Source organism: Silurus meridionalis, chromosome 13 (genome assembly GCF_014805685.1).
Source record: "Silurus meridionalis isolate SWU-2019-XX chromosome 13, ASM1480568v1, whole genome shotgun sequence".
NCBI classification, from domain to species: Eukaryota; Metazoa; Chordata; class Actinopteri; order Siluriformes; family Siluridae; genus Silurus; species Silurus meridionalis.
The window spans coordinates 12663136-12724083 of NC_060896.1; the positions used below are offsets into that span (position 1 = coordinate 12663136).

The 60948-nt window shown below is 38.0% G+C and overlaps 1 protein-coding gene across 1 annotated transcript; it reads left to right on the forward strand.

Annotated features, from left to right (window-relative positions):
• The first annotated feature begins 41991 nt into the window (after nt 1-41991).
• n4bp1 (nedd4 binding protein 1) lies at nt 41992-52244 on the forward strand. The gene is made up of 7 exons (XM_046864928.1): nt 41992-42524; nt 44392-45839; nt 48002-48132; nt 50702-50798; nt 50994-51101; nt 51206-51307; nt 51422-52244. Exons 1-7 carry the CDS (start codon nt 42213-42215, stop codon nt 51738-51740), a joined length of 2517 nt encoding a protein of 838 aa, XP_046720884.1. The 5' UTR covers nt 41992-42212; the 3' UTR covers nt 51741-52244.
• The last annotated feature ends 8704 nt before the right edge of the window (nt 52245-60948 follow it).

Below are 60948 nucleotides of genomic sequence, written 5' to 3' on the forward strand. Positions count from 1 at the left end.
GCAAACTGACATGACATGAAATTACATGAAGTCAAATGTGAAAATGTTTTAAAAGCATTTTGAAGACAAATGGACAAAGAAGAATGCATTTATACTGTCTGTGAATTTCAAAACCTCAAAAATCTCAAGTCCTTGGCAAAGATGTAGACTAAAGTACCACTTACAATCAAAGCAATTCAAATGGACTTATTTACATTTACATTTACGGCATTTACAGTAGCAGGCGCCCTTGTTCAGAGCAACATACAAAAGTGCTTTGAGTCTCTATTAATGAATAAATCTACACTGGTATGCTAGATTACAACTTAAGAGAAATCAGCCTACAACTCTGTTCAGAGTTTTTTTTTTGTTGTTTGTTTTTTTAACTAAGCAAACTTGGAAAGTGCTAGTTTAAGTTTTTATAGGCTATTAAATCATTTTTAACAATTATAGATAAGTGCTGTAAGTGTTTAATTATTTTGTGGAATACCCCTGGTGTAGGTCATGCACAGCCCTGCTTCTCCTTTTGCATTCTTTCATTCTTTCTCTCCCAAGTTTTCCCTCTCATTTGGTTTCTTTTCACTCATATAGTCTCTTAGATGCAATTCAATTCATATTTCACAGAGATGCAAAATGGAGACAGATCAAAATAAGAAACACCATCAACGCATGCTATACTTCCGCAGCACACACACCTCAGATGTGTGCGAGCAGTGATGAGGATCAGTGTGTGGCTGAGAGGGAGGTGGAGGGGGACACTGATTGAGTTTGCTCAGCAGAGCTCTGGAGAGTGGAAGTGAAATATGTGCAAGGCAATATTACAGAACACTGGGACACCTGGACACCAGCCAACTCTCTCCAACTAATGCCATCATCTGGGCAAGTTTGAATGTGTGTGTGTGGAGGGTAAGTGTGTGTCTATGTATGAACGAGAGGAGGAGGAGAGTGAGGCAAGCAAAGTGACACTGGAAGGAGTTTGGGAGTTTGGTGATGGATGGCGTTGGTATAGAAAAGGTCTGACAGGAGTGGTACACAGTGAAAGGGCGGAAATGATATTTGACTTGACAACGGTATATACATGTGAAAAATTACAAGTGTGTTCAACTGCGTGAGTGTGTGTATGCCTGCATGTGTGTTTGTGCTCTACAGCCCATATTTATAGTGGAGTCATTCCGAGAAAGCCACTCTCAGGCTGTACCTCTTGCTCCTACTACATCATCGTCAGTACCTTTTGATCAAGAGCACCATACCCCTCCTATCTCTCTGCCCCGAACTCCAAATATTTCTGCTCCAAAGTCCATTAGTAAGCTTCAGTAATGATGGTTTATGAAGTCATTGCTAAAATTGCTGTTAATGTCTTTGTTTTGAAAGTATGAAAAGGGGAAGTGGAGAATATTTTTTAAAACAAAGCTCCATTTTAATTTTTCTGAACATTCATCATGTCATCAATGTGTGAGTGCGCATGTGTGTGTGTCTGTGTGTGTGTGTGTGTCATTGAGGGGCAGTGGAGAGACTCTCAACAGAGCAGCAGAGGAAATTACATCAGCAGGGAGTCCAGGTTGGGGCAAAGTGCCAGGTTAATTTAATTGTGTGTGGGCTACATTGTCCCCAGACCCCTAGCTTAGGGCCAGCACCTCTCAATGCACAGAATCCTGTGGCAACCCTGATGACATACTGTTTGAGAGAGTGGTGTGCCACAGGTGTGTTTGTATGGATATGTGCCTCAATGCACAGCTGGTTATGTTTTTCAATATGTTTTTCAATATGTGTGCATGCTGAAGTTTTATCTAATTCAAGCAAAGACACTATAAAGTACTCCTACTTTTGTCAGTTAGTTGTAGTTAGTTGTCATCTAGTGTTTGTCAGCTTTCCTCAGTCTGGCCTTTACCAGAAAATAAATGTTTTGTTTCCTGTATAGGTGCATGTTCTGTTTAGCTCTGATTATGGCATGCATTCGCCATAGCATCATTTCAATTAGCTTCTGCAATGTCACAACATTTATTCTCAATGAGGTTTAAGGTCTGGACTCGTTGTACCACTCTTTCACAATTTGAGCCAGATGAATCTTGGCAATGTCATCTTGGAAGCCTGTGCCATCATAGAAGAAAAAATCCATTAATGGAATAACCTGGTCATTCAGTATATTCAGGTAGTCAGCTGACCTCATTTGGGCACATAACATTGCTGAACCTAGACCTGACCAACTGCAGCAACCCCAGATCATAGCACTGCCCTCACAGGCATGATGAGTGCACCATCTTAATAATCATCTATGCAGTAATTATCCAATAAAAGCCTTTAACTATTTGCTTAGATAAATCCAGGTGGTGAAGAGAAAAAAAAAAAAAAGAAAAAAATAATAATAAATATATATATATATATATATATATATATATATATATATATATATATATATATATATATAGAGAGAGAGAGAGAGAGAGAGAGAGAGAGAGAGAGAGAGAGAGAGAGAGAAAGAATACAAATAAATATAAAAGTTGATGTACTTTATTGACTGTACACCAGAACCAAAATCAGGTAGGGAAAATTGCTTTCAAATGGCCTCCTCCATTTGTCCAAGATCATATAAATGAAACTGCATCAACTACTATTATGTTATAAAGTGACATGACCATAGCAGTTTCCACATGAACAACAGGAATCAAATAGGCAATGTGCTGAAGATGAAACAAATTATTTAGCTTATTTGTATCTACCTGAAAAATATTTTTGTTAAAACATAACCTGCTACTAAATTAACGAGGCTCAGAATGAGATTTTGTTTTTGTTTCAGAAAACTTGAAACAACCACATGAACAAAACCTAAATATATCGATTACAAAAGATATCTAATATTACTATTGTGCAATAAATGGTTTAGTGTTTACTGTATAGTCTACTGTCTCTTTTTATCATGTGTACTAATTTTTTGCTTGGTCTGGTAAATCTATTGATCTTCTTGGCTGATGTGTTTCCATATTATAGGATTGAGGAAATTGCATTTTGTTCCTGACACTACATACTTGGCATGGCATGATTAAGCCTAGATGTTTCATGTTGTATCCATGGACTGGTGCACCAGAACAAATTCCCCCAGCTAATAGTCTTTTTCTAGCTCTCATTTCCCTATAAGTAGATTAGAACATTTTTAGAAAGACAAAACAATGTAAATAAGCTGAAATAAAAAGAATATGTATCACTTCTTTGGCCTATTTAGCTTTCTCAGTGCTTCTCTTTCCATCCCCACAATAATGATTTAAAATGAAAACCTTTTTTTTTTTTAGTTTTTAAACTTTCTAGCAATTCATTCTCATCTTGCACTTTCTGTGCTCCACTTTCATTCCATGTTTGCCACCTATGTGTCAACAAGCAGGAAATTGATAACCTACTATAAAACACCATGGTGATGGTGTCCTAATAGTGACCTGGTACATGGTGTGCCACCTGTTTGAGAGTGTGTGACAGAGAAGCAATACAAAAACCCCCAAAAGAATTTATTGTTATACATTTGAATGATTTTACATTTGAGGCCAAATTTCCCCCTGACTGTATATTGTGCAGGGTCCATGTTTTGTGGTGTAGTATAAATTATGTTTGTGTGGGTGTGTATAAGTTAATTAAAGATGCCATGAGCTTCACTGCCCTCCAGTGTTGTTCTCATTTCTGTCTCTCTGTAATGTGTGTTCAAGAATCCATTTCTGTTGAGTATCATTCAGTGTAATTATGTTTACAATTTTCATTGGGTTTTTTTGTTTGTTTTCTCTCATTTTTGATTACTAATGATGTTTTTTGTTTAAGGATTTGGACGCTGTAATCTAATCTTTAGTTCTATAATCAAAACAGTTTTTTCTCCCAGCATGCACTAGTGCACTGTACTGTGAAAGACAGAGACAGAGCAAAGACTGTTCAAAGAACAAAATGCACGTCAAGCATGGTAGGAATCCAAATGTGAAGGACAAAAGTGAATGATCTGCAAAGGGTTTTTTTAGTGTGAGACAGCACACTCTTATGTAAGCCTGACAACGACAGGTATTGGGTTTTTTTTAGCTTCAGTAAATTGCTGTCGACAGACCTGTGAAGTTCAAAGAAAAAAAAACATTAAAACACAAGACACTACACTCTCAGCATGGACAGTAATCCAGCAGGGCTCATACAGAAAGGCACTGAGGTTTTACACACACACACACACACACACACACACACACACACACACACATACACACACACATACACACAAATTTGTGTTGCAATACTTGAGAAGATCTTCCTTTGACATAGGTATTACTACATTTATTATTACAATACAGTTAATCAGTGCTATGCTTACATGTACATCTAACACCATTTTTATTACAGTGAGAGATAGTGAGAAAGAGAACAAGAGAGAGAGAGAGAGAGAGAGAGACTGACTGACTGACTGACTGACTGACTGACTGACTGACATGTACACATGTTGGCTCTAGTATGTGTTCGTGAGACTCTTATGGATCATAAACACTTATGGACCTATGAGTCCTAGGCAGTGCACCAATCAAAAAAAAAAGATGCTTCCCCGTCTGTGAAGAGAAGTTTTGGGAAAATGCACCAGGCATTGAGGACCAAAGAATGGTACCACATCCTAATGCTGTTTCAATACCTGTGGCCACATGCAGCAAACTTTTAAATAAGTCTCAAGCACTGCAGTGAATATGACACTAAAATGCTAATGTTTAAGGCATACTTTATACTAAATAAAGAAAGAATGAAGAATGAAGGAGACACACTGTTTAAATATGAAAAAAATAATAAAACACCATTCTTTTTTTAAAGCACCAGGACAGGGCAGATTATTGCTCTTTACTTTTGCCACTGTATGTTTAAGGACCAATTAACAGCAACTAGACAAGGTAAGGGAGGTGTGATTGAGATGGTTTGGACATGTGCAGAGGAGGGACATGGGGTATATCGGTAGGAGAATGCTGAGGATGGAACTGCCAGGAAGGAGAAAAGAGGAAGACCAAGGAGGAGGTTCATGGATGTAGTGAGAGAAGACACGCAGGTAGATGGTTTGAAAGAGGCAGATGTAGAGGACAGGGGGTGTGGAGACTGATGATCCGCTGTGGCGACCCCAAATGGGAGAAGCCGAAAAAAGAAGATAACAGGAATTAAGGGTTTTTGCAGATTGACTCTCTCGTTGGAAAATGTGTATTTGGTAACAAAAATACTAGACAAATGTAGTGTATGGCAAAATACTACAGGTAGTTCTTTGGATAATAGTTCAAACAAAAAAAAATATCTAGCCTATAAATGAAGTTCCAGAGAAACAAAATTGTACAGAACAGTATGTTGGATTATAATTTCTTTGTTGTTATACTAAGAAAACACACCTAAAAAAAATTGCATATCAAAATAGCAAAATCATATATATATATATATATATATATATATATATATATATATATATATATATATATATATATATATATATATATATATATATAATCCAACAATAAACAACATTTTGGCCAATTACTTTTTCTGTAATCCTTATTGTTCAAAGATCGCAAGTTCAAATCCTGACAGAACAGCCATCTGTGCTAGAGAGTCTATGAAAACAAGATACCACGGTTCTCTACTCAAACTGTGGGCCTGAAATCTCTCTCTTTAAACAGGTATGATGTGCAGGAGAATGGAACACTGAACTGCATAAATTATTAAAATATAGTACTCAGGGATCAGTACTTTGATACTTAAGTACATAAATAAACCTGGAAAAATATTAACAGGATGTTTTACTTTTAATGATTTGCTTTATTAACTTCTAATCAATGAAACTTAGTAAAATAATATGCTTTTTTTTATCTAACTAGTTGGCTGGTTAGCATGACAATTTGCTAGCTTGCTAAGTATCTACCACAATAATATTTTAAATATCACTTCTGTACAGAACGGAGAGTTTAGTAAAAAATCGAAATAAAACTTAAACATTTAAATGCAGGGATCATTAATTTCTCATTAATCTACCAGTACATTTCATGGACAGAGCCACAGGAAGCTGCCATGAACAAGGTGAATGCCTTTACCCAGCACTGGATAGAAAGACCTCAGAACTTCTCCTGCAGTGAACATCCAATCATTTCAGGACTGTTTTCTCCCAGTTTTTGTTTATAAGAAATAACTAATGATTGTAAAAACAAAGAATGTCACTTCTTTTTGATAATTTCATACAAATGAACATGTCAAAAGTCTTCTCCACTCTAATCCGCAAACTAATCCCTACCTATCATTTTATACAATACGAGTAAATTGTTTTATTTATTATTAAGACTGCATAAAGTAACATATAAACTGGTTGCTTATGAACTGTGTCACAAATAATGCAAAATAATTAAAGAGTAGTTGATTTTAAGAAAAGCATGTCGAGCAATTTGATACATCTTTCAAAAGTCTTTCCTAAAATTATTCACATACAATATTTTAATGGTTCTCAGCTTCATCTTCTTCTGCTCCTTCGTCTTTTGGCTGCTCCCGTTAGGGGTCACCACAGCGGATCATCCGGCTCCATACTACTTTGTCCTCTACATCTGCCTTTTTTAAACCAACTACCTGCATGTCTTCCCTCACCACATCCATAAACCTTCTTCTTGGCCTTCCTCTTTTCATCCTTCCTGGCAGCTCCACACTGCACCACCCTCACATACTTCTCTGTCACACCTGACTTCTTCATACAATAACACAACTCCTCTCTCGGCACTCTGTCGTACCCTTTCTCTAAATCCACAAACACACAACGCAACTCCTTCTGACCTTCTCTATACTTCTATATCAACATTCTCAAAGCAAATAATGCATCAGTGGTGCTCTTCTTTGGCATGAAGCCATACTGTTGCTCACAGATGGTCACCTTTTCTCTCAGCCTGGCTTCCACTACTGTTTCCCATAACTTCATGGTGTGACTGATCCACTTAATTCCCCTGTAGTTACTGCAGGTCTGCACATCTCTCTTATTCTTAAAAATCTGTACCAGCACACTCCTTTTCCATTCTTCAGGCATCCTTTTACCTTCCAAAATATTGTTGAACAATCTAGTAGTAGTTAAAAACTCCACTGCCATCTCTCCTAAACATCTCCACACTTTTACTTGTTTGTCAACTGGTCCATCCAACTTTCCACTCTTCATCCTCTTAATTACTGCTCTCACTTTCTCCTTGTTAATCCTATCCTTGGTGCCTTCCTGCATCACATCATCCAACCTTCTCTCTCTTTAATTTTCTTCATTCATCAGCTGCTCAAAATACCCCCTCAACCTTTTACACTACCATCTGCATCCTTTATTGCTCTAACTTGCAGCACATCCTTTCCAGCTCGGCCCCTCTGCCTTGCCAATCGGTACAAATCCTTTTCTCCTTCCTTAGTGTCCAACTTCTCATACAGCTCCTCATATGCCTTTTTGTTTTTGCTTTTGCCACATACCTCTTCACATGCTGCCGTATCTCCTTTTACTCCTGCCTACTTTTCACATCTCTCTGCCGATCCCAGTTTTTTTTTCACCAACCTTTTTAGGTTTTTCTGCACTTCCTCATTCCACCATGTCATGCCAAGTAGCTTCCTAGATGTATCCCTTATCACTTCTGCAGTAGTTGCCCAATGATCTCTTCACCAAAACCGAGCCCCTGTGTGACCTCTTCTTAGAATCTCACACTACAGTCTTCCTCCTTTAGTTTCCACCATCTTATTCTTTTTTCAGTCTTCACTCTCCTCCTCTTCTTCCACACCTCCAAAGCCATCCTATATACCATCATCCAATGCTTTCTAGTACCCTGTCCCCTGCCAACACCTTACAGTCTCTAATCTCTTTCAGGTTGCATCTCCTGCATAGAATATAGGCCACCTGTGTGCACCTTCCTCCACTCTTATACGTCACCCTATGCTCCTCCTTCTTCTTAAAATAAGTATTCACCACTGCCATTTCCATCCTTTTAGCAAAATCTACCACCATCTGCCCTTCCACATTCCTCTCTTTAAGGACATACCTACCATCACCTCCTCATCACCTCTGTTCCCTTCACCTACATGGCCATTGAAGTCTACCCCAATTACCAATCTATCTTTCCTTGGTTTACTCTCCACCACTTCATCCGACTCACTCCAGAATTTTTCTTTCCCCTCCATCTCACAGCCCATTTGTGGAGGATAGGTACTGATGACATTTATCATCACCCCTTCAACTTCCAGCTTAAAATTCATCACCCTATCAGAAACTCTCTTCACCTCCGCTACACTCTTACTAAACTATTCCTTCAGAATTACCCCTACACCATTTCTTTTTCCATCCACACTATGACAGAACAGTTTAAACCCACCTCTAATTTTTCTGGCCTTACTCCCTTTCCACTTGGTCTCCTGAACATACAGCATACAGTATCTACCTTTCTCCTCTCCATCATATCAGCTAACTCTCTCCCTTTACCAGTCATAGTACCAAAATTTTAAATACCCACCATAACCTCCACCCTCTTACGATTCTCCTTTCCCTCCTGTCTCTGTAGATTCTCCTCCTTTGCCCAACAGTAGCCCAATTTCCGCTGGTACCCTGTTGGCTGACAATACCTGTGGCGGTCATTGGTAACCCAGGCCTCGACCAATCTGGTATGAAATTCAGGTTTTTGATCCGCATGTCTGATTTGGCATATGTTTTATGCTGGATGTCCTTCCTAATACAACCCTACCCATTTATACGGGCTTTGGACCGGCACAAAGAATGCACCGGCTTGTGCAACCCTAATGGCTGGGTTATCAGCTACATCTTGAATTTTAATTAAAAAGAAAATTTAATCAGACAACGATGTCTTTTCAGCAAGTTCTGCTCCTAGAGCCTATAGTCATGTTGCCTCAATTTGACAGAGACTAAAGTGGTCAGTCGGTGGTTCTGGTAAACACATACACAAAAAAAAATACTAATAATTTGATTTCACATTAAGAATGCTGCAGTACCCAGCAATACTGCTTTCCAAACACCACTGCAAACATTCATACAGCAGTATTGCAGTAAAAGTTTATGATCACAGAGAAATGTAATTATATAAAAAGAGGAAAAAACAACAATAAACTAAAGCAAAATATAATAATCTTAAATGTATTAAGATTGCACCCAGAATACTTCCATTCTGACAACTCACACACACAAGTGTAGCTGATATCAGCACTTCTCTTGCAGCAAGATTCTCTCCTCATAAATGTCCTCCACCTTCTTTTACGTGAGTTTGTGTTTGGGTGTAATTGATCTGGGTGACTTGAGCATGTAATTCAGTTTACTTCTGCATAATGCCGTTCTTTGACATTATATTAAGTATGACTGCTGACAAACATCGTAAATCAGAGGATATGATCGTGTCCCCTGAAATGTTGTCTCAAAGACAAGAGCGGTGTGTCATCTGCTCATAAGAGCAGCAGCATCTATGCAGCCTTGATTCAGTTATAACATTTCTTAGAACAATAACTATACAGTCATTTGTAAATACCAAGAGACGAACTCGAGTTTAACATGAAAGTGTCAGGAAACTTTACTTTTGGGTTTAATCTGCATCTACATACAGTACGTTCTTATTAGGAATAACTGTACACCTGCTCATTTATGCAATCAATCAAATTAGCCAGTCATGTGCTAGCAGCCCACTGCATTCATTAATGCAGATACAGCTCAAAAGCTTTAGATAATGTTCATATTTAACTTCAGTATGCATCCGTGACAGTGGCATGGTTGTTGATTTAGAGAAAAACAGCTAGTGATGTAAACGGAAACAGTACCATAGAGTACAGACCTGGAGGACAACCTAATCAGAAACCTAGCACAATAACCTGATCTCAGGATTGAACCATAGATCATGGAGCTTTTTTGCTGTTTTGCTGCCCCACTGTCCTACTCTGCCTCAAATATGATTTTAAATAAATGTATGATTTTTTTGTCTTTCTCAGATATGGCAATGGCAAAAACATGGGCTTTCATAAATCAGAAATCTTACTATTCAATAACAGGTAGTTTTGTCAGCATTGGAAGAAAAATGTTTACTATGTCCAGTATACTTTCTGAGCAGTCAGTCAGTGGTGCAGTTTAATGTGTACTTTTCAGTGGTTTGATTGTCATTTATGAGTCTCAGTACGATGGATTGGTGAAATACACTGTGTATACATATAACGCTTGTCAGTCAATAAGAGCATGTGCATGTGTCTTTTTGTTTCTGTGTGTCTGAGTGTGTCAGGGGGTGTGCATGCACTGCGTGTATCCTCACACTGAGTGGGCTCCATGCAGAGCGCATTTAGGCTCAAGAAGTGACAGATATTTCTTTCATGTGATGTTCTGTTTAAGAAGCCTGGATGGAAGTGGGTGGTCTGTTTTAATGGGGAAACTGACCCAAGATCTGAGCTGTGCTCTCCCTCTCTCTCTTTGTCTCTCTGTCTCTCTCTGTCTATCCATCTATCTCCAAATAGCCCCGGAAGGAAAGGAATATCTGACACATGTGCAAACATTCATTATCACTCACTGTCCTGCAAACTATTACAATTCACTATATTCACTGATTACAGCAAATCTAACTTAATATTTGCACACTTAACCCCTTCCAAATAAGGAAAGTACTCTTAGGAGTTCGTAGGTGATGGATTTAACTTTTCCCAATAGTATAACTAAGTGCAACATCTTGCAATCTGAAAAGGCTGGACAAAAGTCTAAAACAAACAGGGGTGGGGGAAAAAAAAATACATAGAAATTTTATCACGTGTCATGTGTTGCCTCCTGCTTCGTGATGAAGACTTTCGAGAAACATTGAGGTCTTTGTGATCATCAGGGCTTTTATCCAATTCATTGACCGAGCTGTCCAGCTCTTCATTTATAATTAAAGGCCATTAACTCCTGTGGTAAATGCTTGCGGCTTAATTAGCCATCAAATGGCTTGAGCTCTTCACTAGCAACATCAGCAATTTAATCGAGTCATTATTTGGTGGGCAGACAGAGGGACGAAGATATAACACTGCATTAGATCACCTTTACAAAGAAACTGGTGTAGGGTAGTACATATAACAAATCCTGCCTTAGCTCTTTATTGGTTGGTCTTTTCTGTGTGTGTTTGTGTGATTTGGTCTGTGTGATATCCATTTTTTCTTACTTCTTTTATTTTCTTACCCTTCTAACTCATCACTACTTCTTATCATAGTCATAGTTTGTTTTTAATTAAAAAAAATAATTAGGATGGGTTATGGTGGATAAGTGAATATGAAAGCGTTCTCCTGCTATCAAGAACTTACGTAACTAGGAATAAAGTCTTATTATCCTCTCATGCACACATCTCATTCCTTGTCTGTCATGTTTTGATTCCCTTACCTCTGGTATGAATCATTTTAGTTTGTATAGAACACAGATTTCCCTGTTCAAGTCTACAAGACACCTTGTTTCAGCTTATAAAAATCTGCCTGACATGTTGACCAGACGAAGAGAAAAACCTGTGCGCCAAGCAAAAACGCCTCAGATTTTCTGAGAATGGTGATAACAGCACCTCTTTTAGGTCAGATAAGGTATTGCCTGAGCACAGGAAAGAGCCCAGACAAATCTATTCATTTGGACATTCTATTAAGAATACAGCAATGATGAGGACCATGCTGGTGTAGCTCAGCTTTCATATTATGAGAAGCAGGTGTATAGGCACAATTGGGCTATTTTTGGCCTCAACATCTGTCACTGCCCAAGCAGAAGCACCAGTGTGTATGTCTCACTAGCAGGTGTGTCTTCTTTTCCGACAAATGTGGAGGTGGTGACGACAGCTCTTCTCTAATCTCTCTGCATGTAAGATTCTAAATTGTCCTGTTTTTTCCATCATAGATCTGACACATTTTAGCCATGAAATGTTGTGTGCATGATGGCAGCCTAGGCATGTTTTGGTGTAATGCAAATGCCATCTGTTTAGGGCATTAAATATTCATATTTGTACCTATGTTAGTATTTACACCCAAAATGGGTTAGAGTTTTTAAAGTTTTGTTGGAATGTTTTTGGTTCAGTTTTGCTGGAATTTACTAGAGAAAAACCCATTGACAGAAATGCCTACACCATTATGCACAGTCTGTAAACACTGAAGCTATGAATTTAAACAAACTAAGCTATGAATTTAAACAAACTATGTTTAAACCACAATGATCCTGACCAGGCAGTTACTAAGGATAAATGAGTGAACACTTATTGTATCATGCAGCGGCCCATATTCATGTATGTGAACGAAAATGTTACAGACACACACTGTGAAAATTTCTGCTTGCAGGAATGCTAGTCTGGATGCTTACCTTTAGTCTTAGCCAAAAAGGCTCCTTATTATTTGTGTATATGTATTAGAACATGTTACCTGTTAATGCCCATTATAAAACTGCAAGGATGCAATACTACAAACTTCAGCACTACTAAAAGCAGATCACACTGTAACATAAACTGTAGCATCATTCTTTATCATTCTTTTTACCACAGTAACATCTCATACAGACATTATACTTCTTTTGTACTACTTTTCTCAGGTGTAAGTGCTTTGTAACACTCACAGTCACGTATTTTTTTCCAAGATAGAGAATACAGCTGAACTGACAGTTTGGTTCAGAAGTTCAGAGTGCCATCCATTAGATTATTGAATTATCTTCATATCATCAGAATATTTCACTACACCTGATCTTTGCCCTCAGAATCCTATTTTTGACCCCATATGACTCACTTTCTCCCCTTCATACCTTGTCTGTTTCTGACATCAGGCCAGTGTGAGAAGATGAGACTAGATCTGACAGGCAGAGCACAGAGGGAGCAGCCAAAACTACGAGCGCTGACACTCCCCGATTGATTGATTGTGTCTATATTGGCTCAAACACGAAGTGGCACTCACAGGAATAAACTTGCACACTGCTTGTCCTAATGCATGGCTCTGCCTCTCTTCACTTCACACGCATGGCCATTATTGCATTACTGCCAGACTCCTCACCGTCTGTCAGCACTGGAATGACAGCAGTGAGAAGTGTCACAAGGTCAGTGCAGAGCTCACAGGCTAACCAGATTACAGAGAAATTACGAAGCAATGCATTTCCCCATCACTGCCTAGGAAATGAGCTCCAAAGAGTGCGTGTTAAACCTCGGGGCAAAGAGTGAGCGTGTGTGTGTGTGTGTGTGTGTGTGTGTGTGTGTGTGTGTGTGGCTAAACATTTTCAGTTCTTACTTTAGATCGTATAATATTCAGTGTGTCAGGTTTTGATTTTTTTTTTTCTTATAATGCTCCTAGAACGTTCCAGCAACTGATTCTATCATGTTTATCTCTGTTTTTGTGAGCAGCATCAATTAATTGTGTCAAACATTTTCAGAAAATTGCTTGCTAGTTTTTTTTTTGTTAAGCTGGCATCATTTGAGCTAACACTTTAATCATACAGGAAGAAGTGAAGCATACAATGCCTGTCAAAACTGTTGAAATACCTATTTATCAAAAATTATAATTTTTTTATAATAATGCATGTTCATTTTATATATATATATATATATATATATATATATATATATATATATATATATATATATATATATGAATGAAACAAATTAGGCAAAAACAAACAGAAATTGGACAGTGAATGGCTGGAGTAAATATCTTTGGAGAGATTTGGCATTTTTGGCCATAACCAAAGAACTTATGTAAGAAGGAGAACAGGAAAGATGATGTTACCAAACTACCTCACACCCTCAGTCAAATATGGAGGTGAAAGCATAATGGGTTTTTGGTTGTTTTGGAGCAGGGAAAATTAGACACTTATTCCAGGAAAAAGGAAAACCAAACCAACATGCAATTCTGTCTGGACTGTGGCTATTTGGAACCGACTTCAAAAATACAACAAGCATACATCCAAGCTCAAACAGTTGGATGAAGAGTTATCTGTCATAGAATGGCTTGCCCAATCACCAGGCATAAATCCTATTGGACTGCTCTGGGATAAACTGGATTCAAATATCCAGCTATGAAATATAAAAAAACAAAAAATAACAAAAAATACAATACTTTGTATTTATAAAATTTATAAAATGTATAAAATACTTTGACATATTTTAGAAGATGCATGGCAAAGTATTTGGATAAACTAACTGTCCAGATGAGTGTGTAAAGCTCTTGTTCATGATAAGGGAGGATTTTTCAATTTTAAAAAGTTTAAGATGTGTACATGTTCATACTGGTTTGGTCAAAGTAAATCTTCATACTGTAAACTACCTAGTTTGTAGCACATTAACGCAAATAACTTACTTGTTTCTCTCAAAAACAATAAAAAAAAACCTGTTTCCACACTGTACACACTGTATAGTACTATAGAAATATTCAATTCAGACATAACTTGATCCTTTCTGTCATGTCTATGCTGTAGTCTGCAACCTACAGCACCTGCAGTTTTCTATTTCTGTCTCTGAACACATTCTGAATATATCCTTTTTTAATATTACATTCCAACCTCCTTAAACAGTAATGAATAATTGCTTATATACTTTCTTTTGTAATGTGCTCTGATAGCTGTGGCAGTAACACAATTTCTTTACATTTCTTTCTCTGAGTTTGTGATTTAATAAAATTAATATAAAGTGCAGCCTTGTGTGTTTTGTAAGAGAAAAAATATAGCTAAAACTCTTGTACCTTAAACTGTTACCTTGCATTGCCAGTTCTGATGCTTTAGCTGTCTCAATTCTCTATTGTTTCTTACTCATCAGAGCAAGGAGCAGCACACACACTGACACATACATGCACACACACACACACACACACACACACACACACACACACACACACACACACACATAAACACACATAAACTTTGTCTTTTTCATCGTTCAATAGCAGATTCACATCCACTGAGTCTTTTTTCCCTCCAGAAGGTTCTAGAGAAGAAAAACCTCAAGGTTATGTGGCCTTGTAGAGAAAAAATATTCAGATATTTTACTGTGAGCTCAACGATGCACAGCTTAAATGTCTGTTTGGTAAACTAGATGGTTAGAGAGGTGATCATACCCCTGACAAATAGGGGACAGGATACATGGCCACAATCTCCATTTTGTCTCCTCTAGTTGCTGAAGGAGGGAACAAGTATGCTGATGACCCTGTGCTGTCCAGCCCTGTGGTAGCAAATTTCATTTTAGGTGCAATCAAGGTAGCTTTGCATATTCAGCAGCCCTCCCCACTTCCATTCTCTCCTATGCTCAAATGAGATGAACAAAACAGCAGCATATATACATACCAATACACTATATGAACTACTACACATGGACATCGGACCAAAAGATTCATGCTTTTTCAACATAACATTTCAGTTTTAGTTGTCATTTGCTGAAGGGTGGTTGTAGAGATTTGTGCTCATTCAGGCGTTAGTAAAGTTAGGTACTAATGTAGGCTGAGAAAGTCTTGGGTGCAGTCAGCATTTTAATTCACTCAGAGCTTTATAGAAGGCCACTCAAGGACTCTGACTTTGACACATGCAAGCCATATATTTATTGACCTTGCTTTGTACACATGAGCACTGTCATTTTGAAAAGGTTTGAGTCACCCAGAACAAATGAAGGGAAAATTTATGCTCCAACTTTGTGGTAACAATTCGGGGAAGAACCACATACGGATGAAAAGTCAGGTGTCCCAATACTTTTGATCATATAGTGTACAGCGCATAGAAATATACGTCATATGTGCAGCGTATTCTTATTATCTTTCTAATTTAATACAAGATTTTGCCATTTTGATTACCTGCATACCTTTATACAGCTTTACAAGAATCTTTAACTAGTTATTTGTAGTTCTTTATCAATTGTAATCAGGTTAGGATTGCAGTTAGGATGCGGCGCTCTCAACGCTGCGGCCCGGGTTCGATCCCCGGTCAGGGAACCAACCCCAGCCATTAGGGTTGCACAAGCCTTAGCGCCGGTCCCAAGGTCAGATAAATGGGGAGGGTTGCCTTAGAAAGGGCATCCAGTGTAAAAACATGTGCCAAATCAAACATGCGGATGATCCGCGGTGGTGACCCCTAATGGGAGAAGCCGAAAGAAAGTTTTATCATTTGTAATCAACCTTAAAGCACACTATAGTGAATAACAAAATTAACAATAGCAATTAGAAATGTTTCTACAAGCATCTCAAGTATTTTACTAAAATGGTTTCAAGTGAAGGTGTTTCTTTATTTGCATCTTTATCCAGAGTGATTTACAGACGGAGCAGATGAGGGCCTGTTTTATACCCTACAATCTGAGAGGATTCATAGATATTCTTTTCTAGAATATCACAACTGAAACATTTTAGTCAATAATCTATCCAGAGGAAAATTAAAGAACTAATCATGGCTCGACTTACCCATATATAAAATAGATAAGGCTAAATATCAGGTTTACACAGGTCAATGCCAAGTTATGACACAATATTAGACAAATTACTGTCCTATCTCCTAACAACCATCATCTGATAGTTCTATTCTCTGTCCATAACAATGCTTCTGCTTGAAGGTAATCATGTTTGAGAAAAATAAGATTGCACAAGATTGTATTAGTGTTTCATAAAACAATATGTATTTCACAAAACTGCTCTTGGTATTGAACTCAGACCCCATTCTGTAGGTTAGCCTGTACTTACATATGCATACATTATCTTTCTCTGGATAAACGCATTTACTTGCTCACACCCACTTGTAGATAATAAAACCATATAATACATATTATTACAGATACACTGTAACAGCATGAAGCGGTTCTCTGAAGCAGTTATTTGGTGCAATACAAGCAGATCTGCTGTCACACACACACACACACACACACACACACACACATATGTATATATATATATATATATATATATATATATATATATATATATATATATATATATATAGCCTCACCTCATGCAGTTTTAATCAAACAAGTAATCTGAAGTTGTGTGACATATTTCTCAGTACCAGTGACTCTTTGGGCTTTTTTCCTTAGCTTTAGATGCCTTTGCTTGGAGTGTGTGTGTGTGTGTGTGTGTGTGTGTGTGTGTGTGTGTGTGTGTGTGTGTGTGTGTTCATTCAGACCACACTGGAGCAGCTCGACTTGCCTTGGATCTTATGAAAGCTTTATTGGATTCCACTATCCCCAGAGGAAAACGCTTTAAATGTCTCTGCAATTATACCTCTAATAACAACAGCGTGCTCTCGGGCCAAGCCCGGGCTCGACAGAGATAAGGAACTGCAAGTTACTCAGTCAATATGGGGGCTATTAATCTCTGTCACCTGCCTGTCAGGACGACTGGAGGAAAAACAGCAGCGTCTCTTGACCCACACACAGGGACCTGCCATCGTCAGTACTCTCAGTGAGTGTGCCAGTCTCCATCAGAGCAGCAGGAAGTGTGTCTACAGACTGGGAAAGAGAGTTCTCCAGACCCCACTGGAGACCCACTTTAGACAGGCATAGTCAGAAAGAGACGAGACTTTAAATGGAAGAGATTATTAGTTGTTACAGTTTGTGTCTCTGGGCAATTTAGTTGTGTCTCACACTCGCAATTCAAACGTCACCTGTCTCCTGTCGCCTGCGAGCAGTCCCTCAGACATGCTCTCCCAGCCAGGGTTAGAGGCTCTTAAAATGTAAATGGGGATAGCTCTATTAGTTTGATAATGTCCAACTTATCAAAAAGGAGTCTCACTCTTTACGCCATGCCTCTTCAGTATCCTATTTCCTGTGGTGGGCCTTGTCGTACTTTCCTCTTGTGTTATTTTTTTCAGGATCAAATACTCATCAATGCCCATTTTTTTTCCCCTTTTCCTGACCTTCCTTCTCTTCTACTGCCACTCCTTTCTTTGTTTGATGAGAGGAGTCTGATTTGAAATGGCTCTGTGCTGGGATAGCTTACTCGAAATGTCCAGGTCACATAGACACCAAAAAGGCATCTACAGAATGGAATGGGGGTGGTAAGCTAACACAGAGAGGTGGACAAGGAGAAGGAATGAGCGAGAGGGTGTGCATGTATGCAGCATTACACAGGCACACTATGTAAAGAGTGATAATCGAGAGTTCAAGTTCAGGAGTTTCAGAAATGAGTCAACCTCAAAGAATCTCAAGTAATTATTTAGTTATTAATTCCAAAGCATCTTATTCATTTAGCATTATAAAATATTCAGAAAGTCAAGAGAAAATTATGGGGAAGGAATTTGAGGAGAATTTTAGCTTCACTAAGATACTCCTCACTGGACTGATCTGGACTTGGTTTGGGTGAATCCAGTTTAAATTATATTTAAATATCTAAATGCACAATTCCAATATGTCACGGAAATGTGTGTTGATTTAGCAAGTCTTTACAGGCATTATAAATGTATAATACACACTCACAAATTATTCCCCACTACACACACACACACTTAATCACCCCTGCAGTAAAATTTAAAGTCCTGCCTTCAAGCGCTTCGAGTTAAGTGCTGCTGTAAAAAAGAGAGTGCCTCACTCATTCTTTCATTTCTCTCTCCAACAGTCTCATTCCCCTGTCTGCACCTTGTAAATCTACCTGCTTCACACTTTCACTTCTGCTCCCTCCCTGTTCCTGACAAGCCCTCCTGTTCATTATTTTATCACATATTCACTCTTGCATATGATTGCCCCGTTCCTCCCCTGCCCAGCTTTGTCACTTGCACTTCTCCTTCTATATTTTTCATATGTATATCTGTTCTACACTGTTCCTACTCATTGCAGCTTACTTACATTGTTTCTGCACTATCTACCCACCCACCCCTCCCAACCACCACCATGTGGTACACTGTAAAGGGTGTTCTTTATCACTTTTGGCAGAACATGCTTAAATATATGGGAATTTATGCAAATTTATGGCTGAAAAATGAACACTCACTTCCTAGCAAGGTAAAGGGAAAAAAAGCAGAGACTCATTATAATATTTTCCTTTTGTTACGAATCTGCAAAATAATAAAGAATGATTTGTGATCTGAACAAAACTGTCCCTTCTTCCAAAGTGATTATATAAAGCAGCAGATTTCAACTTGAGCCAGACTCATGTATGTGCAGCATTTTGTGCTGATTGAACTTTTATATTATATTTCAAAGTCTATATTTTTCACCATATTTCTTACTTGCTCAGTCTGCAAATTTGGAAAGTGTTGGATCCCCTCCCCGTTATTTGTAAAATGTACTGTACTTCACAAATAATACACTGTAAACAAAAATGAATATATTTGATGTACTACATATTTGATGGTGTTGGGAGTGCTATGTCAGCTTCTCAGGAAGCCCTTCTCAACCTCCACCCTTTCAGGGGATGACTGATACAGCACTCCCTGATCCAGCAGAGGTCAGATGTCATGAAGTAGTAGTCACTTCAGAGGCTGTCCCCTGACATTCAGATTGGCAGATGGTCTAGCACAGGTCAAGTACGCGGTCTTGGCCAACGCAACACTGGCCTGCAGACAGTGTAGTCTGACACTGTGTCCCTGCCTCCATATTTTCATGCTCAGAATGCACTTGGTTTATGCATCTAGTGATGCTGAGCCAAATAAAAGGACCTCTCACTGCCTTTGTCTTCTTATTCAGTCTGGTACACTCATACCAATTAAACAGAAACAGGTCAATAAAACAGACTTATCCATTGCTTTTGTGAAACCTGTCTCCATTCCTTTTCATATATACATGGTTTACCCTTTAAAGTACTATGGAACATGAAATATTCAGTCATGCAGGTTCAGCAACTTCTTAATTCTAGTTAGAGTAGAAGTGGTCAGGAACACTGGGTGTGATGCAGGAACACACCAAAGGTGGGGCAACAGTCCATCACAGAGCACCATGCACACACATTCACACACATATTCACACCTAGAAGCATAGCAGTGTTGCCAACACACCTACCAGCATGTTTTGGGAAAGTGAGAGGAAACCAGATGACCCAGAGGAAACCATCCCAACACGTGGAGAGCATGCACAACTCCACAAAGACAATTACTTGTGCTCAAGATCGACCAGAGAAACATGAAATTGTGAGACAAACCACATTGGAACCAAATGTAAACCTAAATTAATTATTTAGTTTGAATCTGAAACTGTCTTCTAAATGTATTCATAATTAATATATTGTGTATATATTTCTTTCAAATATACTTTACAAATGCCTTTAAGAAAAAAGGCAATAGTGTACCTGAAAAACAGCTAAATATTACAGTCAAAATGAGCACATCTGAAGTGCGGTTTATATGTATATCACCAGAAGTGTTAACAGGAGTTCATCATTAGTGAGATAGACAGCCCTGTGTGTGTTTACAAAGAAAACAGAATGTGGGGGGAGATTTGCAAATAATTTGAACGTACATTGTATGTGCATACAACAGTATCCAAGATAGATAGTGGTCTACACAGATAGTGTACAGGTAGTATATAGTATAAACAGCCAACTCCTAATAGCCGTACTGTATGCACTATTATGAACTTCTTTTAGCTGTTCTCTGTCAGGGGTTACAACAGTGGATCGGCATATTTGATTTGACATATAAATATATATATATACTGTATGCCTTTCCTGATGCAACCGTCCCATTTATTCAGGCCCGTGACCGGCACCGAGAATGCACTGGCTTGTGCAAGCCCTGCAGCTGGGTTTAGTTCCCTGTCAAGGAATCAAATTCTGGTCTTACACCTGACAGGTGAAGATACTGTCCACTAAAAAAACAAGGAATGCTATGCACAGTATACACAATGAAAAAGACAGGTAGAGATGGATAAGTCTATAGACATCCTGAAAAAGGTCAGACAGGTTTAGACAGGATTAGTGGCAGTGAAATATAACCTTAAACAAACCAGTATTTACATTACAACTCAACTAATTCACGCTGTAATTTGTCTAGGAAAGACACAAGCATTAATGTTCAAATGTGAAGAAACCTTTCATGAGCATTAAGAAAGTAATTGAGATGCATAGCCTTGACAAAAGTTATATATGAGTTATAAAGGTGATTACATACACAAGTCACAAACCTTTATCTACTGATGAGTATCAGTGTCATAATTTTAGTCCGATATCTTATGTGTAATAAGTAATAAGTAGATATATATTAGTCTGACATAGATCTATATCTATGTACATATATATATATATATATATATATATATATATATATATATATATATATATATATATATATATATATCACAGACACATAAAGAACATCCCTGCTACAAGTTCATTTATTCACCTTTTTGTTTCAGACCTTTAAAGTACAGTACAAGGTTTATCCACTAAGGACAATATGCTATATTAATCATTATTATAGACTATTATCAAAATTTGTTTTTTACTTAACATGTAACCTTTTTTACATTTTTTCCTCAGGTTTTGACTTTCACATCATTTTATACCAGACTGTACCAAACTGCTTGATGTTACATTTTTTAACAGATTTTTTCCACAAATTGCATTTTAATGGCTGCACTTGCTGCTTGTTGTGTCCTTAGTAAGACCTTAGCATTTTTGATTACTGTAAATGCATGTATATTATATATTTTATTAATCTGAGCTTTCACTCAGCTGCAGATTTCAGTCAACTTATGTCATAAAAATGTTATATCAAACAATTATTTCAGCTGGACATCACATTTATCACATGAGGGTGTGGAAAATAAATAAACAGGGTGCTGTCATATCACATATTTAACTTTTTCAGAACTAGAAGCTGAACACCAGTAGTGAACAAACTGATAATACTGTGGCTAATGCATCATTTTATTCAACAAGCTAAGTTTTTACTCTATGAGCAAATGTCTATGATTATTTGAAATGATCCAAATAAAATCATCTTTGAGTTCTATACCAGACTGCGCTATGTCAGATGATGATGATCCTACAGTAAACAGGGGAAAAATGGTTCATAAAAATAATGAGGTAGCAGGAATCTTTTTTCAATGGAAGCAAAAGGATATTTTTCTGTTCATTAGCATGTTTTGTTTACATTTATTGCCATTGCCACTACTGTATTTGTATCTGTCCCATGAGCTTTTTGTCATAATGATTGTACTGTTGTCTGTGGGTGGTTGTAAAGTTGCAAAAGTCTTTCTTGTTAATAATAAGAATAAGCTAAAAAATACTGTGTGTTAGGTATGATAAAAACTTAAATAATTTATGCAGTGATATAAGGAGAAAAGTTGTGCCTGGCTTTGAAACCCTTTTTAAATGCAAGTATATGTTATTTGAACATTCCAGTCAGTCATTTTATAAACTCTCATCAATCCTTTCACTCTGTACCATGCAAACGTGATTGACATAATGACAAAATAAAAAATAACCATGATCATAAATCATTGGAAACCTGATTTTGCTTGTTTTTGCGTTATATAATGTACTCGAAAGTGATGTAATGATAATCCTGGTTATATCTAGCGGTATACAGTACATATATTCGTAACAAACCGTTTTGGTACAGGGCTTTCGGGCCGGTGCCCATGTGTACCAAATGCTTTTTTTCATGCAGAAAACAGTTCCCACATGAACGTACTACGTGGAGGGACACAATTTGTTGAGTCTTGTTTTTATGAACATACACAACAATGCCAGGGGTATAAAAAAACAAAACAAACAAACTAAAGCAAGCGCAGTGTAAGTGTGCATTGTAAAACTGCACATACGCAAATCTCAGCTATTTCCTGTCATTACAATTTTTTTTTTTATGACAGTCTAGTGATAGCGTTTTATGTAACGCTTCATGAATTTCTCTTAAAAGGACGAAATCCTAACAGTTCAACAAATCGACAAAGTGAATAAATTAGGAATGGAAGAAATGAAGACGTTTGTTAAAATGTGCTGAAATAAGTAGAACAATTAAGTAGAATATATCTTTTAAAAATTAAATGTAAAACACACACACACACACACACACAAACACACACATTTATATACATATCTGTATCACCCAAATGGGGTATAATAGAAAGTAAATTGTTTAATTTCATTTTTCCATGTATTTAATTGTATTGAATTTTTTTTAATCTGTGCCCATTTATTCAATTACTGAATTTAATCAATATAATAAAAAATTGTATTGCATTAATATGATTTATTGAATTTTAATTTTTATATATTAGTTAACCAAGCAGACATTTTATTTAAAATTGTTTTAAAAATGTTAACTGTTGATGTTCACAAATGTATACAACTAAGTCCTTATGTTCCAGGTGACTGAGGGCTAGATCGAGTGTGGTGGAGAGGGCGTCATCAATAAAGCGGTTAGGGCAGTATGTGAACTGCACTTAGTCAAGTGAGGGCAGCAGCAGGGTCTTAATGTGCCTCATGACAAGTTTCTAGATGCACTTCATGATAATAGGCGTGACTGCGACGGTACAGTTGTCATTGAGGCAAAGACACAGATTCTTCTTTGGACAATGATAGTGGCCTTAAAGCATGTTAAAACAACAAAGCTGCTCAGAGAGATGTTGAAGATGTGAGAACATCTGCCAGTTGGTCTGCACACTCTGGCAGGAATGTTGTCTGGTCCTGTAGCTTTCCGTGGGTCAAATCTGCTTAGATCTTTCCTCACATCAGCTGTGAAGAGACAAAGCACCTGGTTTTACGTAGGAGGGGTTTTCCACAAACTCTTATTGTTCTGTGCTTCGAAACAAGCATAGAAGCTGTTTAGTGGATCCGGAAGGGAGCCGTCACTATTACAGGCAGGTGATAATGTTCTGTAGTTAGTGATGGCTTGGACGCCCTGCCACATGTGCCGTGTTTTGCTGCTGTGTGTAAAGTGATTTTGTTTTTTTGGGGGCATGTGCATGCTTTGATTCTCTGAAGCCTGGGACAGTTTGGCCCTCGCTGTTCTTAGGGATACCTAGTCATATACCCTGAAATCAGAGTCTCAGGTCTTTAGGAGTGCACGCACAAATTAAGTAGGGTGTGGTCAAAAAGTAAAAAACCTACTTAAAGGATAGAGACATATTTAGTGACAGAAATCTTACCTAATGCACCATTAAGGTGACCAGAACTTTGTTTTTGACTGTCTTTAGTTCCAGTGACTTTAAATCAGAAAATTCTTTACTGATGTGCAATTTCTGCTAAACTAAATCATGCAGATAATTATATAGTGTAAAGCCTGCTTAAGGAAACAGAAATGCTGTGTCTTAGGGATTGTGCCTTAGGAAATGTGTGGTCTTCAAAACACAAATTGTTCATCTGAAAGAAGAGTCAAAGAGTCTAGTTAGCAATTGATTTGGACATTAATTTCTGAAATAATTAGCTATATATTTGAGCGTATAACTAAATTAAAATATACCACAGATACAAGAACAAAATTAGTTTGATTTTCTAATTTGCTAGTGAACCTGGTACAAATATTAGGGCATGATTTATCATGTTTTTTTATTAATATTCATTAAAAGCTAAACAAATCAACTAGTGAAACTTTGTTTTAATGCTGACTTACCCTGGTTACAAATTGAATTAATGTCATCTAAACTACTTTTTATAGTTGGTATAAAATATTATATTATCTTTTGAGAAATGAACTAAGGTAATCTTCTTTGTTAAGAAGAATCAAAGAATCAAAGTACATAAACATTTGGGTGACACACCAGTGTTGTGTTGCTTTACCCCAATTTGGAGCATAGAACATTTATCCCAGCTAAAAATGATAAGGGGTTTAAAATATGGTTAAATAAAGGTTTATTATATAAGTGTTAATTACTGGATCTCAATGAGGACAACTCTTTGCGACTATTATACTTACTATTTCCACTAAAACTGTTTCAGTAAAAGAAATGTTGCCCAACTATACAATATACTGATGGGAAGCCAATAAGACTCAAGAAGAAAAGAGAAGATTATATATAAAAGTGGAAATTTCACTGCATGAATTGGGTAAAATGTTTTCAAAAACACAAACTATCAGCACCTGGCTGAGAGTGATAGACCGAAACTGAATAAAGAAAACATATATCCCTTCAGTAATACTGCATGAATGTAATGTCAATATCCCAGATTATTTTTATAACTTAAATATTCATTGATGTCCTTTTTTTCTGCACATGGGAATGTGCAGTGATTCTGTGAAGGTTCTGGTTTGTCGTGATATGCTATATTACTCAAAATACCTCATCTTCAATACCACCCATCCCTCAATTCTGTATACAAAGCATTTACCCAGACAACTGTCCTCTCACAAACAGAGAGAGAAACTTGGTAGACCTATGTTTATTACAAGCTAGCCGATTGATTACCATATATTGGAAGAATGTAAGTTGGGTAAAAAAGTTTTTGAGAAACTTACATACTACTCCATTTCCAAAATAAGAACACACAGATTTCAATGATTTGCAAATCTCATTAACAAATATTTTATTCACAATACAACATATTGTCCCAAAATATGGAGATATTGCAGGAATCAAATTGAAAATTATACAATTATTTCCTTAAAATTGTACATTTCATCAGTTCAGATAGTTGATATGATTTTTAAGTTCTATTCTGAATACAATATGGGTTTATAAGATTTCTGATTTATTTACATTTTACACAGCGTACCATATTTTTTGGGGTGTACAATTATATGAACAAAAGTATTGGGACACCTAACTTTTATGGCCATATGTGGTTCTTCCCCCAAACTTTTACCAGAAAATTGAAGGTATGCAATTGTGTAGGATGTCATTAGTTGTTTGTTCCAAAAAAAAAATTACCTAAATATTTTCCAGTACAACACAAGCTCTATGAAGTATAGTTTACATGGGTTGGATTGAAAGATCTTTGGAGACCTGCTTTGGAATTAATTGGAACACTGACTATACCCAAGGACCCTGCATTAGTACCTGACTTTACTAACACCCTTGTGAATCAGCTGAAATCTCCTCAAATGAATGAGCTCAAATCTTCTTAACCACACTTTAAAACCAAGTGGATTCTCTTCCCAGAAGAGTTGAGTTGAACAGCAAATGGGGACAAAATGTGGAATGGGAAGATCAAAAAAGCATAAAGGTATCCCCATACTTTAGTACTTTACAGCAAAGTCGAAATGTATGGTCAGTGTTTCACAATTTCACAATTATTTCCAGCTAACAGTGTGGAATTTCTCCCCCCAGGGGACTACGCAAAGTGATGAATTGCAAGGTGATAAAACCGATAATGAACACGTTGTGCAGGTGAGAACAGTGTGATTTCATAGTTTCAAAAAAGTGAAAACCTTATCTAATCACTGGGTTTTCAGTATATGCATAGCACATTTGTGCATGTTTATAATTATTGCTTATCAGTTTTTGCTTTCATTAAGTAGGTTACCTAAACAAAAATGACAGTGAAAAAAAAACAATAAACAGGCTGTGTGTGTGTGTTTGTGTGTGTGTGTGTGTGTGTGTGTGTGTGTGTGTGTGTGTGTGTGTGTGTGTTTATGCATTAACTGCTAAGGGTGTAAATAAAAGTACACATATGACTAAATTTTCAGCGTGCATTGTAGGATTTTTTCCCTCTGGAGGGCTTAAAGAGGAAACAAAGCAGGCACTACTTGTGAAAAAGTCATAAGAAGGAATTTATCTTTGGTGGCATGTCACATGTTGGAATGGCGAGTGACTTCACAGGCTGTTTGGATGTATGCAGTCTTGCTGCTTAATAAGCGTGTGCATTACAACCTTTTTCAAACCTGTCATTAAAGTACACACAGAGCGGTGAGGTACTGCCCAGAAATAACAGGCAATTTAGAGATATGCGAAGAGGATGAGGGGATGTGAGGAAGGCTGGGGTCATCTACACCCAGTGTTTTTAAGGGGATCCTTCCCCATTGTCCTTTCTGAGCTTCAGGCAGATAATGAGCCAGTGGCAGCATAATAGGCCTAAAATGGTGAGAAGAAACTTTAAATAACAATAATGGAAAAAAGAGATAGAGGTTTTTAAAAATAGGGACTGGCAAGGGCTTGTTTTACCTCTTTCCATCCTTTTTACCCCCACATCATGTTGCTCACATACTGTTAAAGTTCACAGTGAGTAATGGTGCACATTGGAATCTGAAACTTTCTGATATACAAGTTAGGTAATTCTAAAATGAACACAACACTGAGATGTTGGTGGATGATTATAGTGTGTGTGACCCCATAATTAATAGGTCAGTAAATAAATAAAAAAACTAAGATGATCTAAGATTTACAATCTCTAGTCCAGAGCAGCAGAAAATATTTGAAAGATCATCACAGAAATACCTGCGAACTAACACTTATTTTGCTAGACTATAAAAACATCGCAAAAAAATCGTCTACAGTGTCATTTGTTCACACATTGCAAAGTGATGAAACTGATAATGAACATGTTATGCAGGTGGGAACAGTGTGATTTCATAGCTCTAAAAAAGTCAAAACCTTTCCTAATTACTGGGCGTTCAGAACACACATTGCACGTTTTGCATTTATATACTTATTACTTTTCTGTTTTTGCTACCATTAGGCAGGTTACCTGCAAAAATGGCAGCAAAAGACAATAAAAAAGCTTTTTGTGTATGTATGTGTTTGTGCATTAACTGTGTGTACAGTAGGAGGAGGATGACGAGGAGGAGGAAGATGGCTTGGTGGTGTTTTGAGTTAGATGACTTGGTGGCTGGCAGGAGCAGCAGAGAGAAAGAGAAACAGTGTAATTACTCTCTATGTGGATGGGAGCCAGCTGGGGACCCCTTCAACAGCACAGGCTAATTTATGGCAGTGCATGTCTCTTTCAGGCTCCTCGCAGCTCCTGTTGCCCCTGTTTGTCTACTAGTTTCCAAAATTCTTGCTGTCCTCAACACACTCATTTTTCGCTGTAATGCTTTGAGACAAAATCACTTGGATTGTTCTGGAATATGTTAATAGAATACAAATGATAAATTACATCCTACTACCTGGGTTCACACTTTACTGCCTTTTCCTAACACGGATGTGACACACATGAAGCTACACACACTTGTACAGCTGTTTTTTCTCATTTGCTTTCACTGTCACTCCTAAACCAAAACATTTAATGTGTTTGTATTACATTATCTCTAAGCACTGTTGGATGTATCCTTGTAGCTGACTCCTTATTACCTCACTAAACCAAGCCAAACAGCAGCTTTTACATGAATGCTTGGTGTCACTCTCTTTCTCACATATGTGTCCCAAGGGAGTGTGGATGAGAGGTGAGCCCTTCTCATTCATTGTCTACCTCCTCTTGTCTTCCCTTCCTTTTTATCTGACGTGAAGCTGCTAAATTGGTCAGCATCAGACATTCGACGCTTCTGATGGAAAATCACACCCAATAATAGCTTGACACCCACAGCTTTCTATTTGGCTTCTTTTAAACACGCAAAGGGAGAAAATATACTCTTTGTTGAGAATGAGGAGGTAACTTTTTTTTTTTTTTTTATAAAATTTCTGAATATATATTTTCAGTTTAGTATGAATCAAAACTGAGTATGTTATATTCTACATAACTTAAATTAGACTGTAATAACGGCCCACTGATTGCCTAATTGCTAATTTGGTCAATCTTGTCAAAAGTTTTACTTATTTGATTTACTATAAACTTCCTGTCAACTCAGACCATTCTTTTCTGATCGTGTTAATTAACAAAGTATTTCTGCCTATGGAGCTTCTGCTCAAAGAATGTTTTTGGTTATTCACATCACTCTGTGTAAACTCTATAGACTGTTGTTTGTGAAAATCTTGGGAGCTCAGTAGTTTCTGAAACACTTGAACAAGCCATCTGGTTCCAATAACCATGACAAGTCACAAAGATCACATATTTCCCTATTCAGATCTTTGACGTGAATACTAACTGAAGCTTGATCAGTATCTGCATGATTTTATGCATTATGCTGCTGCCACGTGGTTGGCTGATTGGATAACTAAATAAACAAAAAAGTGTACAGGTGTCCCTATAGTGGACAAAGAGTGTACTGTAAAAAATAATAAGTAGGTAATTTGTCCCAAAAGATTATGTGTTGCTCCCCTGGCTTCCACCTAAGTTTTGTGTATACCAGTTATAATGGTCATCTTTTTTCTGCTGTTCCAAGAAGTGGCTAATTAGGGTACTTTCAGTACCTTTGTTGAAAGGTCATTTTTTCCCTTTGCACTGGACCATTAACAAGCCCAGTAATAGCACATTCAAGCCAGCTGTTCAGGTCAGCTCCTCTTGCATCAGCTAAGCTTCCAGGTCTCTTTCCTTAGTTACTAGTTCAATTCACACCATTCAGCTCTTTTGACTTCTAAAATGGTGAGTGAGCATATGAATAGTATCACCACACTGTTTTAATGTGCAGAATTGTTGTTAAATCAAAATCGTGTTTTCAAAGATGCGACGTAGGCTTTTGTATAAGAATGATTAATGTTTGTTGCGTTAATCAAGGAATTATGAGGAAGATTGTAGATTTTGGGAGTGCAGCACAAATAAATGGGAAAGTGACATTAACACCTAACAATTTCTTAGATTACCACATTTACAAAGCTCATAGTAGAACTCATGCCAGTGACTGTTACAGTGGCAGGTGTGCTCAGTGTGAGAAGGTTACAGACCCTTACTGACTCACCACCCACCACTGACAGCTCAATAACAGTCCAGAGTGACTGAGAGGCCGCTTTGCTACACTTCAGCTGACTGAACACAAATACACACAAACCCTCACACAGACACACATACACAGAGCCATCTCAGGTTGTTGTTTTCCTCCCGTGCTACCTCATGCTGTTTTTCTCTTGCCTGCAAAATCGATTTGTCCTAAGCGCATCTGTTCCAAGCACATATTCTTGTCAAGGGACACGTAGTAACATCCTTTAATCACTTGCCATTCATTTTGTAGAGACTGCAATGAGCTCCCTCAGACTCATTCATCATATGGAGTAAAAAGGAACATTTTGATATCAATAAGAATTAAGAAAAACTTTCTCAATACCTGTATATACTGTATACATTTTATTTTTTACGCTATCTAAAAATAAAAAAAACAAACTGTTAAATGCGTGGTTCTATAATCATGATGTAAGAGTGGTAAAACATTAAGTAATGTTTGACGAATGTGAAATAAGGGTGCAATAAAGTAATGACAGTACTAACAGGGTAAAGACAGCAGGTATGATATTATTGGATGAGCTCGATGTCCAGCTGTGAGTCTTTTTAAAAAGGTCAGTCAAATAAATTAATCTTGGAGCTTCGGTCTCTGTCATTCAGCTGCACAGTTATTGCCCTTGCCCTTTAGCACCCTAACACACAGCATTACAGCATGGGGAAAAAGCATGGGTGAAAAGAGATAATGGACAAATCATGGGAATGATTGATCAAATCTGTAACGAATTCCAGTTGGCTTGTCTTCTCTCATGCCAAATGCGCGAGGGAAGATTTGGCAATGTAGATGCACCGTCAACCGTCCTTGCAGATTCGCAACTTTATCTGTGTGAATTTTGGAGGTAATGAATGTGATGGAACGAAAGCCAGTGGGAGTGAAATTCGAGACTGTGGAGCCAGAGGAAAAAAAAATAAGATGAAAATCTTTAGCAAACAAGAAGACTGATACCAAAGTGAACGTACAGGGAAGGGAGGGGAGAAAAGAGAAAGAGAAAAATATATGAAAAGAGCAGGAGAGTGGGAACAGATCAAAGAAAGGGATGGGGAAGGAATGGAAAGATTAGATGAAAGAGAAGTGCTCTGAGAGGTAACAAAGCAAACTGTAGATGGGGAGGAGAGGACACAACTTAAAGGGTAGTGATGTTCATTAGAAATGTCAGAGGTCACTTCTGGAAGTTATATACACTATATATATATATATACTATGCAGTAATTCTAACTTGGTTATGTCTCTCTCTCTCTCTAAGTATGTGTAAGAAAAATATGTATATTTTGTTATATCTGTATTCCTTCCTTTCACTTGTTATTACAATAGGAAGACACAACACAACAAACCAATATAGACAAATAAATACATCTATCAGATATACCGACTGCTGCAAGAGTTTTAATACATATGTATTAACAGCAACACAGGATCAGTATCATTAGTAATGGAGGTGCCAGAGAAGGAATATGAGTGCTTCCACACAAATTTATATGCATAAATTCACACAAGCACTGTAACCATAACTAACATCTTGTAATTCATTCATTTAATAACTATTAATTTAACCACAGCAAAAATATTTCCATTGAATGTATGCATATAGAGCGAATAATGTACAAAAAAAAGACCCAGTAGCAGGTCTTACAGGGTATGAAGATGTGAAGTCCAAATTGGATAAATGTATAAGCCTACCCACCCACACCACACATTCACATACACACACGCACTCACACACGTGCACACACGTGTCTTTCTATTCTTGTGAAGATTTTCTATAAAGAGAAATGTTAATACCAATAATCCCAACCTTTGAGCTTAAAATGAGCTTTAGATTTAAGTGGAAAAAAATATTCCTTGTGTCCAATATTCCTATAAGGTCAGAGAATTTAGAGCTGACTTTGTATAGATATGTCAAGATATAAAAGCATGTCCCCATAACACCCCCCACCCTGAGACACACAACATACACATAATTATTACCATACACCTTTCTTTTAGTAAATTAAGGCATATGTGTGTTGTAAAGGAACAATCAAACCTATGCAGATAATTTCTCAAATCTCTTATTCACACAGTTTCTGTTTTTCACTTTCCCTGAAGTCAATAAAAGTTAATTGGCTGCATTTTCATAAATATTTAACGACTAGTCAATAAAAAGTCAACTGAGTTAATTGTGCACATTAAGTGCACATGTTTTTTGCCACACGGTTTATCTCCACCAGTGAGAACTAGTCGTAGATTGTACTCTTTTCCTGTTCACATGCTCTTTTATTGCAGACAGAGCGGTCTATTTGCTGATTACTAGAGGGAACTGCCCCCTCCTTGTTCCCCATTCCCAATTGCCACTTTCCACATTCAGTGCTTCTTGGCCACCATGTTGAGGAGTTAAATGTCATGAATTCTTAATGCTTAATGAGCCCATCAGCCCCTGAGAAAAAGTGCTCTGTAATGCTGCTGCTAATTGGCTTCAGTGGCTGTTCTTCCCTGCTGATCTGGACTAGTTAAAAAGGGTGGCAAGAGGGATCTGTAAGGCTTTGGCCATAAAGGAAAGCAAGTGTATTCATTTTTGGTGTGAGAGCAAGAGGGTCACCGTCAGAGGATTGAAAAGGTCTATAGTGTCTGTATCCAGCGGAGCATTTTTTGCAACCACACATTTATTTCATCCCTCTACAAGAATACGCAGACCATGCCTTGTGTTTAATTTTAATGTTTTTTATGCAATATTTGTATAAATTACAGCATCTTTCTCATGTTATTTAGAATGATTAAAATTAGAAAGTGTCAGTTTTCCCTGATACAGTGTAACCCCCCCCACTTTAGCTTTAATGTCATGCGCTGTGTGACTAATGGTGTGACATTAGACAAGACACATATTGAGCTGTAGTCACTTTTGACATTAATTTGCACCATTTGTTTGTTTCACTGTCACCTGTGTCACCTGCAGCTCTTCTAGATGTGTCACCCAAGAATAACCTTGGCTTGGTGTATGCGATAGGATTCACTGCTGAATCCAAGCAGTTACACCAGTAAGGTGGCAAGAGAGAACAATAGAAAGAGTGAGAGGTGAGGTAAGAGGAAGCATGACACATTGGACGTGTTGACAGCAGACCGTATCGGTACATTATCTTCACTTTCCCTGCTTGATCGGCTGCCTCCTATAAGCGGTCATTGATGTGAGGACCACTAACGCCTCTTCCCTCCCTTTGTCATCTCTTTCCTTCTAACCACTGCAATTGGCAGAGAAGGCACACAAGCACAATCCACCTTCCTCCTCCTCCTCCTCTATCCCTCCACCTCCTGAGGCTTTGTGCCAGTCCCCACACTGCCACCAATTAGGGAGCGATGCTGCAGTCAGGCCTAAATCTGCTCCTGAGCCCGAGAAGCATGTCTGCTGATTCAGCCCCTGCAGAGCCGTGCCATTCGGGGGAAATAGGTGGATGCTTGGTTCCTTAAAGATAGAAACTGCTGCTGCTTTCCCTACAGTCTAACCTGATGTCCATGCCATAATTGCAATGTGTTTAAAATCATGGTATCTCTTTTATTTATTTACTTTTTTTTATAATGGCACTATATATTATATATATATATATATATATATATATATATATATATATATATATATATATATATATACACACACACACACACACACACACATACTTTCTATCTCTGTTGTCTTGAATTTAATGTGAAGTAGCAATTCTGTTGGGGCAAACCAAAATTAAATCTAAATTATACTAAAGATATAGTATTTTTTAAATCTCAACTGATCATGAAAATGAGAATGCAGTGGTGTCATGTCGTGTTCTTGTTCATGCTTTTATCATTTGTCCATGATGCTTCTTTTTTTGTAAAGCAGGTGAAATCATGGCTAAATGAGTGCTTTATTAGATAAGAATGAGATTTCAGCATCAAACTAGAGGACAGAGGAGATTTAACACATGCATGTAATGTGCGTTTCTGGAACCAAAGCGGTGGATCATTACGAAGCTTTTTGCCTAACTGTCGCAACAGGATTCAACAGAAGCTCATCAGGCTATATTGATTTCTAGGATCCCACCTTTGTACATGCTGGAGTTTGGACTGTGCTTGCTACAACAGAAAAGTACAAGCAGGGAAGAGAGAGGGTATAACAGAATTCACAATTGAGGTTTCAAGGAAAAAATCTGTTAAATACAGGGTTTAAGTTGAGAGGAAGTGTTAGGAGAAAGAAGTGACAAACTTGAGGTTATAAATCATGCTTTTGTCCTCCGTGCCCCACTTCCTGAATTGCTTACATATTACCATAAGCATGACTCACATTTTGTTGACCCTGGTTTCATTCCTAAGAATTCTCATATATTTTTCACACAGATTCTGTAAATGGATGTTATTATGAAATTCTTTGTAAGTTAATTCAAAAATTCGTTTTACATATAACATCTTTTTTACATGCAATCCTTTCATTACTTCTACTTCCTTTTATATACGTAACTTATGTGCATTGGGATTTTTTTTACCTTGCCTAACCCATCAGTTCTCACAGCTAATACTGCAGATTACTGAAAAAGAACAGATTAGTTCTTTCCTACTGAATTTTGTCAAAGAGGCTGAGTCACCCTAATAAAGCTGAACATGTCAAGGCACACAATAGCCATAAGACAAAAATTGCAAATTGACCATAGCTAATAAGATGACAATTACAGAAAGGTCTTGGGAAATATGGACAATGTGCAAAATGACATCGGCATGAGCCACAAGCTAATGGAAAGGTTTGAGGACAGACAGAAAAAGTACAGTTAGAACAGAAGATGTGATATTTTTGAAACGTTCTTTTTTTCTGAGTGGTACATGAGCATCAACTAAAAGGTTGCTTTAAATATACGCAGTGGTCCCAGACACACATTTTTGTGGTGTTAGGAATGATGACAGGAGCTGCATTATCTCTCAGATTAGAGAGAAAGGTACTGGGCATTTGTTTTCAAAAGTTTTTGGCACTATTATGGCTGTTTACAGTGTAAAATATTTCACCAGGTGTGACAGGGACACCCAACCTTTTTTTTAGCATTTATCAGTGACCAACATAATTCTTCATCTGAATTCACAGGCTCTGTGGACAACACTTTGATGGACCTTCCAAGGCAGCACATTCTGACTGGGATGCATGCTGAGATCCCGTGTCTGTCCTATACAAACCAGAAGCCAGCGGAAAGGCCCAATTTGTCTCCCTAATCTTACATGGAATAACATTTGCATTCAGCCAGCTGCCGGTAATAAAAGCTGGCAGTTATGAGGCCTGCTCCAATGCATTACCATTAATCACAATTAAATAGAGCTTAGTGCTTGTCACATGAATATTTACAGTGTGGCCAGGGCCATATCACACTATAAATTCATAAATCATCCAGCCAGATTATGAAATTTATGGCTGTTTTATTATTCATGATCTGCCTTTTATGTGGTGTTATATTTATTCCCCTCTCCATGGGATGGTGCGCCAAGTTGGAACTTGGTGGGCTGTCCATCACTTGAGTCTCTCACACACACACACACACACGCACAAGCAAAGACACATAAGGGACACACAGGGGACATCTCTTTCTCTCTCACACACACAGTCCTGCAAAGATTCTTTGTCTTCTCATCTGCGCTGTGCATGCGCCATCTGTGCAGAAGAGATCTGTCTTCTATTAAAGGGATGTGTGTTGGTCTGAGTGTGTGCTCTCTTCCTGAGGTTCTGCTTAGTGTTAACCCTGTGGATCATTCTCATCTCAGCCATTAGAAAGTCTTTATTTCACTTTTCTTTTTGGGTCATTCTTTATTTTGTATTTATTTTCCTACAATAACTTTTCTCTTATATATGTAGAGTAATTTAATCAGTGCCATTATTATTCTGTTATTTTTCTAAGTATTAATTACAGTAGAAACCAATAACGTATGCAGGTGTGATTTGTATGCTGCATAACAAAGGATGAGTCAAACAATGTAATGAATGTGCAAAAAAAAAGAGTGAAAAAAACATCTTGTTTTTCACTGTATGGTCACTATATATACCAATGAGCCCCACAGTTTTCTTTCTTGTACTGTTCATCACAACATCTCCTCTCAGTAAACTTTAATAAAGACTGTATTCCCCTGTTCTGTACGTCTGGACTTCTAATAATGAAACATATTGATCTGAGAATCACATTTTGCTCAATACCCAAGGTGAGGGAAGGCAGAGGAAAAAGAGTGATGCTGTGTCTGAATTCATTCCCTATTCACTGCTATTTGGGGTGCAGCCATTTTGTAGTGCTGTCTGATTTCTCAGTGGACATCGTTCTGGAGGAGATGACTTTCTATACATTATATACTTTATCTATCTGTGTGGTTGTGTGTGTGTGTGTGTGTGTGTGTGTGTGTGTGTGTGTGTATATATATATATAGAGAGAGAGAGAGAGAGAGAGAGAGAGAGAGAAAGAGAGAGAGAAAGAGCTTGTATATTCAGAGTAAGAGTATATTCAGTCATTTTTAACACTTCTTTAATTTGGTGGTTTTAGGTTATTAGTTATTTCTTACACTGTTCAAAATCTAATGCTAGCTGCACATATGTTTCTCTCAGTGCTCACTAGTTAGTGTTGTCTGCATTTTGTCTGGTGTCTCGACTAAATATAACCGTGTACGGCACTAAAGGGAACAGGTGAGGGAGAGATTTCTGAAACAGCGATAGCACCATCTAGTGATCCTAAAAAGAAATACAGCAAAAAACACAAACATTTTTAAATGGAAACATCCATGAGATTTTAGGTACGAGTCTTAGTTTGAGTATAATATAGTGTTAATACGTATGCCAAGAGATATTTGGTAACCAAACAGGTGAAAGATAAATGTATAGAAGACAAAATCGCAGGATGGTTAACATATCAGAAATGCTGTGCCTCCACATTAGCTGATCTGAGTCTAAACAAGCATATAATGTTAATGTGGGTTTGTACTAATTTGTGTGAGCAAAATATGCCTTAGTTGTTTTTTTGTTTTTCTTGTGGCAGCCTGTACTCTGAAATAACCTTAGTAGATAAGTGGATAAATTGCCTGCTGTTGTGTTTTGTGTGTTGAACTATGACAAGGCCTAACAGCTTTACAAATGTCAAGTCCTTTATTCCTACTTTCCACTCATGTAAATCCACACACACACACACACACACACACACACACACACACACACACACGCACCTTGTCTCTGGGCAGAAATAAACGTAAGAAAAAAAGGAAACATGGTGGGAAAAAAAGCTCATCATTGGTTTGACCTCCTTTTCATTATTCCAAATCTCAAATAAGTAATAGAATAATACAGACTGTTTGCATTAGATCCACCCATCCTTTTCCAGTACTACAAAGACGTTTAGTCCTTTCGCAATTAAGCTGTTTAAACAATCGATTCAAATAAATAAGGCCTTTCGTCTTTTGTTAAATCTAACAAACAAGTTTGCTTCTTTTTTTAGCCCCACCACTGTTTAAACAATTAGTTGAAATTGCTGATGGGCGAGTAGTATCTAGAAACAATTTGTTTAGTGGGGATTGTTACATGGTGGAATGTACATATATTATACATATGTTATGCAACATATGAGAAAATATGTAGAATTTTTGAACGAATGACCAATAAACACAGTAATAGATTCCAATATGGCATCAACATCATTTCAAACTGCACATCATGAAAAAATAAACTATTAAATCAAATCTTTTAATAAATATTATTTTAAAGGAAGTTTGAAATGTATACCTCCACTGACAGACAGAATCAAAATTTACTTGTGTATTCTCACACAAGCATGAATGCATTTATACTGAATATCGGCATTCAGGGAATTCAGTATAAACCCACGACTGTCACTGCGATATTGCTTTGATACAGCAAGAATATTGAGTTAGTGACATTTTAAAACAATATGGCCAGATGTTTATTTCTTGCTCTGCTACTAGAAATAGATCCCCAAGAATTCACCTCACTTTATAGCACATTGACTAGCTTGCTAGATAGCCGACATTGATTTTTACATTTCCCGTAAATGTGCTTTCATTAATAGTGTGCTAAATGCTGTGTTAACGTTCAGTGTGGAGGGAAATGTACATTCACTAATTCTAATTGCACTAATTGCAAATAAGACATCATGAAGTTTTTTTTTATTTATGGCATGAACAATTGGTTAAAAAAACATCCATATTTATCATATATAACCATGTTACCATATTCAGAGACATTGGTTGTTTAGCAGCAATAAGTGACGTTTCAATGAATTTGAAACAAAGGAAGGAACTGTTTCTCGTCTTTGCACTGACTGCAAGGGCAGTTTTCTGACAGATTTTGCTGTTACACAGAAGTGCAATCTCTGGTAAAAAATTTAGCTACGTAAATATGGCTGTGTGTTAATTCACTAAATTCCTAAACCATGACAATAATTGTTTAAAAGCAAATGTATTTAATTGCTAATCATTTTCAGAGTAACAGCAGAAAATTTTGCATCTTCTATCGTGAACAACTATCACAATAGTTTCCCTGTAGACAACTTGCAATCTAAGCACTATCTGAAAATTCCCAAGCTTGCATAAGATGAAACTATGAGTTCATGTTGTTGCAAAAGCACAGGACAAAATAGGTATTGTGTTTGTCACCCTGTCATACAGAACAATCCACCCTTTTGGTAAATAAAGTTCTAGTGCAAACTCATGTAGGCAATGAGTTATAACATTGTGCAATAGTTCTGATGATTGAAATGGACCCATGTTTCTTCAATACAATGTTTTGAGATGTACAAGGGTGTAACAATCTCTGTAGTAAGTCACTCAGAAAACACATCAAACCCAGGGTAACTGGACAAGTGAGCTTTTTTATTTAGTTTTAATAAAAAATAGCCTTGCATAACAAAAAAACCTTGATTGCTGCTTTCTGCTTGGCTTTACTCCATTCCATACAGCTGGCAACACAGCTCAGCTCACTGCTTAAGTGTGCCACGGCTCAGGTGTGCCGCATTAATCATTACCCCTCTAGCTAATCACAGCTAAACACCTCCTGCCTAATCATACTCCCACATACCACACACAAGATCCAATATTTAGTGTACAAGCTTATGAAAATATTCCATTAGCACCAGGAACACCAGAACCAGGAATGATTTGGGGATACATATTTTGATGATAAGTGTTAGCCAAGATTCCCATCCATTCATACACTTCATGAACTGCACTGTTTTTGTAATGCCAACCTTTGTTAAATAATATTTTACTGAATTCAGATGCCAAGTATGCCACTGCTAATGATACCAGAGATTATTATGTCATCTAAACCCATAGTGCCATATGTACACTGAAAGATGTTACTCTAAAAACAACAATAGAAGATTGTCAATTTGCTGCAAAGGGTGTATAAAACTTTTTCCACATACATTGTCATTAAGGTAAGCTGCCAATAGCCCTTTGGTCAAATCCTGGGTTGAATAAACCCAAGTCATGCCTCACTGATCCAGAAGCTTATCAATAGTGGAAAATCTTTAAATTGCATTTCAGAGTACACACAGCATGGACTAACCCTTCTCCATTTGGCAAAGGGTCTGTTCACTGAATGCCTCAGTGTTTTTCATTGCAGCCAGGTAGGGAAACAAACAGGTCAGATATTTTAGGCTGGTGACTTGGTAACCTCTGGCCCCTGGGACAAGAGATAATTGTTAAGAATTAAGAGTGAATTGATGTTTTCAAAAACTTCAGTTTCAATTCACCTCGTTCTACCACAGCAACATAGACAACTTTCCAATATTTATGTTTTGTTTCTATCAGTTTTCTTTCATTATGACCTACACATCCTGCAATAACTGTAAAAGGAAATCCCGATGGAGGCATATAATAGAAGCAAATAACTTACAATTCCAGCTATCATTGTGTACAAACCTACAAACCTTTATATTGTTTACCACAGAGGTGAAAGTAACAAAGTACAAATACTTTGTTACTGTATTTAAGTAGATTTCTACAGAATCAGTACTTTACTTCACTATTTATTTTTTGGGGGGACTTTTTACTTTCACTCACTACATCTTTACACAAATATCTGTTCTACTTCTTACATTTTCAAACCAGGCTTGTTACTTTAGTTTTAATCTATTTGGTAAAATGTCTATTTCTCATAGTGTAGTGTTTTCAGCACCTCAATCTATTTCCTGTCTTTGTCAGTCTTTTTCAATCTACCACTGGTGTAAAATTGTCTTGCTCTTACACACCACAGACTTTCTTTTTTTTTTTTTTAAGAGTTTACGAAGCTAATAATTAGCACAGCAGAAGGCAACCAGAAATATGGGGCTAGCGTGGATGAGACAGAGAAAGTCAGCAATGTAAACATCACAGAGAAAAGATGGTGATCAGCCTGATCATCTTTTCTCTGCTTGTGTTTTACACTGAACAAAATTATAAACGCAACACTTTTGTTTTTGCCCCCATTTGTTATCAGCTGAACTCAAAGTCTTTTTCTATGTACACAAAAGGCCTATTTCTCTCAAGTATTGTTCACAAATCTGTTTAAATCTGTTAGTGAGCACTTCTCCTTTGCTGAGATAATCCATCCACCTCACAGGTGTGGCATATCAAGATGCTGATTAGACAGCATGAGCAAATCCTGCTGGAAAATAAAATCAGCATCTCCATAAAGCTGGTCAGCAGAGGGAAGGCTGAAGTGCTCTAAAACCTCCTGGTAGATGACTATGCTGACCTTGGACTTAATAAAACACAGTGGACCAACACCAGCAGATGCCTTGACTCCCCAAGCCACCACTGACTGTTCACTGACTTTACCCTGGACCTCAAGCAACTTGGATTCTGTGCCTCTCCTCTCCACATTTTTTCCTTTTATTAATATGCATGGATACAGCACTCTGTGAAAAGCCAGCTTCTTTGGCACCTTTTGTGTCTTACCCTCCATGGGCAGGGTGTCAATGATCGTCTTCTGAACAACTGTCAAGTCAGCAGTCTTCACCCATGATTGTGTAGCCTGAACCAGACTAAGACACCATTTAAAAGTTCAGGAAACCTTTGTAGGTGTTTGGATTTAATTAACTGATTAGAGTGTGAAACCATAAGTCTCCTGTATTGAAACTTTTAACAATATTAAATTTTTTTAAGATACTGAATTTTGGGTTTTCATTAGCTGTAAGCCATAATCATCAATTAAAAGAAATAAACACTTGAAATAGATCAGTCTGTGTGTGATGAATCTATATAATAAGTTTAACTTTTTGTTATGAATTACCAAACTAAATTAACTTTTTAATGATATTCTAATTTATTGAGACGCACCTGTATATTTAATCTTGTGCAGTTTGTTACAGGTATGGCTCGAGAGCTCTGAATATATATATATATTACACTTCTATTTTCCCTGCTGTCTCTGCAGACATCCTACTCCTGCTTTGGCCAACAGTATCCCAATTTCCACAGGAACCCTGTTGGCTAACAGTAACTGTGGCGGTCATTGGTAACTCGGGCCTCCACCGATCCGGTATGAAATTCTCTTTCGTAATCCGCATATTTGATTTGGCACGTGTTTTACACTGGATGCCCTTCCTAACGCAACCCTCCCCTTTTATCCAGGCCTGGGACCGTCACTAAGAGTGCACTGGATTGTGTAACCCTAATGACTGGATTATATATATATATATATATATATATATATATATATATATATATATATATATATATATATAATAGAGATATAATAGAGAGAGAGGGAGAGAAGGAAATTATAACTCAATTTGTTCAATTATACATACAAATCAGCAGTGTTGTGGGTAACGCGTTACGTAATAATATTACTTTTCGTGTTCAGCCTTGTGGTCAAAATCTAGTAGATCATCTTATTGTTCTCTAAGAAGTTATTAAGCATTTTAAATGTTTAAGACATGTCATTTGCCCTAATATAACTTATTTCTTAATGCCAAAAGTAACGCAAAAGTTATATAACGCATTACTTTCCATAAAAAGTAACTAAGTAACGTAATTAGTTACTTTTTTGGGGAGTAACTCAATATTGTAATGCATTACTTTTAAAAGTAACGTTGCCCAACACTGCAAATCACTTCAAATACAGAGGTAAGCTGTTTATTGTATGTGTGTGTTTTATTTTTTGTTGATCCAGTGATCTTGTTAATGTGAACCGTTTGAGTCCAACAAACACAAATTTACAATAAAGTGAATTTTATATGTTGTTCTGTTATCTTGATGAAATAATATTTATTACTGCACTCATTTGAAAAAACAAATACTTTTAATCACCTTCAGTCTGTTGTACATTGTTACATAAACACCATATAATATGAGTACTACTCATTTGGACTTTATGTAAGTGTACATAAGATTGTTGGTGATTTGAATATTTATTGTTGTACTAATTCTGTAATATGATATAATATTACACTTAATGCTTTTTTGTCAGTTCGATTGAGTCAGGGTCGCGTGTTGATGACGTCAACTGGGGTTTTCCGGGTTCTGTGGGTTGGTCGAATGCAGCCGTGCTGTACACTAACTAAAAGTTAAACGCCTGCCTGCTGGTGTGCCACTGCCTGAGGTCGAGGACGGAGACGATACGCCTGAAACCATGAAGGGGGAAGCGAGTTGTATTGCGTTTAATAGCCTCGAGGTGGTCCGACCCAGATGAAACGGCAAGTGAGGAAAAAACCCGAACATGTCAACAACGCGGCCCCTCCCCGGCATGAAGCGAATCACCGAGCTAAGCTGCGAAACGGCGCCGACCAACAGCCGCGCTCCCTCCGCCAACAGACTGCTGCCGGATGCGTGGACTGTCGACGAGTTTACAGTGGACGAAGGCAAAGAGCAGGATTTAAAATTCGCGAAGTCTCGCGTCGAGCAAGTTTTCCAGGTGACGTTTACAATTATTGGTCTTCTCGACCACACTGTTGGAGCCCACGGAAGTAAGGCTTCTAGGCAAATCTGGCTTCAGCTGAATGGGAAAAAAGAGGATGTCTCAAAGGCAAAGGTATTGTCTTTATTCACCAACAACACACGGGGTTACATCATAAATCCATACATATATACACACCAACAAAGCTTCCAAGGCAATCTGAGCTTCAAATAGTGATATAATGGCTGAATAACAAACCAGGGCAGTGACAAATTACTGGATCTAATATGGATCAGTTGAATTGTGTTTATTAAGTTTGTCTGTATTATAAGGCAGAAAGGATGTTTTTTTTTAGATTATTTGCTTTTGTTTGTTAGCAGTTTATTATGAATTAAAGAGGAAGGTTTTGGCTTCTCATTCAGTTGATCATTGTGCTTCTTTTCAGTCCTGTCACAAAGAGTTGTTGACTTCATACTGCACATATAACTCCCATGGTCTCGTCTGTGAAGTTTACTGTAATTACCTCCCCAGTGACATGAACATAACCTGCTGTGAGGTTATGGCACGGTCTTCCACCGTTGAGTGCGCTGCGTTACTCACTGCTCCTGACGCGCATTTGTTTACGTTGAATCGCGAAGCGGAAGTAAGAATTGCTCGCCGCTGCTGGGAAATGTGGAATATCCACGTTATAATGAGTGCTACACTGGAAAACCCAGGTCCGACTGCATACAACACGGAATCCTAACATTGATGTTTCAATTGTAGGTCGGGGTTATTTAGATCTAAAGCTATAGGTCTCTTTAAGGCTTCTAATGCTGGTAGACATTCTAGAAATGGTCACAATCTTGGTCTATATAGTTATTACTAGAATCCCATAGTAATTCACAGAAATCACTTTTGATCAGCTCCACAGCAACAGGGAGAACACCCAGTTTGTCATAGAGTTTAAACTAAGATCATCTTGTACAGGGTGATATGTCAGAATCATAGAGGGGGATGGGGGGTATAGATTTAAGATCTATCCACTTGAAAACACTAAAAACTTTCATTGCACAATGATTGTAATAGATTGTTGTTCTTGCACAAGCGACCGATTCTTGTTCAGCGGCGACCTGTTTACTAATGGCGGTCCAGTGTTTAATGCATTGTATTACAACTGGCTAGTAGCAAGACATGTCACATCCTGTGAAGTCATCAGCGTTGTCACACTTTTGTTTCTGCTTAGTCAGATCGGGGACCCCCAGTGTGTGCTTCATGTTTGGTTTCCACTGTCCTTCGGAGCTCTGAGTCTCAGCCCCTTGTCATTACTGGTAATCTTGGCCTGTAATTTTCGGTAAATGGAATGCTCATTCAAGCTAAACGAAGAAAAATCACAAGCTCCTTTTGTCGATGTAAAGGTCTACTCTAGGGGGTTCCTGTGTCACAATGACACTTGCAGAGAAGGAGTGGAAAACCAGTCATTCCATCACAGACCCACATACTTACTTTCTGAGTCAGCAGATCGAAAAATTCACGTATCCTAGGTCTGGCAGGTTATTTTAGTCTCTTCATAGCCACCAAAAACCCAAGGCATTAGGTAATGTTTCCTGATCACAAGCCTTAAATCTTTCGTGCGACACAAATAGTTTGCTATATTCACTAGGCTAGACTGGTTCCCATTCCGCAATACCCATTAGTCATGCAGAAACACCAACTGGTTAGGGGTTTGAAACTTGTGGTATTAGAGTTATGTTGATGCACGTGTGACATTTGACAAGGTTGAAATAATAATAGTAGTAATAATAATAATAATAATAATAATAACTATCCCAATGATTAATAAAGCCTGGTCCAATTCCAAGCCTTAAACTCCCAAATCACGATTGTTATTGGCACATACATTTTAACTCCTACATGAAATAATGTGTAATATATTTATAAATTAGGCAGTATCAAAGCCATGTCGTTAGACTCTTGACTAACTAATGCCACCATTCTATTGTTTTTTTTTTTTTTTTTATAGGAGTATGTTAAAGGCCTTTGTGACCCAGAGCTGCACCAAGATGAGAGATATCCAGTGGACATGCATTGCATCTTTGGTGGTGCTGGTGGCCTCTTTCTGGACCATTTGGTTCGGGACACAAGTGCGGAAGTGCAGGTGCTGCAGCCGGGCCGTCTGAAATTGATGGGTTGTACCGAAGCTGTGGTAATGGCACAGAGCCGCGTGCAGCAGTTTGTTGCCCTCTTCCATGAGAAACGTAGCTTACCAGCTGACCGGGAGCCTTCAGTCAAGCGAACCTTTAAGAACTTTGTGGAGGAGCGAGCGGACAAATACACCATGGAGCTTTTGCTTTTGCCTAGCGCCTTAAAGGAGGAGCTTCTGGGACTGGTGCAGAGCCCAGCACAGCTTAGTGTGGATTTGGAGCAGGACCGTTCGCAGACCAGCACTCCAGTCACTGAGCTCTCCAATCGAATCTTGGTTGCAACCTTTGAGGAAAAATCATCCACAAAGGACAAAGTTTTGTTTGAAGACAAGTCATCCAGCCCTGTGCCTATAGCTGACGTTCCGGTACTGAACGGGCGCCCAACACACAAACGGCGCTCTTCTGAGAGTGAGCAAAGAGACACCAAAAGACAATACTCACTGGAGAGAAGGGATGAAGAACAGGATCGGGAAAAAGCACGTGATCACAGCCAGACACGGACAAGGCCACCTGGCAGGATGGGCCCACTGGTGTTGGACTCTGGTGACACATCTGACGAAGGTGATGCTGTGAGCCCTGAGACCAACCTGCGGTGTCTGGTGAACTTTTTTAGAACCATGGGCTACCAGCAGGATGTGGTTGAACGGGTAGTGTGTGAAACGGGCCAAACTGAAGACACTTTCTTGCTGTTGGCGCGCATCGTGGAGGAGAGCCAAAAAACCCAAGACATGTCCTCTAACAAATGTCCATCTACCCACTCCACTTACAGCAAGCTTAAGGAGAAGGAACGGGTGCAAGGACGAGCTTTAACAGAGATCAAGCTAAAAGAGAATATCAAGGTGCCCAACACTAATGGTTGGAACCAGAAGAGCCAATCAATCAGTGCAGCTACACTGGACAGTGACGATGATGTTATAGAGATCGGGAGAAAATGCAGGACAGTTGGGCCTCTGGATATTAAATCGGACTCCAGGTTTGATTACCTGTCACGGGGTGGTTCACAGACTGTGGGGCCCATGCGGATAGAGTCAGTGACACCACTGCGCAGTTGTGCAACAGAAACACGGCCAAGCTGCTCCTACCAGACCTGTCCACGAGTGCCACTGCCCCTCACTGAGCCACCAGCACCGCCAAAGTCCACTCCTCTTACAGGGCTGTCCCGCTTTCATAGTTCACTGAGCACTCCCTATCAGCTGGTCCTGCAGGATGTACCTGGGCGCTCAGAGCTTCGGCATATCATCATAGACGGCAGCAATGTTGCCATGGCGTAAGTATTTGTGTATGTTCGTGTAGCTAATTGATACAGATTTGTAGTTAACTAGCTGAGAAGCAAAGTTAAAAGTAGCTATTGTTCCCTTCATATTTGTGGATGTCTGTGTGTTTCTGAATGTGAGAGAATGTTTAAAGGTTAAGAAGTCACTGCCAGTAAGTCATGTGAATGTGTGAGTTTTGAACCCAGGTCTGTACGTGCATGTGTATGTAAATGAGAGTAGGTGTCATGAACTAAGATAAGGCAGAAGATGAGTGGGTGACCTGTATTGGTTCAGGTTGTGGGCTCCTTGCCCACGCATCTTCAGGCTTCCTGTTCTCTGTCATCTCTTTCAAATGTTACTTTTCAGCATTTCTTTTTTATTCTCTAGGTGGTTTCCTGCAAGGCCCTCTTGTTATGAGAACTGTGACAGTGGGCACCAAGGTGTGATTAATGGTTTAGGTGTAGGAGGATGACTTACGCTAGGGACATATTTGAATAACAGTGAAATTTTATGTGTGGTAATGAAGTAGTTGTAGTGGGAGTTCAAAAAAACACACATTGACATCCCCAGAGCAATAGGTTTTGAGTCGCTTCCTAGTGAAAAAAGGAGTATGGGATGTCCTGACCTATAATAATGTGAGCTAAAGAGCTCTTTTGTAAGAAGTAAAAAATTATTTTTGGGGGGAAGGGGGTGGGGTTAGATGTTAAGAGTTGTTCATTTAAAAACTGATGCCAAGATGATAAGACATGTCTATGCTATAAGAACTAGTTTGCATCATGTTTTCTGTATGCTAATGATTCACATAGATGACCTACATGTAATTGGAGGATGTGAAGTGAACTGTGGTGTTCCACCCACCAACAGCAGCACTGCGTTACTCCAAGAGGATGTTCTAATAGAGACTATTTATTCACAGTTCAACTACTAAATCAAATACTATTGTAACGTCCTAATTTAAGTCACCTTGCTGTTAGATGGTAAACAAACACAATATTGAAAATTATTTCAGGGACATTGAGAAAATCCAGTAAGGTTCTTCCTCAAAGTGTGAGGAAACCGGATTCAAATATTTACAAATCAGAGGCCAATTCACTGGATTGAAAAACACCAATTTCACAACCACTCTGCTGCTAGCAAACACAAGGACTTTACCTTGTCAAGCTCAACAATTCTCACCACATTTACAAATGTTTCTGTATGGTTGATTTTTCAGTTGAAATAATCAAGCTGTTTAAAATTCACATTCTGGTCAGTTTAACACCAAAGCTCTACTTGGATATAAAGCATTCAAGGAGAGCACAATTCATGTGTAAATATTCCTCCAGATGATTTATGGACTACAATTGTTTGTATCCTCCTTAAAACTGCTGTATAAAAGCCATGATTTTGATTGAAACTACCCGATGATTAGTTAACAAGGCTATTAGGCTCAACAGTGATGTTCACTTGTGTTGATTTCTTCCACAGTGCTGATAAAATATGTGACTGTGTAACAAAATAAAAAAAAAAAATTGGATATCGTTGCTGTTTTACCAAAATGTTTTAGGATTTTTTTTTTTTTCTTCATTTCAATATTTTAAGATAAGAGGTGAGCAAAGTAGGTGATAATGTGGATCTCACTGGGATAAAATTACAAGGGTTTTTTTAGTGGTTATTTCTTGGTAGATATACCCTGGGAGAACTGAATGGGTTTTTTGCTTATTTGTTAATTTACATTTCCAGATGACAAGGTTATTTTATTATATACGTCAACTGTGGTGGATTTAGTAACACTTCCTGTTCAACTTCACTTTCTCTCATAGAGGGAAGTTCCCTCAGAGGGGGGCTGTGTGTGTATGTGTGTATATGTATGTATGTATGTATGTGTGTGTGTGTGTGTGTGTGTGTGTGTGTGTGTGTGTGTGTGTGTGTGTGTGTGTGTGTGGTGGTGGATGGGTCTTAATGTCCTAGATAAAATACAGGTGTTTGTTTAACTGTTACTGGGTTTCCATAGAGACATAATCTTAAAGCTTTTCCTGATTCAGATACCCTGAACCAGTGCTAACCAGGAGGGCATTTCTTTTACAGAAAACCTATATTCTATTACCTTTTCAAAGTTTACTTCTGAGTCAATTTATTATGTTGCTCATACATGAAGCCCAGGTGTCAATAACATTATACATCTGCTTCTTTCCAGACACGGACTCAATCGAGTCTTTTCTTGTCGCGGGATTGCCATTGCTGTCGAAGCCTTCTGGCGAAGGGGACACAGAGAGATCACTGTGTTTGTGCCTCAGTGGAGGCAGAAAAGAGCCGCCAACATTACAGGTAAGAAGCCCAGTAACTTGTGTCATTCCAGGGTTGATAAAGAGTCTAAAAACTGATTAGGTTTTTGTTAAATGTCTAGAGGTGTGTTTGCTGTGATTTGCTCACTGAAGCAGTGGTTTTTGTTCTAGTAGCCAAGAGGTAGTGAATTTAAGTCACAGAATTGCCTGCAATGTAAGGTTCTCAAGCAACACCCTTAACCACAAAAAGTTCAGTTACAGTATCTCACAAAAGTGAGTACACCCTTCCACAACCAGTTTAGTATATTTTCTCAAGGGACAAGAGTATACAAATAAAACGTGGACATATTTTAGAGTTGTCAATGTGCAGCTTGTATAGCAGTCCATATTTACTGTCCTCTGAAAATAATTTAACATACAGCCATTATTGTCAAAACAACTGGCAACAAAAGTGAGTACACCCAAAGTGAACATGTTAAAACTGTTTCCAAAGTGTCAATCTTTTGTGTGAACACCATTGTTATGTAGCACTGCCTTAATCCTTCTGAGCATGGAATTTACCAGAGGCAATCAAGGCAGTTGTAATCTTGGCGGTGTGTTTGGGATCATTATTATGTTGGAAAACTGCTGCTTCTGAAGGAAGGGTGTCATGTTCTGCTTTAAAATGTCAAAGTACATTTTGGAAACCATGTTTTCCTCAATGAACCGCAGCTCCCCAGTACCAGCAGCACTCATGCAGCCCCAGACCATGATGCTACTAACACCATGCTTGATTGTAGGTAAGACAATTTTCTTGGTACTCCTCCCCAGGGTGCCCTGCTGCTGGACACCATATGAGCAAAACAAGTTTATCTTAATCTCATCAGACCACAGGACATGGTTACAGTAAATTATGCTTATTGCGAGCTTTCTTGTGAGCCAGCTTCAGAAGAGAGTTCCTTCTGGAAGGACTGCCATGTAAACTACTTGATGCAGTGGGCGGCGTATCGTCTGAGCACTGGCAACCAGACCTACTTAAAAGCAACACATTTTAACTGCTCTAATACAAGATACACAAATTTGTATGGTCCTGTCAAGCAGACAAAACCATGAACGTACAGCTGTTATCACTTAGGGTGTACTTGCTTTTGTTGCCAGTTATTTTGACAATAATTGTTGTATTTTGAGTTATTTTTAGAGGACAGTAAATCTGTACTGATATACAAGCTGCACACTGACTACTCTAAAATCTATCCAAGTTTCATTTCTATAGTATTGTTCCTAGAAAATATACTAAAATGGTTGTTGAAATGTCACTTTTGTGAGATTTATATATGCTTTAGTCCTACTTACAGCCATACAATCGAATGTAACTCAACTGACATTATCCACAACTCAAATCTCTAAGTGAGTTGCAGTAAGAGAGTTAGAGGTGAGCCACCACAGGAAGTACACCATACCTGTTTTGACAACTAAATCGGTTTGTGCTCCCGAACAATACAACTTTACATAATTAATTTCCTTTCTTTTTCTTTTTTTTCTTTTCTTTTTACCAATCAAAGCCCTTAAACTCATGTCTGTACTGATCAACATCCCTTCTTATACATATACAATATGTATTCGAGTACATGACTGTACTAGCCTGCAGCTTCTTAAACCTTTCAAACCAAAACTTTTGCTACTCCCTTTTTCCATACTTACATAGGCAAACACTAAGCTGATGTATGCACTTTATTCCCCTTTTCACTTGTGCAGAATTTCTAATTCTAGAATTTGACTTGTATACGCATATATGCTTGTGATCCAACTCCAGATTTAATTCTCTTCTGCTGTTATAATGACCTCCACTCTCCTGGAAAGGCTTTCCACTAGATTTTTGAGCATGGCTGGGAGGATTTGTGCTTAAGAGCATTAGTGAGGGCAGAAACAGGTGTCGAGTGAGGAGAACTGAGGTGTGGTCAGCATTCTAGTTCATTCTAAAGGCTTCAGTGGGGTTGAGATTAGAGCTCTGTGAAGGACACAACTTTTTTCTATTCCAACCATGTAACAACATCAAGCCTCTAGTGCAAAACAAAACACAACTACTGTGAAAAGATTCTTATTGTGGTCAATGAATCTCTTATGGTTAAACATGACTTGTGTTACCAGTGTTGCCATTCAGTCATGTTGGACAAATGTATGTTTCTAACTGGTTTATCAGTGAGTCATGGACATAAAAAATAGGTGGTTTCCTACTTTGAGATTGGGTTTGCATAGACAGATTTTAGTCTGTGTGGGACTAAAGAGGGGGGTTGGGTGAGAATATATGAAAGTTTGTCTTTTTGTCTGCTCTTTTAAGTTTGAGTAGCAAAGCTGCTTTTCCCCATTAGATGGCAGTAATACTCCAGCGTGCATTAATAAATGCAAGCTGGCCATTAATGTAGAATACAAGACGCATTAGTAATATTAATCAAATTCTACACTTCTACATTTTACACTTAATTAACATGTAAATGCAATTATATGCCATGTATATGAATTTGGATGACATGTTTGTTAAATGAATTTTCCGTTTGTTAAATGTGCTAAGGATTTTGTTTGTGCGAGAGCTTTAGAGATTTCATTTGAATATATTTTTTGTCTACTTCTCATAGAACAACACTTCCTTAATCAGCTGGAGGACTTGCGGTTGCTGTCCTTCACCCCCTCTAGAGAGGTCTGTGGGCAAAGGATAACTTCACATGATGACAGGTATAAGCTCTTAAAAGAGGTCAATCCTAGTTGTTTATAAATTGTTTTATTTCCAAGTGATTATCATTGATCATTTTATTAGATGATTTATTATATATAATATTACAGAATGCTTAGCATTTTATTCATTGCAAAGGATGATTAAATTACTAAAAGCTGATGGAATGAAATGGTTCTGTCCTTTGCTGTCTACAGGTTCTTGCTTCATTTGGCAGAGAAGACAGGAGGCATCGTTGTCACTAATGACAACCTGAGAGACTTTGTTACACAGTCTGAGGCATGGAGAAAGATCATACAAGAGCGGTAATATGTTCACTTCGTTTGTAAATCCATCTTAAATATATGTGAGGCTTTAACAGAACTGATGAAGCTGAACACCATCTGTTTTCTTTTTTGGCTGTGTTCAGACTTTTGCAGTTCACCTTTGTGGAGGATCATTTCATGATCCCAGATGATCCATTGGGGAAACACGGGCCTCACTTGGAGCAGTTCCTGCTCAAAGACAGCCGGTGAGTTGTTTAAAAATAAAACTCTACACATAGTGTTGGCTTACGATTAAAAAGGTATAGTATTTAACAAAAGTGCTTGAAAAAGTTGTATGACCTTGTTCCTCTTCTGTACAGATCCACTGCAAGTCCTCTCATGCCCACACTGAGGATGGTAGACCCGCAGGTCTCGTCAGCGGTTTATACCAAAACACATGCCCCGCTGCCCACTGAGTCCAGATCAGCATTGCACTGGTCCCATTCCAGCCCCCCTGACTGGCATCTGCCTCGTCCGTCTCCTTCTCCTCCTCCACAGCGCTCACCCTCAGAAACTACAGAGCTGAAGAAGCAGCTGTACGACATTTTCCCCAACCAAAACCAGCGCATCGATTGCATCCTCAATGAAAACCCTTACATGAGGGACCTGAATGCTCTGTCAGCCCTCCTGTTGGGCTGAAACATATGACTGTTAAGACCACAAACACACAAAGCAGTGTATCGTCAGTGTGGCTACAAAAACAATGGTGAACATGACTTTTTTTTTGTTGTTGTTTTTTTATAAAGACATTGGAATCTAAAGACTGCTACAAGTGGGTTGTTCGTTTTAGGGAATCTTGTAATAATTTGCATTCAAGATTACAGATCCCTTCCATGTAGCTTACAAGCACAATTAATACACTTCAGTTTGGATTTGAGTTAAACGAATGTCGAAAGATGTAGATTCCATGTGGCACATATTTGATGTAAATATTTATTACAAGAATTCCTCTCATAATTTATCAATGAAAAAAAAATCTTTGTTCTAAAAGGTGTTTTAGCCACGCAACTGTGTTCAAACTGGTTTGCGGTAACGGCTTCAGAAGATGTTTGTTTTTTGCTGTCAGTTTCTTTAACAATGATTTTGGGCATTGGCCCATTTGAGTCGAACTGAAATGCAATAAATTGCCCAAGTTGTTTTCAACTAGTGATTTGGTTATCAGGGTTAAATGATAAATCCTAGTTTTGAATGAAAGTATGGCAAAGGGTTTCATTTTATTACTATTAATATCATTAATTTATATGTTTAAAGCATGAACATTTCTGAGAAGTTAATTTGGCACTTTAAATTTTCAAATTCTATTACAATGGCTTCCTACAACTATATAACAGTATTCAACTATTACCTATTTTAATTGAGTTGTACATATATCTAGACATTCAGACCTTAATGACTAGTCGTCTACAGAGTCTGTGATTAATTTTCATATATATATATAAAAACAACACTTTGGCAGTGCCTTGCCATTTCTCTACAGGCATTGAATTAAAACACATAACACGTGGCTGATCAGTGAATGGCTGTATGAATCTGAGACGTTTAGACCAGCTTTTTTTTTCCTTTTTAGTCCTATACATCATGAGTGACTTTGCTTCCATCTTGTGTTGAATCTGGTGGGTAATAATTTCTGGATTTGTGTATGATTTGGGACTTCTGAGATTTCTCTGACATCACAAAGGAGAAGACAGCCCATTATCCAGGTGAACTGTGGGTATCTCACAGTGCAGCTGTACAAAATGCTGTTTTCTTCAATGGAAGGCAGTGTTAATAAAGGCCGTTTAGGTGTTCATCGCTTAAATGAATTTAAATGTGTGGGGGGGGGGTTGTTTGTTTGTTGTTGTTTTTCTCTTGTACATTTGAAAGAAAAGTGAAGAGCAATGATTTTTCATCTCACCTGGGAACACTGTGCACTCTTAAATCTTTGCTAAGAATTTCATTGTTTCATTCGTTGATTGGAATCACTTGTCTAAAAAAAAAAACAAGGTTCAGTGGAGTTTAAGCAGTAGGTGGCGATGTTTCTGTTTTCTGACTGCTGCTTTCAGCTGACCCTGGTTTCGAAGTGAATGATTTGCATAACGCCTTCTTACAAAAAAAGCACCTTCGGTACTACGTGGAGACAAAGGATTTTCATGTTACATATTACAGCATTAGGAAACGCTTATGTGGAGCAAAGTGCCTTGTAATCCCAATCCAAAAAAAAAAAAAGTCATTCTACAACAAACAGATCAGAGTCTAAGAATACTAGCAAACTGAGATCTTATTAGAGAGGAGTAACCACAAAAGACTTCCTTGTATCAGTGGGTCATGATGAGTGGTTATTGTAATATAATAGATACACCACCTTAAAAATACCACCAAGGGGTAAAACTGGTGTTATGTAGTAGCTAATCATCAGTTACTCATCACCTAAAGGTTAAGTGCTTGAAATATGGGTTTGTGTAAGGGATCTTACTGTTTTAGCTATTAACAATGAAGCATTTGAATGCGTTAACATATTCAATCCTATGCACATACATACAGTGTATCCTGTTTGTCATCTAGGTACTCAAATTACTTCTATTTGAAAATAAATGTTTTCTGAATGTAAACAGCATTCCAAATTGTCCCAGAAAAAAAATCTTTCAAGCTTAAAGTCTATGTACCCAACAAGCATTTCCAGATTAAAGATACATGCAGTAAAGCGACAAAAAAGTTTATGGACACGTGAGCATAAGATTTGTATGTGCAGTTTGAACATCCCGTTTCACATTTAGCCCCATTGCCTGTTAATAAACTAATAGTAGTTGGGAGGATGTTCCACTACATTCTAGAGTGTGGTTTTGCTTATTAAGACACAAGGTTGTTAGTAAAGTCAGGTACTGATGTAGAGTGAGGAGGCCTGGGGTGCAGTCAGCGATCCGGATCATCCCAAAGGTGCTCAATAGGATTGAGGTCCAAGCTCTATAGCAGATTACTCAAGCTTTTTCACTCAACCCATATAAACTATATCTTCATGAAGCTGGCTTTGTGCACAGGGGCATTGCCATGCTGGAACATGTTTGGGTCTTATAGTTGAAGTGAAGGGAAAACTGAATGCTACCACATCCAAAGACATCCTATCAGATTGTGTGCCTCCAACTCTGTGGGAACAGTTTGGCTAGGAACCACTAATACTGCAATACTTGTGGGGTGTTCTTGGTCTGCAGTGGTAAGTTTCTAATAAAAGTGGTCCGAGGAAGAAACAGTGGTAAATGACGTTAATACTTGATGGGTCAGGACTGTTTTGGCAGCAAAAGGAGGACCAACACAATATTAGGAAGGTGATCATAATGTTATGCCTGGTCAGTGTATGGCTTGAAAAGTTTCAGAAGATGTACTCTTAATGGTCCTACCTCAGTGACAATGAAAAAGTGCAGCTTAGACCTTCGATCTTACAGGGATGAGGTCATAACTGTATAGTGCAGTGTTATAATTCATTTTTGTGATCTCTTTTGGAATATAGATTTAGAGATTTCAGTGTGCAATTCTATATAGGAAAGTAACCCTGATTATAGTGGAGTCTGCAGTAAACTTATTCTATAGTAGAAGGTGATGTCTTGATCAATATGAAAGTAAGCTCCAAAAGAAATCTTCATCTTTTCCTTACTTGTTCCTACCCAACATGGCAAGGAAAAACAGTGCACTGTTCTGGGAGGAAGGTTCAAATACCATAAACATTCCGAAACAGCTCGACATTCTCAGGAGTGTTGCATTCCCAAGATCTCCTCCCTCTGCTTTTCCGCTCCAGATCCTTTACCTTCTCTTTTTCCTTCTCTCTCTCAATAGTAATCAAATAGCAGGCACTCTGTTCGATATAAAACTCACCCAGCCATAATGGAACACTCACATCTACTGACATTAACAAGTTTGGACTTAATAGCCGCCTTGTGTTCTTTAATCAAGAGCATTTCTGCGGAGATGCATTTATTTTGCAGCACGCACAGAAGTCAGAGACTGAACCACAAGCAGTTTAAAGACTCCACAAAAAGCACTGTGACTAATCAGACACATGGCTTCACATGCACGCATGTTATTGTGAAGAACTGAGTGAATAGACTCAGTGTTTGCACTTATAACAATGATGGAACCAGGAATGCAGGTTTTCGCAGATGAAATGAGTCCCTTGGCAAGTGTTAGAACATAGATTGTATGTTTTTGGGTGATTTGGATTTTTTAGGAAGGAATGAGAAGGAGAAGAATTCTTTTCTTTTTACTGCAAAGCAGCACAGTTTTATACATAGGAACATCCCCCACTCCACTCCCTAACATATACACACTAATGCTGAGGCATTATTTGGGTAATTTAGATGAGTGAATGGGTGCATTCATGGGTTTGCTGGTGAAGCGATTGCTACAGTAGAGGCAGTCGTCATGGAGAGTGTAGTGCTCCTGTGAATATTTAGCACACTATGAAAGGAGAACTCTGACTTGACCGCGTGTTAAATTAACACACTGTTTTAACTCCATCATGTGGTATACTCGCTAGGCTCAGGGAGGGGCCGCTCCTTCCCTCCATCTGCTGTAGAGCCACAAACAATGATGTCATTTCCTCACCAAGGCTGAGCTGGCAACTTTGGAAGCTGGAAAGAAAACAGTGCTGATTTGCCATGAAAGGCTGTTCATTTTTTTGTGGCTATATAATCCACATCTCATTCACTCACGCATAGATTTGCTGAAACAAGCCTACACAAATTGCTGCACCCTCAAAACATTTGCATAGTGTTTCCTTAGAAAAAGAGAATAATATTATGATACGATAGGGAATTTTTCATTTCTGTTTGAAACCATGACTAAAATCAACCGAACGTCTCATCCGATTGACTTTTTTTTTTTTTTTTTTTAAGGTTCAGATTTGTATGTTTTTTTTTAAGTGCTGGCATGCATAGACCTCATCTGCACATTAGGTTTGTGTTTTTCAAATGTACCTATTCATTTCACTGAGAGACAGACTGGTTTGCATGCAACGCAGTCTGAGAGCAGGGGCAGAGGTGGAAAAAAAAGTTTTAAAACTGCAGGGGAACCACGCCTGGCAGAAAGCTATGTTTGTAATTGGTCCTATGAGAGAGATTCTACAAGACTTGTATGTTTTTCAACAGAACACAAATCTTTATTCATCAATTTCTGGAATGCATCAGCCATTTTTGTGCAGTTTAAAAACTTATGGCGGAATATAGCCTAAGCATTAATGTTTATATTGGATAATTGTAGCTTTTGTGTGTGCGGGTCTACAGACAAACACGTACTGCTAACAAATATCTACACTTCTCTTATTCCTATATCCTATTACTTTGTCTCCACGAGTACTCTTACTTCTTATCACTCCTTCTTGTCTCATCTCTCCATCTTCTCTTTCCTCTCTTATTACTTCATCACATTCTTCTCCAGAACTCATAAATTTTAAGTAACTGCTTTATCCTGGTTTTGGTGGTGATGGATCAGGGGCTTTTTATTCTGAATACACGGGCCATGAGGCAACTTCTGAAACTGCTCCATTCTAAATGTAGAAGTTTCAGAAGTTGCCTCACCAAAACCAGGTTAAAGAAGGAAAAGTTCCTTTTTAACATAAATTTATTTGCTTCAAGCTACTTCATGTTGTTATGTGTTGAAGTTTAAAGCATTGTTCACAATGAAATTTGGTATCTATTAAAAAAAACTGTATATATAGATGTTGCTGGGACATAGGTTTGTTTGCAGGTGGAGAGTGGCTTTTGGTGAAATGTATGTATTTTGCCTTCTATTCAGACATACTAACAGTGTACAGAGCCACAGCCCACTTTGTATTTGCATCTACAAATTTTGCATAGCAAACTATATACATCTTTGAATGCAGTTTAAAACAGCAATAAGAATCTGCTCCGTCTTTCTCTCTCGTTTTAGGACTCTCTCTTGGCCCTGTAAAAGAGTTTCTTTGTAATAGATTCATTTGTGAAAATACTATATTTTGTCATTCTCACTGTAAACCCATTGAACATTTTTATGTAAATAGTCTATCTTTTGACAGGGACACATAAATGGCCTTTTAAATTGTTTTGCAACCTAATTCAATTTCAGTTTGAAGATATAATATGGTTTTATTGAAGCCATGGCCATTCTTGTGGCTAAAGTCTTTTATTCACCAGTGTAAATAGAGTAATAAATGTCCTGTGGTTTGTTTGTTTTTTGTGCAGGTTTTCAACATTATTTTACAGATTTAAAATACAAATGCGTCCCAAACATTAATTTTTTGAAAACCGGTTTAAAAAATATTTTTTCTTAACCAATGTGATTGACTGCCCGCTGGATAAAACCATCTTTTTTTAACCTGAGGTGTGAGGCATCTTTCTCATTACCTTGAACTGATCCTGTGAATACGGCCTGATACCAAAGCATCACCTCCGTTATGACCTCAGTAATACTATAGGTTGGCATGAAGTGAAAGGTATCTGAGGGTTACTCCTAGATACTCTAGTCACCACGAGGCTTGGAAAGTAAATTATTGATAAACGTAAGGAATGGACTGGTGTTGGAAATGCAACTGGATAGGGAAGGTTAATCACAACACATAAAAGACTGTTAACTAATAGTACATGTTCAGTTACACACGCAATCAGACTGGTTCATGCAGCTACTATACTGCCTTTACTGTTCTATACCATTTACACAGTCACACATGGTGTTTTGCAGTGTAGTGACTTTGTTGCTAGATTTTATACCTCTTTAAAGATTTGAAGTTTTGACATGCAGAAATATTCGAACATGCAAATAATAGATCTGTCATTGCACAATAAAGGTACATAGCAACGAAATGCAGTTTAGCGTCTAACTGAAGTGTAAATGGCAGCATTGTGCAAACTGAAAAGTGCAGATAAATATGTAAATATATGTACAACATGTAAATATAAAGGCTATGGGCAGTGAAAGCGCAATGGAAGTACATTAAGAATGTATATTCATATACACACACACACACACATATACATAAATACATACATACATACATACATACATACATACATACATACATACATATAAATGTATGTATGGTATATATATACTGTACGTGATCTAGAGAAGAGAACGAAAGATTTAAAAGACAGATTTTAAATTACAGCAGGATGTGTGTAGGGTACTATATATCTTCTCAATACTATAGAAATAAAACTTGGACATATTTTAGAATAGTCAATGTGCAGCTTGTATAGCATTACAGATTTACTGCCTTCTAAATAACTCAACATACAGCCATTATTGTCAAAATAGTTAACATATCAAAACTGTGTCCAATTGTACTCAAAGCACCAAATGTTTATGGTCCTTTTAATCAGACAAAACATGAACATGATGAACAGAATGTGAAGGATGTGGATTTGCATAGTTAAGCGACATACAGCTGGTATCACTTAGGGTGCACTCACTTTTGTTGCCAGCTATCTTGAAAATAACATCTGTATGTTGAGTTATTTTCAGAGGACACTAAATCTGCACTGCTATACAAGCTGCACATTGACTACTCTAAAATATATCCATTTTATTTCTATTGTATTGTCCCTTAAGAATATATAATAAAATATATCAGTAGATTTGCAATATGTGATATGCACAATGTATAAACAACTGTATACATATGTGGTGTACATACTGATGATATAATATAGATTATGCAAATGATAATCTAGGCTATAATATGAATTAGAATTGTATACAGGTATAATTATCCAGAGATGATTCAGAAGGTACAGAGTGGAGCCAACATCCACTGCTAGTAAATAATGGCATTGTGGGTGGCTCTGAGAGGAATCTGTAACAATGCTCTCATGAAATCATGAGTGTTTTCATCTCATGGCAGAAGCCATGTAGCTCCCATTCTGTCCCAACAGCATGACACCAGACCCCAAAGCAGCCGTGGAGATACCGTATCAGAGCCCTAGTGAGAAGTATGATTAAAAGTATGGTGAGTATTTTGGTGAGTAGTGCGGGGAGTAGAGTGATCAGTAGTATGGTAAGTAGCATGAACAGAAGTGTGATCAGTAGTATGAGTACTGTGTTATCAGTAGTATTGTGAGAACTGTTTGATCAGTAGTATGGTGAGAACTGTGTGATCAGTATCTTGATCAGCAGTATGATGAGTACTCTGTGATCGGTAGTGGGATCAGTAGTATGGTGAGTACTGTGTAATCAGTAGTGTGATCAGCAAAATGATGAGTACTCTGTGATCAGTAGTGTGATCAGTAGTATGATGAGTACTCTGTGGTTAGTAGTGTGATCAGTGGTGTGGTAAGTTGTGTATAATCAGTAGTATGGTGAGTACTGTGTGATTAGTAGTATGATCAGTAGTATGATGAGTACTCTGTGATCAGTAGTGGGATCAGTAGTATGGTGAGTACTGTGTGATCTGTAGTGTGATCAGCAAAATTATGAGTACTCTGTGATCAGTAGTGTGATCAGTAGTATGGTGAGTTGTGTGTGTGATCAGTAGTATGATGAGTTGTGGGTGTGATCAGTAGTGTGGTGAGTTGTGTATGATCAGTAATATGGTGAGTTGTGTATGATCAGTAGTATGGTGAGTTGTGTATGATCAGTAGTGTGGTGAGTTGTGTATGATTAGTAGTGTGGTGAGTTGTGTGAGATCAGTTGTGTGTGTGATCAGTAGTGTGGTGAGTTGTATATGATCAGTAGTATGGTGAATTGTGTATGATCAGTAGTGTGGTGAGTTGTGTATGATCAGTAGTATGGTGAGTTGTGTATGATCAGTAGTGTGGTGAGTTGTGTGTGATCAGTAGTATGGTGAGTTGTGTGTGATCAGTAGTGTGGTGAGTTGTGTATGATCAGTAGTATGGTGAGTTGTGTATGATCAGTAATATAGTGAGTTGTGTGTGATCAGTAGTATGGTGAGTTGTGTGTGATCAGTACTGTGGTGAGTTGTGTGTGATCAGTAGTGTGGTGAGTTGTGTGTGATCAATAGTATGGTGAGTTGTGTGTGATCAGTAGTATGGTGAGTTGTGTGTGATCAGTAGTGTGGTGAGTTGTTTGTGATCAGTAGTGTGGTGAGTTGTGTGTGATCAGTACTGTGGTGAGTTGTGTATGATCAGTAGTATGGTGAGTTGTGTGTGATCAGTAGTGGTGAGTTGTGTATGATTAGTAGTGTGGTGAGTTGTGTACGATCAGTAGTGTGGTGAGTTGTGTATGATCAGTAGTATGGTGAGTTGTGTGTGATCAGTAGTATGGTGAGTTGTGTATGATCAGTAGTATGGTGAGTTGTGTATGGTCAGTAGTATGGTGAGTTGTGTGTGATCAGTAGTATGGTGAGTTGTGTATGATCAGTAATATAGTGAGTTGTGTGTGTGATCAGTAGTGTGGTGAGTTGTGTGATCAGTAGTATGGTAAGTTTTGTATGATTAGTAGTATGGTGAGTTGTGTATGATCATTAGTGTGTTGAGTTGTGTGATCAGTAGTGTGGTGAGTTGTGTGCGATCAGTAGTGTGGATGATCAGTAGTGTGGTGAGTTGTGTGTGTGATCAGTAGTGTGGTAAGTTGTGTGTGATCAGTAGTGTGTTGAGTTGTGTGTGTGATCAGTAGTATGGTGAGTTGTATATGATCAGTTGTGGGTTGAGTTGTGTGTGATCAGTAGTATGGTGAGTGTATGATCAGTAGTGTAGTGAGTTGTGTGTATGATCAGTTGTGTGTGTGATCAGTAGTGTGTGATCATTAGTGTGGTGAGTTGTGTATGATCAGTAGTGTGGTGAGTTGTGCATGATCAGTAGTGTGGTGAGTTGTGATCAGTAGTGTGTGTGATCATTAGTGTGGTGAGTTGTGTATGATCAGTAGTATGGTGAATTGTGTATGATCAGTA

Coding starts and splice junctions, on each gene's coding strand:
- n4bp1 (XM_046864928.1), top strand. CDS start 42,213: ATGTCAACAACGCGGCCCCTCCCCGGCATGAAGCGAATCACCGAGCTA. Junction 45,840..48,001: donor GGCAGCAATGTTGCCATGGC/GTAAGTATTTGT, acceptor GCTTCTTTCCAG/ACACGGACTCAATCGAGTCT. Junction 51,308..51,421: donor TTCCTGCTCAAAGACAGCCG/GTGAGTTGTTTA, acceptor TCTTCTGTACAG/ATCCACTGCAAGTCCTCTCA.